At 54.1% G+C, this 66724-nt stretch overlaps 18 non-coding genes and 1 pseudogene across 18 annotated transcripts; all 19 read left to right on the forward strand.

Moving 5' to 3' along the window:
• The first annotated feature begins 179 nt into the window (after positions 1-179).
• On the forward strand, positions 180-370 carry LOC148647361 (U2 spliceosomal RNA). The gene has a single exon (XR_015927505.1). It is a non-coding gene; the product is annotated as a U2 spliceosomal RNA (small nuclear RNA).
• Positions 371-6556: 6186 nt separating this feature from the next.
• On the forward strand, positions 6557-6756 carry LOC148647362 (U2 spliceosomal RNA). The gene has a single exon (XR_015927045.1). It is a non-coding gene; the product is annotated as a U2 spliceosomal RNA (small nuclear RNA).
• A 6566-nt stretch (positions 6757-13322) lies between these two features.
• Positions 13323-13514, forward strand: LOC148647363 (U2 spliceosomal RNA). The gene has a single exon (XR_015926827.1). It is a non-coding gene; the product is annotated as a U2 spliceosomal RNA (small nuclear RNA).
• Positions 13515-14379: 865 nt separating this feature from the next.
• LOC148647364 (U2 spliceosomal RNA) lies at positions 14380-14570 on the forward strand. The gene has a single exon (XR_015927379.1). It is a non-coding gene; the product is annotated as a U2 spliceosomal RNA (small nuclear RNA).
• A 5916-nt stretch (positions 14571-20486) lies between these two features.
• LOC148647365 (U2 spliceosomal RNA) lies at positions 20487-20678 on the forward strand. Its single transcript, XR_015927111.1, has one exon. It is a non-coding gene; the product is annotated as a U2 spliceosomal RNA (small nuclear RNA).
• An 869-nt stretch (positions 20679-21547) lies between these two features.
• Positions 21548-21738, forward strand: LOC148647366 (U2 spliceosomal RNA). The gene has a single exon (XR_015927380.1). It is a non-coding gene; the product is annotated as a U2 spliceosomal RNA (small nuclear RNA).
• An 865-nt stretch (positions 21739-22603) lies between these two features.
• LOC148647367 (U2 spliceosomal RNA) lies at positions 22604-22794 on the forward strand. Its single transcript, XR_015927381.1, has one exon. It is a non-coding gene; the product is annotated as a U2 spliceosomal RNA (small nuclear RNA).
• Positions 22795-23663: 869 nt separating this feature from the next.
• LOC148647368 (U2 spliceosomal RNA) lies at positions 23664-23854 on the forward strand. Its single transcript, XR_015927382.1, has one exon. It is a non-coding gene; the product is annotated as a U2 spliceosomal RNA (small nuclear RNA).
• A 2864-nt stretch (positions 23855-26718) lies between these two features.
• Positions 26719-26912, forward strand: LOC148647369 (U2 spliceosomal RNA). The gene has a single exon (XR_015926884.1). It is a non-coding gene; the product is annotated as a U2 spliceosomal RNA (small nuclear RNA).
• Positions 26913-32835: 5923 nt separating this feature from the next.
• LOC148647370 (U2 spliceosomal RNA) lies at positions 32836-33027 on the forward strand. Its single transcript, XR_015927112.1, has one exon. It is a non-coding gene; the product is annotated as a U2 spliceosomal RNA (small nuclear RNA).
• Positions 33028-39213: 6186 nt separating this feature from the next.
• LOC148647371 (U2 spliceosomal RNA) lies at positions 39214-39415 on the forward strand (annotated as a pseudogene).
• An 869-nt stretch (positions 39416-40284) lies between these two features.
• On the forward strand, positions 40285-40475 carry LOC148647372 (U2 spliceosomal RNA). Its single transcript, XR_015927383.1, has one exon. It is a non-coding gene; the product is annotated as a U2 spliceosomal RNA (small nuclear RNA).
• A 6084-nt stretch (positions 40476-46559) lies between these two features.
• LOC148647373 (U2 spliceosomal RNA) lies at positions 46560-46747 on the forward strand. The gene has a single exon (XR_015926877.1). It is a non-coding gene; the product is annotated as a U2 spliceosomal RNA (small nuclear RNA).
• Positions 46748-53242: 6495 nt separating this feature from the next.
• Positions 53243-53431, forward strand: LOC148647374 (U2 spliceosomal RNA). Its single transcript, XR_015926962.1, has one exon. It is a non-coding gene; the product is annotated as a U2 spliceosomal RNA (small nuclear RNA).
• An 869-nt stretch (positions 53432-54300) lies between these two features.
• Positions 54301-54491, forward strand: LOC148647375 (U2 spliceosomal RNA). The gene has a single exon (XR_015927384.1). It is a non-coding gene; the product is annotated as a U2 spliceosomal RNA (small nuclear RNA).
• An 869-nt stretch (positions 54492-55360) lies between these two features.
• On the forward strand, positions 55361-55551 carry LOC148647376 (U2 spliceosomal RNA). Its single transcript, XR_015927385.1, has one exon. It is a non-coding gene; the product is annotated as a U2 spliceosomal RNA (small nuclear RNA).
• An 869-nt stretch (positions 55552-56420) lies between these two features.
• Positions 56421-56611, forward strand: LOC148647377 (U2 spliceosomal RNA). Its single transcript, XR_015927386.1, has one exon. It is a non-coding gene; the product is annotated as a U2 spliceosomal RNA (small nuclear RNA).
• A 3350-nt stretch (positions 56612-59961) lies between these two features.
• LOC148647378 (U2 spliceosomal RNA) lies at positions 59962-60153 on the forward strand. The gene has a single exon (XR_015927094.1). It is a non-coding gene; the product is annotated as a U2 spliceosomal RNA (small nuclear RNA).
• Positions 60154-61022: 869 nt separating this feature from the next.
• On the forward strand, positions 61023-61213 carry LOC148647379 (U2 spliceosomal RNA). The gene has a single exon (XR_015927387.1). It is a non-coding gene; the product is annotated as a U2 spliceosomal RNA (small nuclear RNA).
• The last annotated feature ends 5511 nt before the right edge of the window (positions 61214-66724 follow it).

Consider the following 66724-nt stretch of genomic DNA (forward strand, 5'->3'; position numbering starts at 1 on the left):
CATTAAAGGGCGCATACAGAGGGACGTGCAAAGATGGGGCTATCATGCGGCCCGGGAAAGGTGGAAGGGTTTGGTTTTGCTTTAACGTTTTTCATGAGTATTTGTGTTGGGTTTGATCTTGTGAATAATGTAAATGGACGTTTTTGTTTCTTGTTTTTTCTGTTATGATTGATTTGTTTTCTGTTTTTCTATTTTTGCATTAAAAACAAAAAAAAAATCTGTTCTTATCAGTTTAATATCTGATACGTCCCCCATCGGGGGACCACATATTAAACGGATTTTTGGAACAGGGAGCTGGATCAGGAGCTTGCTCCGTCCTCTCCACGCATCGGCCCGGTATTGCAGCGCCTCCGGGAGCGGTGCACCACCTTCTCTCAGCGGTGAAAAGACAGACGTAGGTAGGTAGCTAGCTAGCTAGCTAGCTAGCGAGCGAGCGAGCGAGCGAGCGAGCAAGCAAGCGGAGTGGACTGGAGCTCCTTCTTCTCGGGTCTCGTCCCTCGTCCCTCGTCCATCTGTGTGTCTCTGTGTTCTGTCTCTCTCTCGCCCTCTCGGTTCCCGTGCTCCCTCTGTGCGCTTTCCCGCGTCTCGACTCTCTGGGCAAGCAGGCCGGCCCCCTTTTCGGCTCCCGTGCGTTTTCCCTCCAAAAAACTTAGGTTTTTCAGCCTTTTCCCAGGGAGGCAGGCGTGGCTTGCTTGCTTGCTTGCTTGCTTGCTTGCTTGTGTGTGTGTCCGTCCCCGTCCCTGCAGGCGGGCCCCTTTCGACAGCTGGGCGTTTTCCCTCCCAAAAACTTAGTATATCCACCTTTTCTTTCTTTTTTTTCGGCAGGCAGGCAGGCAGGCGTGTGTGCGCGCGCGCGCGCGTCCCCGTCCCTCCCTCCCGAGAGAGAGCTGCCCCTTGCCTCTGCCCGCAGGTGCTGGCGCTCGGCTTTCGCTTGCAGCCGGTTGGGCGCAGCTGCTGCCGGTGGGAGGGGCCTAAGCTAAGGAGGCCGGGCGGCTGGCGCCCCCTGCGGCTGCGGTCGTTGTCGGGCCGTTGACAGAAGATCAAAGAGCAGGGCCCCCGCCCGGGACTGGCAGGAAGGCAGGCGGGCAGGCAAGAGAGAGGGGGAGCAGAGTCCCGCGGCAGGCCTCTGGCTGCAGGGAGGCCGGCGGCTGCGCGGGTCCCGGGCTCCAGAGGAGTCGGCCTGCGCCACTGTGCGCCAGCGGAACGCCCGCGCGTCGGTCCGCGCCTTTGTGGGCATCGCTTCTCGGCCTTTTGGCCAAGATCAGAAGGCGCGTGGCCTGACCGCGGCTGGACGATTCAAAAGAGACGAGAAGGGCGGCAGAGGAGAGACGGAGGAATACAGACGGAAGGATCCTACGAAGGCGCAGACGACCGGGAAGAAGGCATTGGACCAACACCTGGGGGAACCGGATTCACGAGCCACCACTGGAATCGCTCTGGGTTGAGCCCAGGGGGTGAAGGTGGGGCTCCCAGATGACGGCGGCCGGTGAGTGGGATCCCTTTTTAGCGACCGTGAACCCTCTGTCCCGTGAGGGACAGATGAGGTGCACGGTGCGCTTTATCTTAAAGAAGAAAGAGGATGCGGGAGTATGGATGGTCAGGACACAGTTCGAGAGAAAGATTTTGTTCGATGTGTTGAACATTAAGAAGATCAATATTTTGGGAGTTCAGGATTTTCAGGTGAAGAATATCTATGATGTCACGTTGACTACGAACTACGAATGCCGAAGGGTGTGGGATAGGGCTAACGACTTGAAGGAAACTGACCCTCTTGCGAAATTTATTATTGAACCTCTGTTCGCCCGGGAGTTGAGACCAGTAACTGTGCATATGTATAACCCTCATGTGCCCGAGGTTGATATAGCCATCTTCCTAAGAAGATACCTTGATATCCAAGGGGAGGGGAAGAAAATCTTGGATGAGGAAGATATATGGACTTTTAAGAGACGGTTTATGGCAAGGTTTCGGCCGTGTAAGACCTCCCCTGGGGGGGTGCTACACCCTCCGGCATCCTTTTATATCGGGCCAAATAAGGGGTATCTGAGTTACGCTGGGCAGCCTAAAACCTGTAGGAAGTGTGGCCAGGAAGGACATGTGGTAGCAGACTGCACGGAACAGCTTTGTAGGCGCTGCGGTCAGGTCGGGCACTCGGCAGTGTCTTGCCGTGAGGCCAGGGTGTGCAACCTGTGCGGTGAACAAGGCCACATGTATAGGGCTTGCCCGCAGAAAATTAAGACCTTTGCGTCCGTAGTTGCAGACAGGGGAGAGGAACAAGCCGGACCATCAGTGAGAACAAGGAGGAACGATGAAGAGGGCACTCACCTGAATGAAGATCTCGCCCTCCAGGAGGTTGACACTGATGCTCTGGCTCAGGTTTCGGACCCAGAGCCCCAGGCGTCCAGATCGGGTATGCAGGACCTCCTCGCTGGATTACCGGAGATGGGAGCGAATGAGGAACCCGGGGAGAAGGAACCCTCAGAATCTGGCTGGATGAAACCAAAAAGGAGGGGAAAAAAGTCAAAGAAGAGGGAGAGAACCGCCTCGGACGAGGACAACACAGGGGTGGTAGAGAAGAAGTACAAAGAGATCGACATTCCGTCGGAGGAAGAGGCTGGCATGGAAGAGGAAGACTACTCTGATTCAGAGGTACAGCCTCAAAAGGAGGGAGACTATAATCCAGACGAGAGCCGGGAAATGGAGGAAGACCCCAGCATTGAGGGAGAGGTAGTGGGGAGTCCTGCGGAAGAGGAGGACAACGACTCTCCAAAAGACCCAGGCCCGGTAGATGAAGGGGAAGAGGAGGAGAGAGAACCCCCCCAACCTACATCTGAAGCAGGGGGGTCAGTAACCGCCCACGTTTCTGTCGCACGCCCCCAGGTCGTAATGCCCGGGGACGTGGCGATTGGCTCCGAACTTTGTCTACAGCCTGAGAGATCCTCCGATTCGGACTCGGACGCCTCACTGCCCCTCAGCGGTGTAACGGCTCAGGAAGAATCTCCCCCGTCCTTTTCCCCCGTTACATCTCTCAGCGACGCTATGTCGCCAAATGTAGACGGTATGGAAGATGCCCTGCATGGCCTTCTGGGTTCACTGTATTGAAGGCTACTTTCATGAGCGAGAGAGATGGGAACCTCCCCCCCTCCCGAGGCAGAGTGCATTCTCTGCTCCATTAACACCAGGGGTCTTAAAGATAAGATCAAACGTAACGGCGTCTTTGAATTCCTGGCTGAAAGGCGGTTTTCTTTTTGTTTCCTACAAGAAGTCCACCTCGGATCAGAGAGAGACGTGTCCGAATTCAGGAAGGACTGGCGTACTGGGGACTCTTGGTGGAGTGTGGGGGGTGTGCATTCCTCGGGGGTGGGGATCCTTTGCGGGACTCCTAATTTCTCTCCAAGCGAGGTTGTCTCTGTAATTCCAGGGAGGCTGTTGGTAGTGGATGGTGTGTGGGAGTGTATGCGTGTGCGTGTGATTGGAGTGTATGCACCAGCGGATAGGCGCCTTCAGGGGGCCTTCCTGAGAGAGTTAGAGCCCCTCCTCTATACAAATAGAGTGGTACTGATGGGTGGAGATTTTAACATCGATCTCGGTGATGTGAGTGGTTCGGGAGTGAGTGGTCTGCGTGAGATTGCACAACGTTTCAAACTGCATGACTGTTTTGGTGATTTTGGCCCGGCCTCCAAGGCTTATACCTGGAGTAATGGGCGAGGGATATTCCGAAGGCTAGATTATGTATTCACCACCCTAAAAGGGGTGACTCGGGCCAGGCAGGTGGTTCCAGTATGGTTCTCTGACCACCTCTTACTGTCGGCAACTGTGACCTCTGATGGTTTCCGGACAAGACCACAGCACTGGAAGCTGAACACGCAGGTCCTGTCCGAGGAGAAATATCTTACTCGGATAGTTGACCTGCTGTGCGGCTTCCAGAGGAAACGGTGGAGGTTTCCTACGGCGGTCCTCTGGTGGGAGGCCTGTAAAAAGGCCATCGCCAAGGCCTCCGTGAGTTACTGTAGGCACAGGAGATCTGTGGGTAAGGCGGCGCTAGCTAATTTACAAAAAGAGCTAGAAGGCCTATATGTGGCGTTTAATGAGGGTGGTTCCTTCGACGCAGCAAAAGCCACAGAAATCCGGCACGCTTTGAGCGAGACCTGGTCCTCGCGAGCTAGAGAGTTCCTGTTCAGGCTCAAGGGTGAGCTTTTGGAAAGCCATGAGAAGTGCTCGTCCCACTTCTTCGGCGCGGTCCGCGCGCGGCAGGCAAGGACCAGCTTCGAGGCGCTACGGAAGGTGGATGGCTCAGTAACACAGGATGGGCTTGAAATGGAGGAGTGCGCCTCGGAGTTTTACAGGTCCTTGTTTGCGGAAAAACCCGTGGACGCGGGCCGTTGGGAGAAGTGGTTGACGGGCATAGACGGGCGAACTGAGGTTCCTCTGGGCTTGGACGGGGATCTAACGGCCGCGGAGGTGAAGGAAGCCATGGCCGGCCTGCGTCGGGGAACCGCCCCCGGCGTCGACGGCCTGCCCATAGATTTCTATGTTGCCTTTTGGGACACGCTTCAGCCCATGCTCATGGAGGTCTTCCGGGAAATACTGCAAGTCGGGGAGATGGGAACAACAATGAAGGTAGGAGTCTTGTCTCTTATCTTCAAAAAGGGTGATAAGGCAGATCTGGAAAACTGGAGGCCGATCCAGTTACTCTGCACCGATTATAAGATCTTGGCAAGAGTACTGGGTAGGAGGCTGAGGAAGGTGATGCCAGATCTGGTTAGTAAGCACCAGACTTGCAGTGTAGAGGGCCGGAAAATAGCTTGGAATCTCCATCTCATCAGAGACACGGTTGCCTGGGTAGAAGATCGGAACCTAGAGCTCATGCTGGTCAGTCTCGACCAGAGTAAGGCCTTTGATAGGGTTCACCATGCCTTCCTCTGGGAGGTTCTGGCGCGGCTGGGCTTGAGCCATGCCTTCATCAGGTGGATCAAGACACTTTACAATGGTGTGGTATCACGGGTGTGCATCAACGGGAGGTTGGGAGCGGGAGTGCCGGTCGGTTGTGGGGTGAGGCAGGGTTGTCCCCTGTCTCCCCTCCTTTACGTCCTGTACACCGAGCCCCTCCTCCTAGCAATTCACAAGGATCCCCTGATTGAGGGCGTGGTGGTTCCAGGCAGTGGGGGTGAGCAGGTAAAAGTCGCGGCCTATGCTGACGACATCTCACTGTTCCTTACATCCGAAAGGAGTATGTACCGGGTACTTGAGTTGATGGAGGACCTCTCAGCAGGCACCGGGTCCTGTCTAAACAGGGACAAGTGTGCCATCAAGTACTTTGGCAAGTGGAAGGACAGGAGAGACGAGGTCGCGGGCCTCCCCCTGGAGCCGGGTCCATTAAAGATCTTGGGCATCCGATTTCACTCGGGCGATTCCGCGAGATTGAATTGGGAGGACAAGCTTCGGCGGGTAAACCAGAGGTTGGGTATGTGGCAGGATAGGACACTTTCCTATACAGGGAAGGTCCTAGTAATCAAGGTGGACATCCTGCCATTGCTAGTGCATCTGGCCAGGGTGTTTCCCTTACCTGCCAGCATGAGGAGGGATCTCGTTAGAGCAGTCTTCCGGTTCATCTGGGGTGCGGGTTATGAGTACATCGCCCGAGTGCACATGTGTAGACCGGTAGAGGAAGGGGGGAGGGCCGTTCCAGATTTGCCGGCCAAACTGGATACCCTGTTTGTGTCCGGCCTGTGTATGATCCTCCATGAGGACCCTGACCACCTGTGCGTGTGCTACGTAAAGCTGTGGTTATCTGTCATGATGAGGCACCTTGTGGCTTGGTCCAATAGGACGCCTAAGGCCGAAAGGCTGCCCCCGCACTACAGGCACGCCGTAAAGTGGCTGAAAAAGTACCCTGCAGCCAGGGAGGGGCGGGCGTCCTTAGACCACAAGGCCTTATACAGGACAGTGGTCGCAAAGGCCGGCCCGGCAGTGGTCGGGGTTTCGGAAGAAGGCTGGCGGCAAATTCAGCCTGTTGGTCTTGACAACAGGTTAAAAGACCTTAATTGGCTGGCCAGATGGAATCGTATGCCGGTCCGGGAGACATTGCATAGTCACGGTCTTTCGAGACAAAATCGGTGTCCCCGCCCGGATTGCGCGGAGATCGAAACAGTCATGCATGTTTTCTGGGGGTGCACCTTTTCACAACAGGTATGGAAGAAGAGCGAATGGTTGTTGGAGAGAGTGAGTACGGATTTTAACTTGACTGCACAGATAGTATTGAAAGGGGTTCTGGGACCACGTAAATGGAACTGTGGTTTCCTTTTGTGGCTCATTATCAGTCTAGTTAAATGGTTTTTGTGGATGTCACGTAAAGAATTAGTAGAGCACGGGAAGGGGGATTCACCGGACACAATAGTTTGGAAAATTCAGCACGATATTGGGAGAAGGGTTAAGTGGGATATCTCACGGTGGGGTTTTTCTGCAGCAAAGGAACGATGGAAGGGTCTTTTTTCTTTAGGTTAATTTCTGTGTGTTGTCGGGGGTTGTAGGTAACTATGTCTTGTATGTATTGTTTTGTATATTTTGTATTTTTGTAATAAAAAAAAAAAAAAAAAAAAAAAAAAATCTGTTCTTATCAGTTTAATATCTGATACGTCCCCCATCGGGGGACCACATATTAAACGGATTTTTGGAACAGGGAGCTGGATCAGGAGCTTGCTCCGTCCTCTCCACGCATCGGCCCGGTATTGCAGCGCCTCCGGGAGCGGTGCACCACCTTCTCTCAGCGGTGAAAAGACAGACGTAGGTAGGTAGCTAGCTAGCTAGCTAGCTAGCGAGCGAGCGAGCGAGCGAGCGAGCAAGCAAGCGGAGTGGACTGGAGCTCCTTCTTCTCGGGTCTCGTCCCTCGTCCCTCGTCCATCTGTGTGTCTCTGTGTTCTGTCTCTCTCTCGCCCTCTCGGTTCCCGTGCTCCCTCTGTGCGCTTTCCCGCGTCTCGACTCTCTGGGCAAGCAGGCCGGCCCCCTTTTCGGCTCCCGTGCGTTTTCCCTCCAAAAAACTTAGGTTTTTCAGCCTTTTCCCAGGGAGGCAGGCGTGGCTTGCTTGCTTGCTTGCTTGCTTGCTTGCTTGTGTGTGTGTCCGTCCCCGTCCCTGCAGGCGGGCCCCTTTCGACAGCTGGGCGTTTTCCCTCCCAAAAACTTAGTATATCCACCTTTTCTTTCTTTTTTTTCGGCAGGCAGGCAGGCAGGCGTGTGTGCGCGCGCGCGCGCGTCCCCGTCCCTCCCTCCCGAGAGAGAGCTGCCCCTTGCCTCTGCCCGCAGGTGCTGGCGCTCGGCTTTCGCTTGCAGCCGGTTGGGCGCAGCTGCTGCCGGTGGGAGGGGCCTAAGCTAAGGAGGCCGGGCGGCTGGCGCCCCCTGCGGCTGCGGTCGTTGTCGGGCCGTTGACAGAAGATCAAAGAGCAGGGCCCCCGCCCGGGACTGGCAGGAAGGCAGGCGGGCAGGCAAGAGAGAGGGGGAGCAGAGTCCCGCGGCAGGCCTCTGGCTGCAGGGAGGCCGGCGGCTGCGCGGGTCCCGGGCTCCAGAGGAGTCGGCCTGCGCCACTGTGCGCCAGCGGAACGCCCGCGCGTCGGTCCGCGCCTTTGTGGGCATCGCTTCTCGGCCTTTTGGCTCAGATCTGAAAGTACGTGGCCTGACCGCGGCTTGACGACTGGGCTGGGGGACGAGATAGCAGCGACGGAGAGGAGAGAGGGGAGCATCGGCGGCGACGGCGGCGGAAGCCTTTTTTTCTGCGACTTACCAGAGGGAGCGGCGGAGCGGAGAGGACGGAGGGATGGAGCCGGCTCCTGATGGTGCTTTTGCTACGGCAGGGAGGACCCTGGCCGGAGAAGAATTTAGAAGACCTGGAAGAGGATCTGAGGAAGAAGGAAGGAGAGTTGATGTGGCAGTTGCAGCTTCGGGGAGCAGTGTGGTGGCAAGGTCAGTAGAGGCCGCTGATAGCAGAGAAGGAAGACCTGGAAAAGGACCGGAGAAGGACGGTGGGAGAAGCTATGCGGCTGCTGCTGCTTCAGCGAGAAGTTCAGCGGGGAGACCATCAGAGGGCGCTGGCAGCAGGGAAGGTCAGTTTCGGCACACAATTCGGTTTGTGCAAAAAGCAGAATTGGGGGAACGGGCCTTGAGAGACAGGGGAATCTTCGGGGACGACATAGTTCGTGGAGTCTTCGGTCTAAGCCCCACGGATGTTTATTGTTTACAGGACTTTTTGGGTAAGAAAACATATGACCTGTTTCTGGTGAATAGAGTGGTCTGCCACAGAGTGTGGGAGATGGTGAAGGCTAAGAGGAATGAGAAGCCTCTGAGTGATTACATTATCGAGCCTTTATTTGTAAGAGAAAACAGGCCCTTAGTTGTTCAGATGTTCAACCCATACGTGCCGGAAGAGGACATAGAGGTGTTCCTGAAACGTTTTGTGGATATAACAGCAAAGGGCGTAAGAATAAATGACAGGAACGGCTATTGGTCGGGGAAGTTCCGATATTTTGTGCGTTTGAGGACCCTCAGTGCCCAAGAGGATGGCTACCTGCATCCTCCTGCAATGTTTTTTATCGGGGCTAATCGGGGTTATGTCAACTACCCGGGACAGCCGCTAACCTGCAGGAGATGTGGAGGAGAAGGACATTTTGCAGCCAACTGCAGGGAAACAGTCTGCAAGCGATGTGGCAGGCCGGGACACCAGGGTGCTGAGTGCAAGGCGGTGAGGACCTGCAACCTGTGCGGGGCGGAAGATCATTTGTATAAGGACTGCCCCTTGAGCCATGATCCGGTAAGTAGGGGAGCGGCAGGGGGCGTGCCTGAGGCTGCTGGGCCTTCCTCGGCCATTTCTGTTTCAGGTGCAGAAGACAGGGAGGAGGAGACCAGGGAGACGGGGGAAATGGAAGAAGGAACGTCTGGGGGATCGACAGATGACGACAGGCAGAAACCGGTGGCAGACCAAGAAGCTGAGGACAGAGGGCCTGCTTTGAGCCCGGAGGTAGACTTGGAGGAGGGTTCCACAGGGGTGGAGGAAATTGCTGCTCGGACTGCTAGAAATTTGGAGACCATGCAGGACATTATGAACACTCTCCAACAGACTATGGGGGAAAAGGAAGGGGGAATGGATTGGTCGGGCGGGACCGCTAAGAGGAAATTGGAAGGGGGGGAGAGCAGCGAGGAGGACTCTACCCCGGAGGTGGTAGCAGAGACAGCCCTTCAGCCTAGTTCTGAGCCTGATAAGCAGGCGGAAGGGGAGTCGGGGCATAGCAAGCGGCCCTGTGGGGCTGTAGTGGTAATGGCCGCGGTGACGGAAGATTTTCTAGAAGAGCAAAAGATAGATGAAGAGGGGCAGATTGATCTGTCCTCTTGCCCCGGTTTGTCTGCATTAGTACAGGAGGGGGTTATTTTTGAGTTGGAGGGTAGAAACCTCATTAAGATCACGTGTAGGGACCTTAACATAGCAACGGATGCACAACGAGCATTGCTAGATATACTTAAGGACAGGGAACATCAAAAGGCAGGGGACATGGCCAAAAGAGACCGCCAAAGACGGTACGATGACTTACGCCGTAGGGTGCGACAGTCGGGGAGCCTCTACAGACTTGACCTCGAGACCTCCAGTGCTTTCCTGAAGCATTCCACTTGGTATCGAGAAGGGGTGAGATACCCCAAGGGTTTTGAGAAAATTAAAGAAATCCTGAGGCAATTTGGCAGTGTCAAGCCTAGTTTTGATCACAGCGGAAGGGAAGTGCTGGGAATGGGTCTCGAGGGAAAGAAGAAGGAGGACGTGGTGCGGTGCGCATACGAGCTCCAGACCTACATCAAAGAGGGAGAAGGTAAAGTCCAGAAATCCTGGGCCTAAATGACCAGCAGCTACTTGACCTTGAATGTGCGAGGGCTACGGGATAAGTCCAAGAGGGTAGCTGTTTTTGCGGCTTTAAAAGACCTAAGGTCTAGTGTGTGTTTTTTGCAGGAGGTCCACCTTAAAGATGGAAAGGATGTGGAGGAACTGACTGCTTTGTGGGACCGTGGTCCCTCAAGGTGGAGTACTGGAGGTGTGCACTCCTCTGGAGTAGGGATCCTTTTCGGGGACCCTCAAACAGAGTGTGGGGAGGTGAGAGTGAGCGTGCCGGGAAGATTGTTGAGTGTCGATGCAAGAATGGATGGGATTGATTTTAGATTTGTGTGTGTGTATGCGCCAGCAGCAATGAGGGAGAGGAGGGATTTTTTAACTCATTTGGGCACATTGTGTGTCACAAATAGAGTAGTGGTGATTGGAGGCGATTTTAATATAGACATTGATAAGGAGAAGGAGGGGGATGCCAGAGTGGTCAGAGACATGTTAAAAATGTATAACCTAAAAGACTGTTACAAAGAGGCTCATCCGCAGCGGGGGGGATACACCTGGAGCAACACCAGAGGTGTAGTTAAAAGGCTGGATTACATTTTTACCTCTAGTTCAGTGGTAGTGGAGACAGTTAAGATCACTCCAGTGTGGTTTTCTGACCACTGTATGGCAGAGGTTCGAGTAGCAAGATCTGGGACTGAATTTGGCAGGGGGGTGTGGAGATTGAACTGCGTCGTTCTGGAGGAGAAGGCGTACTTGAAGATGATGGAGAAACTTTTAGTGCGGTGCTTAAATAACGGAGTGGGAGATAGGTCTCTGCTGGAGATCTGGGAGGAAACCAAAGAAATAATAGGGAAGGCTTCTAGAAAGTACTGTAGGGAAAGGAGGAGGAGGGAAAGGAAAGAGCTTGAAAGCCTAGAGAAGGAGTTGGAAGTGGCTTTTAGGGGTGGAGAGGATGGGACTCCTTCAAGCGAAAACCAGGTAGCTACCTTACTGAAACAAATTAGGAAGCACCACGAGCGAAGGGCGAGGGAGTTCCTGTTTCGGGCGCGTGTGGAGTTTTTAGATCACTATGAGACGTGCTCCAAATATTTTTTTAACAGGATCCGAGGAAGACAAGAGAAAAGGGTTTTTCATTCCATCCTAGCTACCAGCGGGAAGCAGGTAACGGACCGGGAGGGGATGCTCAGAGAAGCGGCTAGGTTTTACGAAGAGCTTTTCGCTGAGAAGGTATGTGAGAGGGAAGCTGCAGAAGAGGTCCTTCAGACCCTGCAAGCAACCCTGACGGAGGAAGAGAGAGAAAACTTGGAAAGGCCCTTTGAGCTGTCAGAGTTAGAGGCAGCAATGAGATCCTTGAAAAAGGGGAAAGTGCCGGGGGTGGATGGGATCCCTGTAGAGTTTTACAGGACCTTCTGGCCGATCTTAGGACCCTTCCTCTTGGAGGTGATGGGGGAGATTTTCAGTAAGAAGAGCATGGGAAAATCAATGAGGGAGGGTATTTTAACGCTGGTCTTTAAAAAAGGAGACCGAACCGAGCTTAAAAATTGGAGACCCTTAACCTTGTTGTGTGTGGACTATAAGATCATGGCTAAATTGCTTGTTCACAGACTTTCGAGTGTGATGGCTACTATAATCGGCAGGGACCAGACATGCGGAGTCAGAGGAAGATCAGGGAGGTGGACGCTGCAATTATTGAGAGACATCATCGCATGGGCGGAGCAAAGGAAGGTACCATTAATGCTTGTCAATTTAGATTTGGAAAAAGCATTTGATAGGGTGTCCCATGATTTTTTGTGGCTGATTTTGGAGAAGATGGGGTTTGGGCCAATCATGATTGACTGGCTAAAGACCTTGTACAGCAAGGTGGGCAGTAGGGCTGTTATAAATGGTTGGCTGGGCAACCTAGTGAGTCAGAAGGCGGGGGTGAGACAGGGCTGCCCTCTCTCCCCTTTGTTGTTTGCAATTTATATGGAGCCTTTTGCGGCGGCCATTCGAGCTGAAAAGGGAATAGATGGTTTGATACTGCCAGGCAGTGGGGGAGAGAGGGTTAAATTGACAATGTATGCAGACGACGTGACCCTTGTAGTGGACTCAACTTTCAGCCTAAAAGCTGCCTTGGAAGTTTTTAAAACCTTTGCGAGGGCATCTGGGGCAGCTCTTAATGCGAGCAAAAGTCTAGTCAAGACTTTCGGCCCCTGGGATGCGACGCAACAATGGTTTGGGGGTTTTAAACTGTGCACAGGACCTTTTAAAGTCCTGGGAGTGGACTTTTTGCGAAGAGGCTCAGGAGGCCACAACTGGGGCTCCAGGATAGAGAAGGCAAGGAGGAAGATGGGGCTGTGGACCAAGCTAAAATTGACCATGGTGGGTAAAATTTTAGTATTAAAAGTAGACATACTGCCTCTTTTCGTCTACTTGGTGTACGTGTACCCCTTGCCGCCGAGGTACAGACGACTTTTGGTCGGCGAAGTCTTCCGGTTTGTATGGGGTGGCAGATACGAGTATGTCAAGCGTGTGGATATGGTCCGGAGGCTGGAGCAGGGGGGTAGGGAAGTTCCAGACTTTCCATTGAAGCTTGATTGTATATATGTTTCCAACTTATGTCTAGCTTTGGGTTCCCCTATAGAACACGCATACCAGTACTTTGTACGCTTCTGGTTTGCACAGTTTATGACAGTTTTGACAACATGGTCTAACTCAGTGCCGCATGGAAACGATCTGCCCTGGTATTATAGACATGCTAAACTGTGGGTGGCAAAGTACTGGGACCGGCAGGACACAACAACAGTGCTGAGCCATAGAAAATTATACCAACAACTGATAGAGACCACTAAATCCCCTCCTGAACAGAGAAAGAAAGCAGACGTGTGGACCAGGATCCAGCCGCGAGGCTTGGATCACAGACTGATTGACCTCAACTGGAAGGTGGCATGGGGTAGGCTACCGGTGAGAGAGGTACTTTATAAGCACAAGCTGACAAAAACCTATACATGTCCGCGAGAAGGATGTAAGGCTACAGAGTCAATAAGACATGTTTTTATCGATTGTGTCTTTGTGCAAAAGGTATGGATGAAATGTCAGCGTTTTTTTGATCTTTTAGACGGATCTTTCAGAGTCACAACATCGGTTGTTTTGTACGGGATTAAAGGGGGGGCTAAGAAGGGCAGCCTTCAGTTTTTGTTATGGCTGTTAATAAGCCTCGTCAAATCGGAGGCGTGGGAGGCGCGGGATGTTTTAATTAAAAAGGGGAAAGAAAGATCAGTGCAAGGGGTTTACCAGAAGGTGCTGAATGACATTAAAGGGCGCATACAGAGGGACGTGCAAAGATGGGGCTATCATGCGGCCCGGGAAAGGTGGAAGGGTTTGGTTTTGCTTTAACGTTTTTCATGAGTATTTGTGTTGGGTTTGATCTTGTGAATAATGTAAATGGACGTTTTTGTTTCTTGTTTTTTCTGTTATGATTGATTTGTTTTCTGTTTTTCTATTTTTGCATTAAAAACAAAAAAAAAAATCTGTTCTTATCAGTTTAATATCTGATACGTCCCCCATCGGGGGACCACATATTAAACGGATTTTTGGAACAGGGAGCTGGATCAGGAGCTTGCTCCGTCCTCTCCACGCATCGGCCCGGTATTGCAGCGCCTCCGGGAGCGGTGCACCACCTTCTCTCAGCGGTGAAAAGACAGACGTAGGTAGGTAGCTAGCTAGCTAGCTAGCTAGCGAGCGAGCGAGCGAGCGAGCGAGCAAGCAAGCGGAGTGGACTGGAGCTCCTTCTTCTCGGGTCTCGTCCCTCGTCCCTCGTCCATCTGTGTGTCTCTGTGTTCTGTCTCTCTCTCGCCCTCTCGGTTCCCGTGCTCCCTCTGTGCGCTTTCCCGCGTCTCGACTCTCTGGGCAAGCAGGCCGGCCCCCTTTTCGGCTCCCGTGCGTTTTCCCTCCAAAAAACTTAGGTTTTTCAGCCTTTTCCCAGGGAGGCAGGCGTGGCTTGCTTGCTTGCTTGCTTGCTTGCTTGCTTGTGTGTGTGTCCGTCCCCGTCCCTGCAGGCGGGCCCCTTTCGACAGCTGGGCGTTTTCCCTCCCAAAAACTTAGTATATCCACCTTTTCTTTCTTTTTTTTCGGCAGGCAGGCAGGCAGGCGTGTGTGCGCGCGCGCGCGCGTCCCCGTCCCTCCCTCCCGAGAGAGAGCTGCCCCTTGCCTCTGCCCGCAGGTGCTGGCGCTCGGCTTTCGCTTGCAGCCGGTTGGGCGCAGCTGCTGCCGGTGGGAGGGGCCTAAGCTAAGGAGGCCGGGCGGCTGGCGCCCCCTGCGGCTGCGGTCGTTGTCGGGCCGTTGACAGAAGATCAAAGAGCAGGGCCCCCGCCCGGGACTGGCAGGAAGGCAGGCGGGCAGGCAAGAGAGAGGGGGAGCAGAGTCCCGCGGCAGGCCTCTGGCTGCAGGGAGGCCGGCGGCTGCGCGGGTCCCGGGCTCCAGAGGAGTCGGCCTGCGCCACTGTGCGCCAGCGGAACGCCCGCGCGTCGGTCCGCGCCTTTGTGGGCATCGCTTCTCGGCCTTTTGGCTAAGATCAAGTGTAGTATCTGTTCTTATCAGTTTAATATCTGATACGTCCCCCATCGGGGGACCACATATTAAACGGATTTTTGGAACAGGGAGCTGGATCAGGAGCTTGCTCCGTCCTCTCCACGCATCGGCCCGGTATTGCAGCGCCTCCGGGAGCGGTGCACCACCTTCTCTCAGCGGTGAAAAGACAGACGTAGGTAGGTAGCTAGCTAGCTAGCTAGCTAGCGAGCGAGCGAGCGAGCGAGCGAGCGAGCAAGCAAGCGGAGTGGACTGGAGCTCCTTCTTCTCGGGTCTCGTCCCTCGTCCCTCGTCCATCTGTGTGTCTCTGTGTTCTGTCTCTCTCTCGCCCTCTCGGTTCCCGTGCTCCCTCTGTGCGCTTTCCCGCGTCTCGACTCTCTGGGCAAGCAGGCCGGCCCCCTTTTCGGCTCCCGTGCGTTTTCCCTCCAAAAAACTTAGGTTTTTCAGCCTTTTCCCAGGGAGGCAGGCGTGGCTTGCTTGCTTGCTTGCTTGCTTGCTTGCTTGTGTGTGTGTCCGTCCCCGTCCCTGCAGGCGGGCCCCTTTCGACAGCTGGGCGTTTTCCCTCCCAAAAACTTAGTATATCCACCTTTTCTTTCTTTTTTTTCGGCAGGCAGGCAGGCAGGCGTGTGTGCGCGCGCGCGCGCGTCCCCGTCCCTCCCTCCCGAGAGAGAGCTGCCCCTTGCCTCTGCCCGCAGGTGCTGGCGCTCGGCTTTCGCTTGCAGCCGGTTGGGCGCAGCTGCTGCCGGTGGGAGGGGCCTAAGCTAAGGAGGCCGGGCGGCTGGCGCCCCCTGCGGCTGCGGTCGTTGTCGGGCCGTTGACAGAAGATCAAAGAGCAGGGCCCCCGCCCGGGACTGGCAGGAAGGCAGGCGGGCAGGCAAGAGAGAGGGGGAGCAGAGTCCCGCGGCAGGCCTCTGGCTGCAGGGAGGCCGGCGGCTGCGCGGGTCCCGGGCTCCAGAGGAGTCGGCCTGCGCCACTGTGCGCCAGCGGAACGCCCGCGCGTCGGTCCGCGCCTTTGTGGGCATCGCTTCTCGGCCTTTTGGCCAAGATCAGGGGAGAGATTGGTGGACTGCTATCCGGGCCTGCAGACGTTTGGATCGAAGGAGAAGGTTCGTTTTGCTGTTTCCTGTTTTTTGTTGGATGTGTTTTTTTTTTTGTAAGAAGGCTACGTTGAAGACCGGTGAGAAGAGCGTCGGAAGGTTGTTTTTTCCGCAATGGCCGAGGGCCAGGCCCACCCCGAGTGGGCCAACCAGGCTCCTCGGCTGAAATGGACTTTACGCTTTAAATGGGTGAGAGAGAAAGAAATGATGGGCAGATATGAGTTTGAATGCAAGATTTTATTTGGAATTTTGAATGCGATACCGGCTGAAGTGAAATGCCTACAAGGAAACAGGCCTTTTTGTTTTTTTGATGCTACGTTTAATAATGACCAGATTTATAAGAGAGTCTCTGGGAGATGTGAGGAGATGAAGAATAATGAATTGCTACAGGACTTTGCGATCTTGGGTCTGGCTCAGGACGATGTGAGATTTCTAATAGTGAACATGCATGACCCTTTCATTGGGGATGACATCATTACTGCTTACCTGTGGAGACACGTGGATGTCCTGGCAGGTCCCCAAATAATTGGTGATAGATTTCGGGTCTGGAATGGGAGACGCAGATATCAGGTGCGACTCAGGCGGAATGCTAGTAACCCGGATGGGTTTTCGCACCCCCCGTCGGCCTTTTCTATGGGTCAAAGCAAGGGTTATATATACTATCAGAATCAGCCTTCTTACTGTAGGAAATGTTGTTCCTTTGGACATATGGATAAGGACTGTACTGCCACCTCTTGTTCGAGGTGTGGAGCACGGGACCACACTAAGGGGAGATGTTATCAGAAAACTTGCTCTCTGTGTGGGAATGCAAATCATTTATATAGAGACTGTGTATGGAGAGACCCGGAGATGGCCAGGGAGCAAGAGAGAGGCTACCCAGATGCCGTTGAGGAGGCAACCGACTCGGAACAAGAAGGAGAGGAGGAAGAAGTAGGAGGAAAGGAAGGTAAACAAAATGAGAAGACAGAGGGAAACAAGAATGAAACGGTCGGGATAGGTGGAGGCAAAGAGATCGAGAGTGAGGGGATAGCAGAGGTGGATGTGAGTGAAGCATCAGATAATGGTTTGGACAGTAGCGGTAGCTTACCTGCTGGTCAGGTGGCTAGAGCCCTGGACTTGTTTGAGCCCCTGCCGCAAGAAGGCCTGGCGATGGATTTGGGTGATTTCGACATGGAAGGGAATGTGGCAGTCCAGAAAAGGCCAAGGGAGGATTCCGAAGAAGAGTCACCTGCGGGGGAGGAGAAGAAGGCCAAGGAGGATGCTCCTACAGAGGAGGATGTAGAAGAAGGCATGGTGATGGAATCCCCCCCAGAGCGGGAGGAAGTCGCAGCCTCGGTTTGGGGTCAGAAGGGGCTCCTGCCAAAAGGAAGGTTAAAGGAGTCGACTTACCTGCGCTGCGTTTCGGTGGATCCGAACGTGGTGCAGTCCCAGTCAGAGGAGGAAAGCTCAACACCTTATAGGACGACCGATACAAGTTCCTCGGAGACAGACAGCTCCGCAGAACCGGATGTAGATCCTGGAGGGAGAGATGGAGGGAGGTCAACATGACCTTCAAAATTTTAACTGTAAATGTTAGGGGACTGAAAAACAGGTCTAAAAGAATTGCTGTTTATAAAGTTTTGCGTGAATATAAGTTTGATATTTGTTTTTTACAGGAAGTGCATTTGGGTGGAAATACAGATGTGAAACGGTTTTCTAAAGACTGGGATTTGGGGAAGTCCTTTTGGTGTGTGGGGGGAGTACACTCTTCTGGGGTGGGTATATTATTTGGGAATAATCATATTGACATTACAGAAACTTATATGGTGCGGCCAGGGAGAATCCTTGTGGTGGATGGGGTATATTCAAATATAAAAATGAGATTTATAGTCGTCTACGCACCGGCGGATAGGACGTCAAGGGGGAGTTTTTTTTCCGAGCTAGTCCCCTGGTGTGTGACTAATAGAAAATTAGTGATTGCTGGCGACTTCAACGAAGATTTAAATAAAAGAACAGCAGGATCCTTAGAAATTAATAAACTGCTGAGGGATTTTGATTTATTTGATAGTTTCTGTCTTAAAGGGCCAGCAACAGGTGGGTTGGTTCCCCCAGTTACTTGGAGGAATGCAGCAGGGGCCGCTAAAAGACTGGATTATGTATTTCTGTCTCGAGGTTTGGTGATTGTTAAAGCCTCGGTCGTACCCTTTTATTTTTCCGATCATGAATTGTTGGTGGTGGAGGTGGAAGGGGTGGGGGTTAAGTTTGGTCCAGGTTACTGGAAATTAAATACAGCTGTACTGAATGAGGATGGCTACAAAGAGTTAATTAGGGATAAATGGTTTTTTTGGTTAGGACAGAAACAAGAGTGGCCATCGTTAATTGAATGGTGGGAGTATGTCAAGTGGCAGGTTAAGGAAATTTCAATTCGGTACTGTAAGTGTCGAAATCAAAGAAGGAATTTCGAAGTGAGGAGGCTTCAAAAAGTGTTGGAAAATATGTATGAGGAGACAAACAAAGGTGCAGATTTTAATTTCTCGAAAGCTCAGGAGTTAAAGGCGCGATTGAGAGAACTTTATCTTAGACAGTCCAGAGAGTTTCTAACCAGAGCTGGTATCGGCTTCCTGGATGGACAAGAAGAGGTCTCAGGCCTGCTTTTTAAATCGGTTAAAGCCAAGCGGGTTAAAAGAGCATTCGGGAGCTTGTTTACAGCAGAAGGGGACGTGGTAAGTACTCCGCATGAAATGTTGGAGGAAGCCGTAAAGTATTTTACTACGTACTTCAATAAGAGGGAAGGGGAGTCAGTAAAGGGGGTCGGTGGTTTGGAGTATATTGAGAAGAAGGTTAGTGCTGAGGAAAATAGGGCTTTAGTGATGCGCATGGATCTAGCCGAAGTTGAGGGGGCTACTCGGAGAATGAAGACAGGGAAAGTTCCGGGGGTTGATGGTATCCCGGTAGAATTTTATCTCACTTTCTGGGACTTGATAGGTCCATCGATGCTCGAAGTCTTTCAAGCAATTCTAGATGGGGGAACTTTGGGAGATACAATGGCACAGGGAGTTTTGTCTCTGTTATTTAAGAAAGGTGATCCTAAGAGGCTAGAAAATTGGAGGCCTATTCAATTGTTGTGTGTTGAATATAAAATCCTGGCAAAAATATTATGTGACAGGATAAGGAAAGTATTGCCATCAGTAATACAGCCGGATCAGACCTGTGGCGTGGCGGGTAGGTCCCTACACTGGAACCTCGGCCTGCTTAGAGATACCATTGCTTGGGCAGAAGACAGACATCAGTGTCTGATGATAGCTAGTCTAGATCAGGAGAAAGCATTTGATAGGGTGGATCATCAATGCTTATGGGATGTGTTGGATCGTTATGGGGTCAGCAGTTGCTTTATCTCTTGGCTGAAAGCCCTGTATGGAGGAGCTTCCACCAGAGTCAACATAAATGGTTTTATGAGTGAACCCTTCGACGTAAGAAAGGGTGTTAGACAAGGATGTCCGTTGTCTCCAATTCTATATGTAATCTATATAGAGCCACTATTAGAGTTGATAAGACGAGATAGAAAGGTTGAGGGTATAGTGATCCCGGGAAGCGGAGGCCTCCAAACCAAAGTGTTGGCCTACGCGGATGATATTGTTCTAACTTTGAGCTCTGACAGAAGCCTGTTAGTCGCCTTGGAGCTGATAGAAGTCTTCAACCAATGCACAGGTGCAAGACTAAATAGAAATAAGAGTAGTGTGCAGTATTTTGGTCCATGGAGTAACAGGGAGGAGGTGGTAGGAGGTCTGTCTCTGGAAATGAATTCCTTGAAAATATTAGGAGTGCAGTTTGATAGGGAAGGGACTGGAAGAAGGAATTGGGAGACTCGATTATCCCAGGTGAATAGTAAACTTGGTCTATGGAAGAAAAGATCATTGTCCTATTCAGGGAAGGTTTTGGTACTTAAAGGTGACATTCTACCAAGTCTTGTGCACATTGCAAAGGTTTTTCCTATGCCAGTTTGTTTTAGACGCTCTTTAACGAAAATGGTTTTTGACTTTGTATGGGGGGGTGGTTATGAATATGTGAAACGTCTAGATATGTACAGGAACATCAGTGAGGGGGGTAGAGAAGTTCCAGATCTGCCAATCAAACTAGACGCCATTTTTGTGGCTGACCTGTGTAAAGCAGTAGATGACAAGATCTTATACAAACATCAGTTTTTTGTGCGGTTGTGGTTCGCTTGGGTCGTCAGGCCCTCAGAAGTGTGGAGGAACGACGTTCCCAAGGCTGAAGTTTTACCGTGGTTCTATGAGCATGCGGCCGCATGGTTAAGGAAGTATGTAAAAGATGCAGACAGGTCAGTGATTGTCTCCCACAGGCTCTTATACAAGACGGCTAAGAGCAGTGAAAAAGGAACCAATGTTGTGGTTCCGACTGATGTGTGGAAAAGGGTGCAACCTAAGAGCCTGGATAACAGGCTCAAAGATTTAAACTGGATGTGTGTTTGGGGACGTCTGCCAGTGAGAGAGGTAATGCACAGACACAAGCTGGCTCGCTCAGCGATTTGCCCAAGACCTCTATGTGCAGAGGTAGAGTCCATTAGTCATGTGTTCTGGGGTTGCAGGATTGCGAAAGCAGTGTGGGGGCAGATGTCGGATCTATTTAACAAACTGGAACCGGGTTTTGTTCTATCTGGAGACAAAGTTCTTAGACGGTGGAGTAGGTCTTCGAGATCTGTGAGATGTGATCTTGTAATCTGGTTTGTAATCAGCATGGTTAAATTTGTGTTATGGGGATCGAGAAACAATTTGGTTAAACATGGTCATGTGGAAGGGGCTGGGGCAATATGTGCGAGGGTTCGTTTTGAGCTGCATAAGATGATGACAGCAGAGGTGCGTAGGTGGGGTTTTCATGCAGCCAAAGAGAAATGGAAACCATTGCTGGATTAAGGGGATGAGTTTGCCGATCGTGGATTGTGATGAATGATTTGTGATGTGGTTTTGTATTATATTGTATTGTTATAATAAATGTAAAAAAAAAAAAAAAAATCTGTTCTTATCAGTTTAATATCTGATACGTCCCCCATCGGGGGACCACATATTAAACGGATTTTTGGAACAGGGAGCTGGATCAGGAGCTTGCTCCGTCCTCTCCACGCATCGGCCCGGTATTGCAGCGCCTCCGGGAGCGGTGCACCACCTTCTCTCAGCGGTGAAAAGACAGACGTAGGTAGGTAGCTAGCTAGCTAGCTAGCTAGCGAGCGAGCGAGCGAGCGAGCGAGCGAGCAAGCAAGCGGAGTGGACTGGAGCTCCTTCTTCTCGGGTCTCGTCCCTCGTCCCTCGTCCATCTGTGTGTCTCTGTGTTCTGTCTCTCTCTCGCCCTCTCGGTTCCCGTGCTCCCTCTGTGCGCTTTCCCGCGTCTCGACTCTCTGGGCAAGCAGGCCGGCCCCCTTTTCGGCTCCCGTGCGTTTTCCCTCCAAAAAACTTAGGTTTTTCAGCCTTTTCCCAGGGAGGCAGGCGTGGCTTGCTTGCTTGCTTGCTTGCTTGCTTGCTTGTGTGTGTGTCCGTCCCCGTCCCTGCAGGCGGGCCCCTTTCGACAGCTGGGCGTTTTCCCTCCCAAAAACTTAGTATATCCACCTTTTCTTTCTTTTTTTTCGGCAGGCAGGCAGGCAGGCGTGTGTGCGCGCGCGCGCGCGTCCCCGTCCCTCCCTCCCGAGAGAGAGCTGCCCCTTGCCTCTGCCCGCAGGTGCTGGCGCTCGGCTTTCGCTTGCAGCCGGTTGGGCGCAGCTGCTGCCGGTGGGAGGGGCCTAAGCTAAGGAGGCCGGGCGGCTGGCGCCCCCTGCGGCTGCGGTCGTTGTCGGGCCGTTGACAGAAGATCAAAGAGCAGGGCCCCCGCCCGGGACTGGCAGGAAGGCAGGCGGGCAGGCAAGAGAGAGGGGGAGCAGAGTCCCGCGGCAGGCCTCTGGCTGCAGGGAGGCCGGCGGCTGCGCGGGTCCCGGGCTCCAGAGGAGTCGGCCTGCGCCACTGTGCGCCAGCGGAACGCCCGCGCGTCGGTCCGCGCCTTTGTGGGCATCGCTTCTCGGCCTTTTGGCTAAGATCAAGTGTAGTATCTGTTCTTATCAGTTTAATATCTGATACGTCCCCCATCGGGGGACCACATATTAAACGGATTTTTGGAACAGGGAGCTGGATCAGGAGCTTGCTCCGTCCTCTCCACGCATCGGCCCGGTATTGCAGCGCCTCCGGGAGCGGTGCACCACCTTCTCTCAGCGGTGAAAAGACAGACGTAGGTAGGTAGCTAGCTAGCTAGCTAGCTAGCGAGCGAGCGAGCGAGCGAGCGAGCAAGCAAGCGGAGTGGACTGGAGCTCCTTCTTCTCGGGTCTCGTCCCTCGTCCCTCGTCCATCTGTGTGTCTCTGTGTTCTGTCTCTCTCTCGCCCTCTCGGTTCCCGTGCTCCCTCTGTGCGCTTTCCCGCGTCTCGACTCTCTGGGCAAGCAGGCCGGCCCCCTTTTCGGCTCCCGTGCGTTTTCCCTCCAAAAAACTTAGGTTTTTCAGCCTTTTCCCAGGGAGGCAGGCGTGGCTTGCTTGCTTGCTTGCTTGCTTGCTTGCTTGTGTGTGTGTCCGTCCCCGTCCCTGCAGGCGGGCCCCTTTCGACAGCTGGGCGTTTTCCCTCCCAAAAACTTAGTATATCCACCTTTTCTTTCTTTTTTTTCGGCAGGCAGGCAGGCAGGCGTGTGTGCGCGCGCGCGCGCGTCCCCGTCCCTCCCTCCCGAGAGAGAGCTGCCCCTTGCCTCTGCCCGCAGGTGCTGGCGCTCGGCTTTCGCTTGCAGCCGGTTGGGCGCAGCTGCTGCCGGTGGGAGGGGCCTAAGCTAAGGAGGCCGGGCGGCTGGCGCCCCCTGCGGCTGCGGTCGTTGTCGGGCCGTTGACAGAAGATCAAAGAGCAGGGCCCCCGCCCGGGACTGGCAGGAAGGCAGGCGGGCAGGCAAGAGAGAGGGGGAGCAGAGTCCCGCGGCAGGCCTCTGGCTGCAGGGAGGCCGGCGGCTGCGCGGGTCCCGGGCTCCAGAGGAGTCGGCCTGCGCCACTGTGCGCCAGCGGAACGCCCGCGCGTCGGTCCGCGCCTTTGTGGGCATCGCTTCTCGGCCTTTTGGCTAAGATCAAGTGTAGTATCTGTTCTTATCAGTTTAATATCTGATACGTCCCCCATCGGGGGACCACATATTAAACGGATTTTTGGAACAGGGAGCTGGATCAGGAGCTTGCTCCGTCCTCTCCACGCATCGGCCCGGTATTGCAGCGCCTCCGGGAGCGGTGCACCACCTTCTCTCAGCGGTGAAAAGACAGACGTAGGTAGGTAGCTAGCTAGCTAGCTAGCTAGCGAGCGAGCGAGCGAGCGAGCGAGCGAGCAAGCAAGCGGAGTGGACTGGAGCTCCTTCTTCTCGGGTCTCGTCCCTCGTCCCTCGTCCATCTGTGTGTCTCTGTGTTCTGTCTCTCTCTCGCCCTCTCGGTTCCCGTGCTCCCTCTGTGCGCTTTCCCGCGTCTCGACTCTCTGGGCAAGCAGGCCGGCCCCCTTTTCGGCTCCCGTGCGTTTTCCCTCCAAAAAACTTAGGTTTTTCAGCCTTTTCCCAGGGAGGCAGGCGTGGCTTGCTTGCTTGCTTGCTTGCTTGCTTGCTTGTGTGTGTGTCCGTCCCCGTCCCTGCAGGCGGGCCCCTTTCGACAGCTGGGCGTTTTCCCTCCCAAAAACTTAGTATATCCACCTTTTCTTTCTTTTTTTTCGGCAGGCAGGCAGGCAGGCGTGTGTGCGCGCGCGCGCGCGTCCCCGTCCCTCCCTCCCGAGAGAGAGCTGCCCCTTGCCTCTGCCCGCAGGTGCTGGCGCTCGGCTTTCGCTTGCAGCCGGTTGGGCGCAGCTGCTGCCGGTGGGAGGGGCCTAAGCTAAGGAGGCCGGGCGGCTGGCGCCCCCTGCGGCTGCGGTCGTTGTCGGGCCGTTGACAGAAGATCAAAGAGCAGGGCCCCCGCCCGGGACTGGCAGGAAGGCAGGCGGGCAGGCAAGAGAGAGGGGGAGCAGAGTCCCGCGGCAGGCCTCTGGCTGCAGGGAGGCCGGCGGCTGCGCGGGTCCCGGGCTCCAGAGGAGTCGGCCTGCGCCACTGTGCGCCAGCGGAACGCCCGCGCGTCGGTCCGCGCCTTTGTGGGCATCGCTTCTCGGCCTTTTGGCTAAGATCAAGTGTAGTATCTGTTCTTATCAGTTTAATATCTGATACGTCCCCCATCGGGGGACCACATATTAAACGGATTTTTGGAACAGGGAGCTGGATCAGGAGCTTGCTCCGTCCTCTCCACGCATCGGCCCGGTATTGCAGCGCCTCCGGGAGCGGTGCACCACCTTCTCTCAGCGGTGAAAAGACAGACGTAGGTAGGTAGCTAGCTAGCTAGCTAGCTAGCGAGCGAGCGAGCGAGCGAGCGAGCGAGCAAGCAAGCGGAGTGGACTGGAGCTCCTTCTTCTCGGGTCTCGTCCCTCGTCCCTCGTCCATCTGTGTGTCTCTGTGTTCTGTCTCTCTCTCGCCCTCTCGGTTCCCGTGCTCCCTCTGTGCGCTTTCCCGCGTCTCGACTCTCTGGGCAAGCAGGCCGGCCCCCTTTTCGGCTCCCGTGCGTTTTCCCTCCAAAAAACTTAGGTTTTTCAGCCTTTTCCCAGGGAGGCAGGCGTGGCTTGCTTGCTTGCTTGCTTGCTTGCTTGCTTGTGTGTGTGTCCGTCCCCGTCCCTGCAGGCGGGCCCCTTTCGACAGCTGGGCGTTTTCCCTCCCAAAAACTTAGTATATCCACCTTTTCTTTCTTTTTTTTCGGCAGGCAGGCAGGCAGGCGTGTGTGCGCGCGCGCGCGCGTCCCCGTCCCTCCCTCCCGAGAGAGAGCTGCCCCTTGCCTCTGCCCGCAGGTGCTGGCGCTCGGCTTTCGCTTGCAGCCGGTTGGGCGCAGCTGCTGCCGGTGGGAGGGGCCTAAGCTAAGGAGGCCGGGCGGCTGGCGCCCCCTGCGGCTGCGGTCGTTGTCGGGCCGTTGACAGAAGATCAAAGAGCAGGGCCCCCGCCCGGGACTGGCAGGAAGGCAGGCGGGCAGGCAAGAGAGAGGGGGAGCAGAGTCCCGCGGCAGGCCTCTGGCTGCAGGGAGGCCGGCGGCTGCGCGGGTCCCGGGCTCCAGAGGAGTCGGCCTGCGCCACTGTGCGCCAGCGGAACGCCCGCGCGTCGGTCCGCGCCTTTGTGGGCATCGCTTCTCGGCCTTTTGGCTAAGATCAAGGTTTAAGCCGGCAAGCCCGCAATTCCGAGGTCTTAGTCAGAGGGTCGGGAAGGCGACGGGAGGAACGATGGAACGGGGACGACGGAGCTGAGGATCGTGGAGGCTGGAGAATTGATGCGGTGGTGCCGAGAAGGATTGCTGTGCGGTGAAGGAGAAGAGTTGCGGTGATTTGGCGAGCGGTGGAGGAGTTTGACGGCGGCGACGGTGGTTACCTGGAAGGAGCTTTGAGAGCGGTAGTTGGAGCCGGTTGGAGTCATGGCTGGGCGCTTTGGGGCGAGGAAGGAGCGGAGGAAGAACTCCATTCGTTTCTTGCTCCGAAGACGAGAAGAGCCGGGAATCTGGAAGAGAGATGAGTTTAAGGATTTGATTTTGAAGCAGTGTTTGGGTGTACGGATGTTGGATGTGTTTTGTTTACAGGACTTTTGCGAGAAGGGTATTTTTGACGTGACTTTTGTTTCCGAGACTTTGGTGTTTGATGTATGGGAGAAGATACAAGAGCGGAAAGGGGAGGCTCCTTTGAGCCTCTTTAAATTTGAACCTTGGTTTGCGGGCAATGTACAACGTATGACAGTTTTTGTGCCGGATCCTTTTGTTTCAGAGGAAGACATTGATGGCTACTTGAAGAAGTATGGGATTTTACATGGAACGGGGAAGAAAGAACTGGATTGGGAAGGAGTTTGGACTGGCAGGAGGACTTATTGGATAAGTTTGTTTCGGAATGAGCGGTCCCCGGATGGGGTATCGCATCCGCCTGGGTATTTTCGAATAGGGTCAGAAATGGGGTTCCTGGTTTATCCAGGTCAGCCCCTGACATGTAGAAGATGTTGGCAATTGGGTCATTGTGTGAGGGATTGTGAATGTAAGAATTGCATTCGATGTGGGTCACGGGGTCATATGGGGAGGGATTGTGTGCAATGTTTTTCCTGTGGGGAATATGGGCATGGGTATAGGTTTTGTGGGGAGAAAAAGGGAAGATTTGAGGTTATTGATCAGGAAATAGAAGGTAATGAGAGGTCGAGTGAGGACGGGAGTAATGATGATGGAAGTGAAGTAGGAAAGGATAGTGAGAGTAGTGTGGAAAATATGGTTGAAACGGGTGAGAGTGGTGTAGGGGAAGGTTTGAGTGAGAGTGGGGTTAAAGTTGTTCAGAGTGCGAAGGTACGGGAGAAAGAAGGGGAGGAATCTGGCATTGAAAAAAGGGTAAAAGCAAGTGTTTTATGGGTTCCCAGAAGGAGAAGGGTGGATGTACGATCGAAGGGCATGGAAGAGAATAGTGAGATTGGTATGGATGAATCTTTGAATGTGGAGAGTGTGCGGTCGAATGATAAAGGTCAGAGAGTAAGGTTAGTGGTAGGGGAGGGGACGGGGGATCATGAAGAACATGGTGTTGGTGTAGTACGGCGACGGAGGAGGAAAATTGGAGAGAATGGAAAGAGTGCGGTGGAAAGGTTAGAGGAAGGAGAAGCAAGGGGAGAAGGTTAAGTAAGAGTGGAGGGAGGTATTTTGCATAACGGGTGGGATTATGCAGATGAGAGGTGATGATGGGACTTGCATATGAAGGTGTATTTGATAGTTTTGGGAAGTTGTAATGGGGAGGGTCATAATTTTGCATGAGGGTTGAGTTTATGGTAATGAGGAATGTTGTTGGTTTGTGGGTTTTAATTATGTTATTGGAAAACTGTTGTATTGTGTTTTGATGGTTTGGGTTTGTTAATGTGATGGTTTAGGTTGAGTGGGAAAGTATTTGTTTTGTATAAAAGGATGGTTTGTTTAGTTATAAAGGGTTGGCGGCCTGAGTTGGTTAGCTTTGTTGTCTGGTGGGGTGGTTGTTGACAGGTTGATTTTGTTTATATGACTGTGAGTTCTATGGTTGTTACTGAATTGTATGGTTGTTATATGTTTGATATGAAGTATGGTTTAAGTCAAGGATTTTTGTTTATGTTTCTGGCTTAGTTGTGAGAATTATGGTTTTTGCATTTTTGTAATTAAAAAAAAAAAAAAAAAATCTGTTCTTATCAGTTTAATATCTGATACGTCCCCCATCGGGGGACCACATATTAAACGGATTTTTGGAACAGGGAGCTGGATCAGGAGCTTGCTCCGTCCTCTCCACGCATCGGCCCGGTATTGCAGCGCCTCCGGGAGCGGTGCACCACCTTCTCTCAGCGGTGAAAAGACAGACGTAGGTAGGTAGCTAGCTAGCTAGCTAGCTAGCGAGCGAGCGAGCGAGCGAGCGAGCGAGCAAGCAAGCGGAGTGGACTGGAGCTCCTTCTTCTCGGGTCTCGTCCCTCGTCCCTCGTCCATCTGTGTGTCTCTGTGTTCTGTCTCTCTCTCGCCCTCTCGGTTCCCGTGCTCCCTCTGTGCGCTTTCCCGCGTCTCGACTCTCTGGGCAAGCAGGCCGGCCCCCTTTTCGGCTCCCGTGCGTTTTCCCTCCAAAAAACTTAGGTTTTTCAGCCTTTTCCCAGGGAGGCAGGCGTGGCTTGCTTGCTTGCTTGCTTGCTTGCTTGCTTGTGTGTGTGTCCGTCCCCGTCCCTGCAGGCGGGCCCCTTTCGACAGCTGGGCGTTTTCCCTCCCAAAAACTTAGTATATCCACCTTTTCTTTCTTTTTTTTCGGCAGGCAGGCAGGCAGGCGTGTGTGCGCGCGCGCGCGCGTCCCCGTCCCTCCCTCCCGAGAGAGAGCTGCCCCTTGCCTCTGCCCGCAGGTGCTGGCGCTCGGCTTTCGCTTGCAGCCGGTTGGGCGCAGCTGCTGCCGGTGGGAGGGGCCTAAGCTAAGGAGGCCGGGCGGCTGGCGCCCCCTGCGGCTGCGGTCGTTGTCGGGCCGTTGACAGAAGATCAAAGAGCAGGGCCCCCGCCCGGGACTGGCAGGAAGGCAGGCGGGCAGGCAAGAGAGAGGGGGAGCAGAGTCCCGCGGCAGGCCTCTGGCTGCAGGGAGGCCGGCGGCTGCGCGGGTCCCGGGCTCCAGAGGAGTCGGCCTGCGCCACTGTGCGCCAGCGGAACGCCCGCGCGTCGGTCCGCGCCTTTGTGGGCATCGCTTCTCGGCCTTTTGGCCAAGATCAGGGGAGAGATTGGTGGACTGCTATCCGGGCCTGCAGACGTTTGGATCGAAGGAGAAGGTTCGTTTTGCTGTTTCCTGTTTTTTGTTGGATGTGGTTTTTTTTTTTTTTTTTGTAAGAAGGCTACGTTGAAGACCGGTGAGAAGAGCGTCGGAAGGTTGTTTTTTCCGCAATGGCCGAGGGCCAGGCCCACCCCGAGTGGGCCAACCAGGCTCCTCGGCTGAAATGGACTTTACGCTTTAAATGGGTGAGAGAGAAAGAAATGATGGGCAGATATGAGTTTGAATGCAAGATTTTATTTGGAATTTTGAATGCGATACCGGCTGAAGTGAAATGCCTACAAGGAAACAGGCCTTTTTGTTTTTTTGATGCTACGTTTAATAATGACCAGATTTATAAGAGAGTCTCTGGGAGATGTGAGGAGATGAAGAACAATGAATTGCTACAGGACTTTGCGATCTTGGGTCTGGCTCAGGACGATGTGAGATTTCTAATAGTGAACATGCATGACCCTTTCATTGGGGATGACATCATTACTGCTTACCTGTGGAGACACGTGGATGTCCTGGCAGGTCCCCAAATAATTGGTGATAGATTTCGGGTCTGGAATGGGAGACGCAGATATCAGGTGCGACTCAGGCGGAATGCTAGTAACCCGGATGGGTTTTCGCACCCCCCGTCGGCCTTTTCTATGGGTCAAAGCAAGGGTTATATATACTATCAGAATCAGCCTTCTTACTGTAGGAAATGTTGTTCCTTTGGACATATGGATAAGGACTGTACTGCCACCTCTTGTTTGAGGTGTGGAGCACGGGACCACACTAAGGGGAGATGTTATCAGAAAACTTGCTCTCTGTGTGGGAATGCAAATCATTTATATAGAGACTGTGTATGGAGAGACCCGGAGATGGCCAGGGAGCAAGAGAGAGGCTACCCAGATGCCGTTGAGGAGGCAACCGACTCGGAACAAGAAGGAGAGGAGGAAGAAGTAGGAGGAAAGGAAGGTAAACAAAATGAGAAGACAGAGGGAAACAAGAACGAAACGGTCGGGATAGGTGGAGGCAAAGAGATCGAGAGTGAGGGGATAGCAGAGGTGGATGTGAGTGAAGCATCAGATAATGGTTTGGACAGTAGCGGTAGCTTACCTGCTGGTCAGGTGGCTAGAGCCCTGGACTTGTTTGAGCCCCTGCCGCAAGAAGGCCTGGCGATGGATTTGGGTGATTTCGACATGGAAGGGAATGTGGCAGTCCAGAAAAGGCCAAGGGAGGATTCCGAAGAAGAGTCACCTGCGGGGGAGGAGAAGAAGGCCAAGGAGGATGCTCCTACAGAGGAGGATGTAGAAGAAGGCATGGTGATGGAATCCCCCCCAGAGCGGGAGGAAGTCGCAGCCTCGGTTTGGGGTCAGAAGGGGCTCCTGCCAAAAGGAAGGTTAAAGGAGTCGACTTACCTGCGCTGCGTTTCGGTGGATCCGAACGTGGTGCAGTCCCAGTCAGAGGAGGAAAGCTCAACACCTTATAGGACGACCGATACAAGTTCCTCGGAGACAGACAGCTCCGCAGAACCGGATGTAGATCCTGGAGGGAGAGATGGAGGGAGGTCAACATGACCTTCAAAATTTTAACTGTAAATGTTAGGGGACTGAAAAACAGGTCTAAAAGAATTGCTGTTTATAAAGTTTTGCGTGAATATAAGGTTGATATTTGTTTTTTACAGGAAGTGCATTTGGGTGGAAATACAGATGTGAAACGGTTTTCTAAAGACTGGGATTTGGGGAAGTCCTTTTGGTGTGTGGGGGGAGTACACTCTTCTGGGGTGGGTATATTATTTGGGAATAATCATATTGACATTACAGAAACTTATATGGTGCGGCCAGGGAGAATCCTTGTGGTGGATGGGGTATATTCAAATATAAAAATGAGATTTATAGTCGTCTACGCACCGGCGGATAGGACGTCAAGGGGGAGTTTTTTTTCCGAGCTAGTCCCCTGGTGTGTGACTAATAGAAAATTAGTGATTGCTGGCGACTTCAACGAAGATTTAAATAAAAGAACAGCAGGATCCTTAGAAATTAATAAACTGCTGAGGGATTTTGATTTATTTGATAGTTTCTGTCTTAAAGGGCCAGCAACAGGTGGGTTGGTTCCCCCAGTTACTTGGAGGAATGCAGCAGGGGCCGCTAAAAGACTGGATTATGTATTTCTGTCTCGAGGTTTGGTGATTGTTAAAGCCTCGGTCGTACCCTTTTATTTTTCCGATCATGAATTGTTGGTGGTTGAGGTGGAAGGGGTGGGGGTTAAGTTTGGTCCAGGTTACTGGAAATTAAATACAGCTGTACTGAATGAGGATGGCTACAAAGAGTTAATTAGGGATAAATGGTTTTTTTGGTTAGGACAGAAACAAGAGTGGCCATCGTTAATTGAATGGTGGGAGTATGTCAAGTGGCAGGTTAAGGAAATTTCAATTCGGTACTGTAAGTGTCGAAATCAAAGAAGGAATTTCGAAGTGAGGAGGCTTCAAAAAGTGTTGGAAAATATGTATGAGGAGACAAACAAAGGTGCAGATTTTAATTTCTCGAAAGCTCAGGAGTTAAAGGCGCGATTGAGAGAACTTTATCTTAGACAGTCCAGAGAGTTTCTAACCAGAGCTGGTATCGGCTTCCTGGATGGACAAGAAGAGGTCTCAGGCCTGCTTTTTAAATCGGTTAAAGCCAAGCGGGTTAAAAGAGCATTCGGGAGCTTGTTTACAGCAGAAGGGGACGTGGTAAGTACTCCGCATGAAATGTTGGAGGAAGCCGTAAAGTATTTTACTACGTACTTCAATAAGAGGGAAGGGGAGTCAGTAAAGGGGGTCGGTGGTTTGGAGTATATTGAGAAGAAGGTTAGTGCTGAGGAAAATAGGGCTTTAGTGATGCGCATGGATCTAGCCGAAGTTGAGGGGGCTACTCGGAGAATGAAGACAGGGAAAGTTCCGGGGGTTGATGGTATCCCGGTAGAATTTTATCTCACTTTCTGGGACTTGATAGGTCCATCGATGCTCGAAGTCTTTCAAGCAATTCTAGATGGGGGAACTTTGGGAGATACAATGGCACAGGGAGTTTTGTCTCTGTTATTTAAGAAAGGTGATCCTAAGAGGCTAGAAAATTGGAGGCCTATTCAATTGTTGTGTGTTGAATATAAAATCCTGGCAAAAATATTATGTGACAGGATAAGGAAAGTATTGCCATCAGTAATACAGCCGGATCAGACCTGTGGCGTGGCGGGTAGGTCCCTACACTGGAACCTCGGCCTGCTTAGAGATACCATTGCTTGGGCAGAAGACAGACATCAGTGTCTGATGATAGCTAGTCTAGATCAGGAGAAAGCATTTGATAGGGTGGATCATCAATGCTTATGGGATGTGTTGGATCGTTATGGGGTCAGCAGTTGCTTTATCTCTTGGCTGAAAGCCCTGTATGGAGGAGCTTCCACCAGAGTCAACATAAATGGTTTTATGAGTGAACCCTTCGACGTAAGAAAGGGTGTTAGACAAGGATGTCCGTTGTCTCCAATTCTATATGTAATCTATATAGAGCCACTATTAGAGTTGATAAGACGAGATAGAAAGGTTGAGGGTATAGTGATCCCGGGAAGCGGAGGCCTCCAAACCAAAGTGTTGGCCTACGCGGATGATATTGTTCTAACTTTGAGCTCTGACAGAAGCCTGTTAGTCGCCTTGGAGCTGATAGAAGTCTTCAACCAATGCACAGGTGCAAGACTAAATAGAAATAAGAGTAGTGTGCAGTATTTTGGTCCATGGAGTAACAGGGATGAGGTGGTAGGAGGTCTGTCTCTGGAAATGAATTCCTTGAAAATATTAGGAGTGCAGTTTGATAGGGAAGGGACTGGAAGAAGGAATTGGGAGACTCGATTATCCCAGGTGAATAGTAAACTTGGTCTATGGAAGAAAAGATCATTGTCCTATTCAGGGAAGGTTTTGGTACTTAAAGGTGACATTCTACCAAGTCTTGTGCACATTGCAAAGGTTTTTCCTATGCCAGTTTGTTTTAGACGCTCTTTAACGAAGATGGTTTTTGACTTTGTATGGGGGGGTGGTTATGAATATGTGAAACGTCTAGATATGTACAGGAACATCAGTGAGGGGGGTAGAGAAGTTCCAGATCTGCCAATCAAACTAGACGCCATTTTTGTGGCTGACCTGTGTAAAGCAGTAGATGACAAGATCTTATACAAACATCAGTTTTTTGTGCGGTTGTGGTTCGCTTGGGTCGTCAGGCCCTCAGAAGTGTGGAGGAACGACGTTCCCAAGGCTGAAGTTTTACCGTGGTTCTATGAGCATGCGGCCGCATGGTTAAGGAAGTATGTAAAAGATGCAGACAGGTCAGTGATTGTCTCCCACAGGCTCTTATACAAGACGGCTAAGAGCAGTGAAAAAGGAACCAATGTTGTGGTTCCGATTGACGTGTGGAAAAGGGTGCAACCTAAGAGCCTGGATAACAGGCTCAAAGATTTAAACTGGATGTGTGTTTGGGGACGTCTGCCAGTGAGAGAGGTAATGCACAGACACAAGCTGGCTCGCTCAGCGATTTGCCCAAGACCTCTATGTGCAGAGGTAGAGTCCATCAGTCATGTGTTCTGGGGTTGCAGGATTGCGAAAGCAGTGTGGGGGCAGATGTCGGATCTATTTAACAAACTGGAACCGGGTTTTGTTCTATCTGGAGACAAAGTTCTTAGACGGTGGAGTAGGTCTTCGAGATCTGTGAGATGTGATCTTGTAATCTGGTTTGTAATCAGCATGGTTAAATTTGTGTTATGGGGATCGAGAAACAATTTGGTTAAACATGGTCATGTGGAAGGGGCTGGGGCAATATGTGCGAGGGTTCGTTTTGAGCTGCATAAGATGATGACAGCAGAGGTGCGTAGGTGGGGTTTTCATGCAGCCAAAGAGAAATGGAAACCATTGCTGGATTAAGGGGATGAGTTTGCCGATCGTGGATTGTGATGAATGATTTGTGATGTGGTTTTGTATTGTATTGTATTGTTATAATAAATGTAAAAAAAAAAAAAAAAATCTGTTCTTATCAGTTTAATATCTGATACGTCCCCCATCGGGGGACCACATATTAAACGGATTTTTGGAACAGGGAGCTGGATCAGGAGCTTGCTCCGTCCTCTCCACGCATCGGCCCGGTATTGCAGCGCCTCCGGGAGCGGTGCACCACCTTCTCTCAGCGGTGAAAAGACAGACGTAGGTAGGTAGCTAGCTAGCTAGCTAGCTAGCGAGCGAGCGAGCGAGCGAGCGAGCAAGCAAGCGGAGTGGACTGGAGCTCCTTCTTCTCGGGTCTCGTCCCTCGTCCCTCGTCCATCTGTGTGTCTCTGTGTTCTGTCTCTCTCTCGCCCTCTCGGTTCCCGTGCTCCCTCTGTGCGCTTTCCCGCGTCTCGACTCTCTGGGCAAGCAGGCCGGCCCCCTTTTCGGCTCCCGTGCGTTTTCCCTCCAAAAAACTTAGGTTTTTCAGCCTTTTCCCAGGGAGGCAGGCGTGGCTTGCTTGCTTGCTTGCTTGCTTGCTTGCTTGTGTGTGTGTCCGTCCCCGTCCCTGCAGGCGGGCCCCTTTCGACAGCTGGGCGTTTTCCCTCCCAAAAACTTAGTATATCCACCTTTTCTTTCTTTTTTTTCGGCAGGCAGGCAGGCAGGCGTGTGTGCGCGCGCGCGCGCGTCCCCGTCCCTCCCTCCCGAGAGAGAGCTGCCCCTTGCCTCTGCCCGCAGGTGCTGGCGCTCGGCTTTCGCTTGCAGCCGGTTGGGCGCAGCTGCTGCCGGTGGGAGGGGCCTAAGCTAAGGAGGCCGGGCGGCTGGCGCCCCCTGCGGCTGCGGTCGTTGTCGGGCCGTTGACAGAAGATCAAAGAGCAGGGCCCCCGCCCGGGACTGGCAGGAAGGCAGGCGGGCAGGCAAGAGAGAGGGGGAGCAGAGTCCCGCGGCAGGCCTCTGGCTGCAGGGAGGCCGGCGGCTGCGCGGGTCCCGGGCTCCAGAGGAGTCGGCCTGCGCCACTGTGCGCCAGCGGAACGCCCGCGCGTCGGTCCGCGCCTTTGTGGGCATCGCTTCTCGGCCTTTTGGCCAAGATCAGAAGGCGCGTGGCCTGACCGCGGCTGGACGATTCAAAAGAGACGAGAAGGGCGGCAGAGGAGAGACGGAGGAATACAGACGGAAGGATCCTACGAAGGCGCAGACGACCGGGAAGAAGGCATTGGACCAACACCTGGGGGAACCGGATTCACGAGCCACCACTGGAATCGCTCTGGGTTGAGCCCAGGGGGTGAAGGTGGGGCTCCCAGATGACGGCGGCCGGTGAGTGGGATCCTTTTTTAGCGACCGTGAACCCTCTGTCCCGTGAGGGACAGATGAGGTGCACGGTGCGCTTTATCTTAAAGAAGAAAGAGGATGCGGGAGTATGGATGGTCAGGACACAGTTCGAGAGAAAGATTTTGTTCGATGTGTTGAACATTAAGAAGATCAATATTTTGGGAGTACAGGATTTTCAGGTGAAGAATATCTATGATGTCACGTTGACTACGAACTACGAATGCCGAAGGGTGTGGGATATGGCTAACGACTTGAAGGAAATTGACCCTCTTGCAAAATTTATTATTGAACCTCTGTTCGCCCGGGAGTTGAGACCAGTAACTGTGCATATGTATAACCCTCATGTGCCCGAGATTGATATAGCCATCTTCCTAAGAAGATACCTTGATATCCAAGGGGAGGGGAAGAAAATCTTGGATGAGGAAGATATATGGACTTTTAAGAGACGGTATATGGCAAGGTTTCGGCCGTGTAAGACCTCCCCTGGGGGGGTGCTACACCCTCCGGCATCCTTTTATATCGGGCCAAATAAGGGGTATTTGAGTTACGCTGGGCAGCCTAAAACCTGTAGGAAGTGTGGCCAGGAAGGACATGTGGTAGCAGACTGCACGGAACAGCTTTGCAGGCGCTGCGGTCAGGTCGGGCACTCGGCAGTGTCCTGCCGTGAGGCCAGGGTGTGCAACCTGTGCGGGGAACAAGGCCACATGTATAGGGCGTGCCCGCAGAAAATTAAGACCTTTGCGTCCGTAGTTGCAGACAAGGGAGAGGAACAAGCCGGACCATCGGTGAGAACAAGGAGGAACGATGAAGAGGGCACTCACCTGAATGAAGATCTTGCCCTCCAGGAGGTTGGCACTGATGCTCTGGCTCAGGTTTTGGACCCGGAGCCCCAGGCGTCCAGATCGGGTAGGCAGGACCTCCTCGCTGGATTACCGGAGATGGGAGCGAATGAGGAACCCGGGGAGAAGGAACCCTCAGAATCCGGCTGGATGAAACCAAAAAGGAGGGGAAAAAAGTCAAAGAAGAGGGAGAGAACCGCCTCGGACGAAGACAACACAGGGGTGGTAGAGAAGAAGTACAAAGAGATTGACATTCCGTCGGAGGAAGAGGCTGGCATGGAAGAGGAAGACTACTCTGATTCAGAGGTACAGCCTCAAAAGGAGGGAGACTATAATCCAGACGAGAGCCGGGAAATGGAGGAAGACCCCAGCATTGAGGGAGAGGTAGTGGGGAGTCCTGCGGAAGAGGAGGACAACGACTCTCCAAAAGACCCAGGCCCGGTAGAGGAAGGGGAAGAGGAGGAGAGAGAACCCCCCCAACCCACATCTGAAGCAGGGGGGTCAGTAACCACCCACGTTTCTGTCGCACGCCCCCAGGTCGTAATGCCCGGGGACGTGGCGATTGGCTCCGAACTTTGTCTACAGCCTGAGAGATCCTCCGATTCGGACTCGGACGCCTCACTGCCCCTCAGCGGTGTAACGGCTCAGGAAGAATCTCCCCCGTCCTTTTCCCCCGTTACATCTCTCAGCGACGCTATGTCGCCAAATGTAGACGGTATGGAAGATGCCCTGCATGGCCTTCTGGGTTCACTGTATTGAAGGCTACTTTCATGAGCGAGAGAGATGGGAACCTCCCCCCCTCTCGAGGCAGAGTGCATTCTCTGCTCCATTAACACCAGGGGTCTTAAAGATAAGATCAAACGTAACGGCGTCTTTGAATTCCTGGCTGAAAGGCGGTTTTCTTTTTGTTTCCTACAAGAAGTCCACCTCGGATCAGAGAGAGACGTGTCCGAATTCAGGAAGGACTGGCGTACTGGGGACTCTTGGTGGAGTGTGGGGGGTGTGCATTCCTCGGGGGTGGGGATCCTTTGCGGGACTCCTAATTTCTCTCCAAGCGAGGTTGTCTCTGTAATTCCAGGGAGGCTGTTGGTAGTGGATGGTGTGTGGGAGTGTATGCGTGTGCGTGTGATTGGAGTGTATGCACCAGCGGATAGGCGCCTTCAGGGGGCCTTCCTGAGAGAGTTAGAGCCCCTCCTCTATACAAATAGAGTGGTACTGATGGGTGGAGATTTTAACATCGATCTCGGTGATGTGAGTGGTTCGGGAGTGAGTGGTCTGCGTGAGATTGCACAACGTTTCAAACTGCATGACTGTTTTGGTGATTTTGGCCCGGCCTCCAAGGCTTATACCTGGAGTAATGGGCGAGGGATATTCCGAAGGCTAGATTATGTATTCACCACCCTAAAAGGGGTGACTCGGGCCAGGCAGGTGGTTCCAGTATGGTTCTCTGACCACCTCTTACTGTCGGCAACTGTGACCTCTGATGGTTTCCGGACAAGACCACAGCACTGGAAGCTGAACACGCAGGTCCTGTCCGAGGAGAAATATCTTACTCGGATAGTTGACCTGCTGTGCGGCTTCCAGAGGAAACGGTGGAGGTTTCCTACGGCGGTCCTCTGGTGGGAGGCCTGTAAAAAGGCCATCGCCAAGGCCTCCGTGAGTTACTGTAGGCACAGGAGATCTGTGGGTAAGGCGGCGCTAGCTAATTTACAAAAAGAGCTAGAAGGCCTATATGTGGCGTTTAATGAGGGTGGTTCCTTCGACGCAGCAAAAGCCACAGAAATCCGGCACGCTTTGAGCGAGACCTGGTCCTCGCGAGCTAGAGAGTTCCTGTTCAGGCTCAAGGGTGAGCTTTTGGAAAGCCATGAGAAGTGCTCGTCCCACTTCTTCGGCGCGGTCCGCGCGCGGCAGGCAAGGACCAGCTTCGAGGCGCTACGGAAGGTGGATGGCTCAGTAACACAGGATGGGCTTGAAATGGAGGAGTGCGCCTCGGAGTTTTACAGGTCCTTGTTTGCGGAAAAACCCGTGGACGCGGGCCGTTGGGAGAAGTGGTTGACGGGCATAGACGGGCGAACTGAGGTTCCTCTGGGCTTGGACGGGGATCTAACGGCCGCGGAGGTGAAGGAAGCCATGGCCGGCCTGCGTCGGGGAACCGCCCCCGGCGTCGACGGCCTGCCCATAGATTTCTATGTTGCCTTTTGGGACACGCTTCAGCCCATGCTCATGGAGGTCTTCCGGGAAATACTGCAAGTCGGGGAGATGGGAACAACAATGAAGGTAGGAGTCTTGTCTCTTATCTTCAAAAAGGGTGATAAGGCAGATCTGGAAAACTGGAGGCCGATCCAGTTACTCTGCACCGATTATAAGATCTTGGCAAGAGTACTGGGTAGGAGGCTGAGGAAGGTGATGCCAGATCTGGTTAGTAAGCACCAGACTTGCAGTGTAGAGGGCCGGAAAATAGCTTGGAATCTCCATCTCATCAGAGACACGGTTGCCTGGGTAGAAGATCGGAACCTAGAGCTCATGCTGGTCAGTCTCGACCAGAGTAAGGCCTTTGATAGGGTTCACCATGCCTTCCTCTGGGAGGTTCTGGCGCGGCTGGGCTTGAGCCATGCCTTCATCAGGTGGATCAAGACACTTTACAATGGTGTGGTATCACGGGTGTGCATCAACGGGAGGTTGGGAGCGGGAGTGCCGGTCGGTTGTGGGGTGAGGCAGGGTTGTCCCCTGTCTCCCCTCCTTTACGTCCTGTACACCGAGCCCCTCCTCCTAGCAATTCACAAGGATCCCCTGATTGAGGGCGTGGTGGTTCCAGGCAGTGGGGGTGAGCAGGTAAAAGTCGCGGCCTATGCTGACGACATCTCACTGTTCCTTACATCCGAAAGGAGTATGTACCGGGTACTTGAGTTGATGGAGGACCTCTCAGCAGGCACCGGGTCCTGTCTAAACAGGGACAAGTGTGCCATCAAGTACTTTGGCAAGTGGAAGGACAGGAGAGACGAGGTCGCGGGCCTCCCCCTGGAGCCGGGTCCATTAAAGATCTTGGGCATCCGATTTCACTCGGGCGATTCCGCGAGATTGAATTGGGAGGACAAGCTTCGGCGGGTAAACCAGAGGTTGGGTATGTGGCAGGATAGGACACTTTCCTATACAGGGAAGGTCCTAGTAATCAAGGTGGACATCCTGCCATTGCTAGTGCATCTGGCCAGGGTGTTTCCCTTACCTGCCAGCATGAGGAGGGATCTCGTTAGAGCAGTCTTCCGGTTCATCTGGGGTGCGGGTTATGAGTACATCGCCCGAGTGCACATGTGTAGACCGGTAGAGGAAGGGGGGAGGGCCGTTCCAGATTTGCCGGCCAAACTGGATACCCTGTTTGTGTCCGGCCTGTGTATGATCCTCCATGAGGACCCTGACCACCTGTGCGTGTGCTACGTAAAGCTGTGGTTATCTGTCATGATGAGGCACCTTGTGGCTTGGTCCAATAGGACGCCTAAGGCCGAAAGGCTGCCCCCGCACTACAGGCACGCCGTAAAGTGGCTGAAAAAGTACCCTGCAGCCAGGGAGGGGCGGGCGTCCTTAGACCACAAGGCCTTATACAGGACAGTGGTCGCAAAGGCCGGCCCGGCAGTGGTCGGGGTTTCGGAAGAAGGCTGGCGGCAAATTCAGCCTGTTGGTCTTGACAACAGGTTAAAAGACCTCAATTGGCTGGCCAGATGGAATCGTATGCCGGTCCGGGAGACATTGCATAGTCACGGTCTTTCGAGACAAAATCGGTGTCCCCGCCCGGATTGCGCGGAGATCGAAACAGTCATGCATGTTTTCTGGGGGTGCACCTTTTCACAACAGGTATGGAAGAAGAGCGAATGGTTGTTGGAGAGAGTGAGTACGGATTTTAACTTGACTGCACAGATAGTATTGAAAGGGGTTCTGGGACCACGTAAATGGAACTGTGGTTTCCTTTTGTGGCTCATTATCAGTCTAGTTAAATGGTTTTTGTGGATGTCACGTAAAGAATTAGTAGAGCACGGGAAGGGGGATTCACCGGACACAATAGTTTGGAAAATTCAGCACGATATTGGGAGAAGGGTTAAGTGGGATATCTCACGGTGGGGTTTTTCTGCAGCAAAGGAACGATGGAAGGGTCTTTTTTCTTTAGGTTAATTTCTGTGTGTTGTCGGGGGTTGTAGGTAACTGTGTCTTGTATGTATTGTTTTGTATATTTTGTATTTTTGTAATAAAAAAAAAAAAAAAAAAAAAAAAAAAAATCTGTTCTTATCAGTTTAATATCTGATACGTCCCCCATCGGGGGACCACATATTAAACGGATTTTTGGAACAGGGAGCTGGATCAGGAGCTTGCTCCGTCCTCTCCACGCATCGGCCCGGTATTGCAGCGCCTCCGGGAGCGGTGCACCACCTTCTCTCAGCGGTGAAAAGACAGACGTAGGTAGGTAGCTAGCTAGCTAGCTAGCTAGCGAGCGAGCGAGCGAGCGAGCGAGCGAGCAAGCAAGCGGAGTGGACTGGAGCTCCTTCTTCTCGGGTCTCGTCCCTCGTCCCTCGTCCATCTGTGTGTCTCTGTGTTCTGTCTCTCTCTCGCCCTCTCGGTTCCCGTGCTCCCTCTGTGCGCTTTCCCGCGTCTCGACTCTCTGGGCAAGCAGGCCGGCCCCCTTTTCGGCTCCCGTGCGTTTTCCCTCCAAAAAACTTAGGTTTTTCAGCCTTTTCCCAGGGAGGCAGGCGTGGCTTGCTTGCTTGCTTGCTTGCTTGCTTGCTTGTGTGTGTGTCCGTCCCCGTCCCTGCAGGCGGGCCCCTTTCGACAGCTGGGCGTTTTCCCTCCCAAAAACTTAGTATATCCACCTTTTCTTTCTTTTTTTTCGGCAGGCAGGCAGGCAGGCGTGTGTGCGCGCGCGCGCGCGTCCCCGTCCCTCCCTCCCGAGAGAGAGCTGCCCCTTGCCTCTGCCCGCAGGTGCTGGCGCTCGGCTTTCGCTTGCAGCCGGTTGGGCGCAGCTGCTGCCGGTGGGAGGGGCCTAAGCTAAGGAGGCCGGGCGGCTGGCGCCCCCTGCGGCTGCGGTCGTTGTCGGGCCGTTGACAGAAGATCAAAGAGCAGGGCCCCCGCCCGGGACTGGCAGGAAGGCAGGCGGGCAGGCAAGAGAGAGGGGGAGCAGAGTCCCGCGGCAGGCCTCTGGCTGCAGGGAGGCCGGCGGCTGCGCGGGTCCCGGGCTCCAGAGGAGTCGGCCTGCGCCACTGTGCGCCAGCGGAACGCCCGCGCGTCGGTCCGCGCCTTTGTGGGCATCGCTTCTCGGCCTTTTGGCTAAGATCAAGTGTAGTATCTGTTCTTATCAGTTTAATATCTGATACGTCCCCCATCGGGGGACCACATATTAAACGGATTTTTGGAACAGGGAGCTGGATCAGGAGCTTGCTCCGTCCTCTCCACGCATCGGCCCGGTATTGCAGCGCCTCCGGGAGCGGTGCACCACCTTCTCTCAGCGGTGAAAAGACAGACGTAGGTAGGTAGCTAGCTAGCTAGCTAGCTAGCGAGCGAGCGAGCGAGCGAGCGAGCAAGCAAGCGGAGTGGACTGGAGCTCCTTCTTCTCGGGTCTCGTCCCTCGTCCCTCGTCCATCTGTGTGTCTCTGTGTTCTGTCTCTCTCTCGCCCTCTCGGTTCCCGTGCTCCCTCTGTGCGCTTTCCCGCGTCTCGACTCTCTGGGCAAGCAGGCCGGCCCCCTTTTCGGCTCCCGTGCGTTTTCCCTCCAAAAAACTTAGGTTTTTCAGCCTTTTCCCAGGGAGGCAGGCGTGGCTTGCTTGCTTGCTTGCTTGCTTGCTTGCTTGTGTGTGTGTCCGTCCCCGTCCCTGCAGGCGGGCCCCTTTCGACAGCTGGGCGTTTTCCCTCCCAAAAACTTAGTATATCCACCTTTTCTTTCTTTTTTTTCGGCAGGCAGGCAGGCAGGCGTGTGTGCGCGCGCGCGCGCGTCCCCGTCCCTCCCTCCCGAGAGAGAGCTGCCCCTTGCCTCTGCCCGCAGGTGCTGGCGCTCGGCTTTCGCTTGCAGCCGGTTGGGCGCAGCTGCTGCCGGTGGGAGGGGCCTAAGCTAAGGAGGCCGGGCGGCTGGCGCCCCCTGCGGCTGCGGTCGTTGTCGGGCCGTTGACAGAAGATCAAAGAGCAGGGCCCCCGCCCGGGACTGGCAGGAAGGCAGGCGGGCAGGCAAGAGAGAGGGGGAGCAGAGTCCCGCGGCAGGCCTCTGGCTGCAGGGAGGCCGGCGGCTGCGCGGGTCCCGGGCTCCAGAGGAGTCGGCCTGCGCCACTGTGCGCCAGCGGAACGCCCGCGCGTCGGTCCGCGCCTTTGTGGGCATCGCTTCTCGGCCTTTTGGCTAAGGTCAGAGGTCGAGGGAGAGAGGATCGAGAGGACAGCTTTGCGTCGACGCGTTTGGATTACCTGGATTTGGACCCGGATTGCCTTGGACAACGATTTTGCTTTTTGGACGTCGGAACTTTTGATTTTCCACCCGGCTGTGCATTTCGTGGCTGTTTTTGCGGCCGAAAGGCTGCTCCAACCATGGCTGCAGGGCCTGGAGAGGCGAGGAGGGCTGGGAAGGACCCCAGCATTAAGTGGACTCTCCGTTTCCGCTGGAAACCGGAGACAGCACCACCTGGAAGGGAAAAGTTTGAGGATGACGTTCTGTTTGGAGCTTTGGGGCTGAAGGCAGCAGAGATCTTGTGTGTGCAGGGGAACCAGCCACAGAAATTCATCGACACTACCTTCATCAGCGCCGATATCCACAAGAGAATGGTAGGGAAATGTATTGAGATCATTAAGAGCGGCGGATTTCCGGAGTATGAGTGTGGGGGACTGCAGAGCGACAGCAAGAGGTGGGTGGTTTTGCATATGTTTGATCCATTTGTGAAAGACGCCGACGTGAGTACCTTCCTAAGCAGGTACGTGGATGTGAAGGCGGGTCCCTTGGGGCTCAAGGACACACGTACTGTGTGGACGGGAAAACGTCGGTATCTGGTGGAGTTGCGGCAGGACAAAACATCAAAGGACGGATACAGCCACCCACCAGGCACATTCGCCATCGGAGGAGGTAGGGGGTACATGTTTTATTGGGACCAGCCTGACTTTTGCAGGAGGTGCCGGACCTTCGGGCACCGGGAGGGGGCATGTACGGCGGAGAAATGTGGCAAGTGCGGCAGCCAGGGACACCAGACCCGAGAGTGCAAGGTGAAGGAGTGCTCCTTGTGCGGGGATAGAGGCCACCTGTTCCGGCAGTGCAATAAGAGGGGCACTGCCACGGAGGAGGCGGCCGCGGAGAAGGCAGCCGCGGAGAAGGCGGCCGCGGAGAAGGCGGCCACAGAGAAGGCGGCCACCGAGAAGGTGAGCATGGAGGAGGTGGTTAGAGAATGGGTCAGGCAGGCGGACGAAGACAGTGAGGGGGAAGGCCGACCGACGGGTAGCAAGGCCCCCGGTAAGGGGAAGAAGAAGGGAGGAAGACAGGAGAGAGAGGAGCGACAGGGAGAAGAGGACGGAGAGCGGCCAGGAACGTCGTGGGGCTCCGACGTGGAGCAACTGGAGACAGCGCAGGGAGAGGACGGTGAACGTCCTGGAACATCAAGAGGAGCAGACGGAGGGACCGGAACCTGGGCGGAGGTGGTGAGGAAGGGGCGCCCCCTGAAGGGCGGGGGAAGAACTGCGGCACCGGCACCGACGCCAATGGAGGAGGATGGGATGGTAATCTTGCAGGGCGCAGGGAAGAAGGGGAGGTCGAAGAGGCGGAGGGCGGAAAGGCGCCAACAGGAGACGCAGGAAAAGAAGAAGAGGACGGCCGAGGGGGAAGGCCAGGAGGAAGACCCGGGAGACCTCGCAGACTCTGAGGGGATGGAAGAGGAGGAGGGAGTTTCGTTGACCTCGAGTGACTCCGAGGCCGAGAGCACCTCGGAATCTCTCCCCCCAGGGCAGGGGTCAGGGGCGGCAACGCTGGCCGTCTACTCTGTGTCGGCCAACGTAACGGACGATGGCAGCCCCATAGTCGCCTGCCTGGCCGAAACACCAACGCCGGAACGAGAGTCCCCGGACAGCCCCGTGACCCACTACATGGACACAGAGGATGGCAGCTCGGAGAGTACAGCAGGGACGGCGAGCTCACCTGATTCCAGCCGATCGGAGGGAATGGAGAGTGACAGCCTCCCTCAAGACCCACCATGACCCTCACAGTTGCAACGGCTAACGTGAGGGGTCTGAGGAAGCAGGAAAAAAGAGTGGCGGTGTTTTCCTACCTGTCTCGAAGGTATCTGGATGTGATTTTTTTGCAGGAAGTCCATCTCAAGGACCTCGACGACGTGAGGACCCTTCAGAAGGAGTGGAGGAGGGGTCCTTCGTGGTGGAGCGTCGGAGGGGTGAACTCCTCTGGTGTGGGTATCCTGTGCGGTTTGCCAGGGTTCGCCGCCCAAACAGTCAGCTCAGTAATTCCCGGACGTCTGCTGGTGGTGGACGGAACCTGGAGGGGAGCGAAGATAAGGCTGGTCAACGTGTACGCCCCAGCAGACAGAAGGCAGCAGGGCTCCTTTTTGAAAGACCTGGAGCCCGTGCTGTACACTAACAGAGAGCTGATTGTAGGCGGCGACTTCAACATCGACCTGGGAGACCCGCACGGCCAGGGAGTTCATCTGTTGAGGTCCTTGATCGCGGATTTCGGCCTTCGAGATGGGTTTAAGAACGTTGCACACCACACCTGGGACAATGGAAGAGGGAGTTTTCGACGCCTCGACTACATCCTCTCTACTGTGAAGTGGACAACGCTAAGCAGGCAAGTGACCCCTACCTGGTTCTCGGACCATCGGCTGCTCACGGTCTCCTTCGGTGTTGAGGACCCGCGCTTCCAGGCTGGGTACTGGAAGCTGAACAAACAAGTTCTTCATGAGGAGAGATACCGAAGGAAGATCGAGGCAGTGCTGAAAGACCTGGAAAAGAAAAGAGAGCTCTTTAGCTCTGCGGTGCACTGGTGGGAATCGTGCAAACAGACTCTCGCAACGGTCACCAGGCGATACTGCTGGATCCGGCGGAGTCTGGAGGAACGCCAGTGCGCCCAGCTCCAAGAAGAGCTGGAAGCACTGTATGAGCAGCTGAATCAGGGGGGCGCTTTCAACGGCGAGAAGATCGCCAACGTCAGGAGCCTGCTTAGGGAAAAGTGGCTGCAGAGAGCAAAGGATTTTCTTTTCAGGCTGCGAGGAGTTTGGAAAGAGGGAGAAGAACAGTGCTCACCCCAATTCTTCAGCGCCGTGAGAAAGCAGCAGGAGCGCTGCTGCTTCGAAAGTATACGGCGCGAGGATGGGACTGCAGCCACAGACTTGCCCGGGATGCTGGAGTGTGCCACAGGGTTCTATACAGCCTTGTTCCAGGAGAAGGAGATCGACGCCAGCATCAAGGAGAGGCTCCTGGAGGGTGTAGAAAAGGCGGTAGACGATCCCGCCTCGCTGGTTGGGCCTGTGACGGGGGCGGAAATAAAAGCAGCATTGTTTGGATTGAAGAAGGGGACCGTCCCCGGAGTCGACGGCCTACCAGCGGAATTCTATCGGACCTTCTGGGATCAACTAGAGCCTTTCCTGGTGCAGGTCTTCAATGAGGCCCTGGACAGCAATGAACTGGGCCTCTCTATGAAGACCGGCGTCGTGACTCTGATCTACAAGGGAGGAGACAAGGCGGACCTGGGAAATTGGAGGCCGATCCAGATCCTGTGCACCGATTATAAGATCTTGGCCAGGGTGCTGGGCGGCCGTCTGAGAACGGTGATGCCGGCACTGGTCGGGGCGGACCAGACATGTGGCGTGGCAGGCCGGAAGATCAGCTGGACCCTGCAGCTGATCCGGGACATCATCGCCTGGGTGGAGGATAGAGGCCTGCCGCTCATGCTGGTGAGCCTAGATCAGGCAAAGGCGTTCGACCGGGTCCATCACGGGATCCTGTGGGCACTCCTGAGGAAGAAGGGTCTGCCTGACGTCTTTGTCAGGTGGATTGAAGCGCTCTACAACGGCGCTGCGTCCCGGGTAAGAGTCAACGGAGCAGTAGGGAGGAGGATTCCGGTAAGGTGTGGTGTGCGACAGGGATGTCCACTCTCGCCCCTGCTGTACGTCATCTTCCTCGAGCTGCTATTAGACCCCTTACGGAAGGACCCTGGAGTGGAGGGAATTAAAGTGCCAGGTGGAGGTGGGCAGGAAGCCAAAACTGCGGCCTACGCGGACGACGTAACGCTCTTCCTCAGCTCTGACAGGAGTCTGGGGAGAGTGTTGGAAATCGTGGAGGCCTACTCCAGAGGCACCGGCGCCCAACTGAATCGCGCCAAGAGCCTGGTGAAGCTGTTTGGAACCTGGCCGTACGTACCAGAGATCGCCGGAGGACTGAGACATACAACGGACCCGGTGAAAATCCTGGGGGTCCTATTTCACACCTTGGACCCCTCAGGACTGAACTGGGAGGCCAGGTTCCGGAAGATCAAGCAGAAGCTGGGCCTTTGGCAGCACCGATCCCTGACGTGGATAGGGAAGGCGCTGGTGCTGAAGGTGGAGATCCTGCCCTTGCTTCTCCACCTGGCAGTAGTGTACCCCCTACCCGCAAGGAGGAGGAAGGAACTGGTAAGAACAGTGTTTACCTTCGTGTGGGGCCACTCATACGAACGGATCCGCCGGACAGACATGTGCAGACCTACCGTGGAAGGAGGCAGAGGGATCCCGAACTTCCCAGTGAAGTTGGACTGCGTGTTCGTCGCCAACCTGTGCGTCATCCTGCACGGTAACCCGCCCCACCTGTGCGGCCGGTTCGTGAGCCTCTGGCTGGCAGCGAGTATGAGACACCTGGCCGCCTGGAAGAACACGACCCCGAAGGCTGAGCGGCTCCCACTGCACTACCGCCACGCAGTGCAGTGGCTGCGGGCACATCCAGAGGTACGGGACAAGGACGTAGCGCTGAGCCATAGGAGGATGTACTTGGCGGTCACAGCACTGGACAGGCCAGCGCTCCTGGGTGTGCCCAGTGACATCTGGCAGCAGGTCCAACCAAAGGGCCTGGACAACAGGCTCAAAGACCTGAATTGGCTTGGTGTGTGGGGTCGAATGGCGGTCAGGGCCGTCATGTACTCGCATGGACTGTCAAAGAAGAGCCAGTGCCCGAGGCACGGCTGCACAGGGGAAGAAACCGTTAACCACGTCTTTTGGGAGTGCGGGTTCGTGCAGAGGGTGTGGAGGTCCAGCCAGCACCTTTACGCACAGGTAGGCCTGGGGTCCCTCCTGACGCTGAATACGGTAATGAAGGGTGTGGCTGGTTCCCGAAGATGGAATGCGGCATTTCTGCTGTGGCTCCTGATCAGCCTAACCAAGCTCCATGTCTGGGACGCAAGATCAGAACTGGTCAAACATGGGGTGGAGAGGTCAGTGCCGGCCATCCTGAAGCGTGTCAAGAGGGACGTCTCACGGAGGATCCGGTGGGACGTCCTCCGATGGGGATTCGCCGCGGCACGTGAACGATGGAAGGACTTAATCACATGGGTGTAAAGGTGGAGGGTAGAGTAAACTTTTAAAGCACTGTTTTTACTGATTTCTAATAAAACATAAAAAATCTGTTCTTATCAGTTTAATATCTGATACGTCCCCCATCGGGGGACCACATATTAAACGGATTTTTGGAACAGGGAGCTGGATCAGGAGCTTGCTCCGTCCTCTCCACGCATCGGCCCGGTATTGCAGCGCCTCCGGGAGCGGTGCACCACCTTCTCTCAGCGGTGAAAAGACAGACGTAGGTAGGTAGCTAGCTAGCTAGCTAGCTAGCGAGCGAGCGAGCGAGCGAGCGAGCAAGCAAGCGGAGTGGACTGGAGCTCCTTCTTCTCGGGTCTCGTCCCTCGTCCCTCGTCCATCTGTGTGTCTCTGTGTTCTGTCTCTCTCTCGCCCTCTCGGTTCCCGTGCTCCCTCTGTGCGCTTTCCCGCGTCTCGACTCTCTGGGCAAGCAGGCCGGCCCCCTTTTCGGCTCCCGTGCGTTTTCCCTCCAAAAAACTTAGGTTTTTCAGCCTTTTCCCAGGGAGGCAGGCGTGGCTTGCTTGCTTGCTTGCTTGCTTGCTTGCTTGTGTGTGTGTCCGTCCCCGTCCCTGCAGGCGGGCCCCTTTCGACAGCTGGGCGTTTTCCCTCCCAAAAACTTAGTATATCCACCTTTTCTTTCTTTTTTTTCGGCAGGCAGGCAGGCAGGCGTGTGTGCGCGCGCGCGCGCGTCCCCGTCCCTCCCTCCCGAGAGAGAGCTGCCCCTTGCCTCTGCCCGCAGGTGCTGGCGCTCGGCTTTCGCTTGCAGCCGGTTGGGCGCAGCTGCTGCCGGTGGGAGGGGCCTAAGCTAAGGAGGCCGGGCGGCTGGCGCCCCCTGCGGCTGCGGTCGTTGTCGGGCCGTTGACAGAAGATCAAAGAGCAGGGCCCCCGCCCGGGACTGGCAGGAAGGCAGGCGGGCAGGCAAGAGAGAGGGGGAGCAGAGTCCCGCGGCAGGCCTCTGGCTGCAGGGAGGCCGGCGGCTGCGCGGGTCCCGGGCTCCAGAGGAGTCGGCCTGCGCCACTGTGCGCCAGCGGAACGCCCGCGCGTCGGTCCGCGCCTTTGTGGGCATCGCTTCTCGGCCTTTTGGCTAAGATCAAGTGTGTGGCCTGACCGCAGCTTGCATCTTAGCCAGGAGAAAGGGAGAGACGGATCGCTTGTTTCGGGGAGACTCGAAGCCTTTTTTTGCGTGGCGGTTTTTTTCCGGCCATTTTTTGACGATGGAGGGAGGAGCCTTTTCAAGAGAAGGAAGAGTGCGACATGCTGTGCGTTTTGTGTTACGAGACAACGGGGAGAAGACGGAGTTCACTTCAAGGGACAGTTTCGAGGACGAGGTGATCAGAGATGCCCTGCACCTGGAGCCTGAGGACGTGTTCTGCCTACAAGACTTCCCGGGTAAGAGGTGTTTTGACCTTTCGCTCAACTCAGAGAATCTTGTCAGGGGCGTTTGGGCAGAGGTGAACAGAAGGAAAGGAGAGAAACCTTTCGTGGACTACTATGTGGAGCCCTTGTTTGCCAGGGAGTTAAGAACCTTGACAGTGGCAATGTTTAACCCCTATATGCCTGAAGAAAACATAGTCTGTTTTTTGAAGCGCTTCGTGGATATTCAGGGCATAGGGGTGAAGATAATAGACAGGAAAAACTATTGGACAGGGAAGTGGCGTTACAGGGTGCGTTTCAGAGCGAATGGGTCAGCACCGGACGGTCTTTTGCACCCGCCTGCATCATTTGAGATAGGCTCCAACAGGGGGTACTTGTTCTATTACGGACAGCCCTCGGTTTGCAGGAGATGTAGGAAGGAGGGACATCATGTGGTGGATTGCAGGGAGCGAATCTGCAGAAGATGTGAGGGGGTTGGTCACCTATCTTCAGAATGCAAGGAAGAGAGGAGGTGTAATCTGTGCGGAGGTGCAGGGCATATATTTAAAGACTGTGCTTTACGGAAAAGGACTTTTTCAGAAGTCGTGAGTGGAGTTGCAGGTGAAAGACCAGGTGCTGCAAATGAAGAGGAGAGACGAAGAGAGGTGGATGAAGGTGGGGAGGCTGACAATAGGGAACCTGGAAAAAAGGGAAACCGAAGGTTTTCAAAAGATGGAAGCTTCTTAACGGTAGAAGAAGAGGAAACCGGAGAAGTGGTGAGAGGGGCAGAAGAAGGGGCGGAGCTCAATTTGCATATGCAAAGTGAGCTCACAGATGGAAGTTTTTCTGATAAGGACAGCTTTTCAGAGGTTTCAGAGACGCCAGGACTAGACTTTTTGAAAGCAGCTGCGATGGAAGTGGGACAGGAGGTGCAAAGTGTCCAGGAAGGGAGTTGGGGAGAGAGGATGGAGGAAGAGGAGGGAGAAGGGCCGTCGGTGTCTAAAAGATCCATAAAGAGGAAGGCACAAGGCTCAGATGCTCTAGTGGCCAAAAAGGCAGATAGAGGTACTGAGGATTTGTCACTGAGTGATACACCTGTCTCAGAGGTCCTGGTGGCAGTTTACACACCTGGAGAGGGTGAAGTCCATGATGAGGGACTTGTTCTGTCCCAGTCCAGAGATTGCTCAGTATTATCAGGAGCTTCTTGCATACCTGAAACGGATGAGGGCAACCAGGTACTTACCGGTGGTGGGGGTGTCCAGGCTGAGCAGAAGCTGAGGAGTGAGGAGGGCCTTTGGCTCGATTCGGACCTCCCCAGAGATTTCATCGACCTGTGCAAATGGAACGAAAAGAATAGAGATGTTCATTGGCCAGCCGGGTTTGAAGAACAGGATCTGCAGAAGAAAGGGATTAAGTACAAGTGTGAGTACCTTGGTAAAGAAGTGAGACGCATTCAAATATATGGAAGAACCCACTCAGAGATAGGTTCAAAAAAGTGCCTTTTCTCGGATTTAGTAAAGCAGTGGAGGAACAGTGCTGGGAAGGCAAAGGAAGCCTTTGCTTCAGGGGTGTACAGAAAGGAAGGAAGGTATGTGAAAAAGTTGGATGCCTCATCAGGTTTTTTAAAGAAGTGTGAATGGCAGAACGGAAATGTGAGGTTCCCGAACAAGGCGGGTGGAATCAAAAACGTACTCAGAAGATTTCCGGGAGTGAAACTCGAGAACGAAGGAGCGGCTAGGAGAATCACAAGATTGACTGTGAGTGGTCATCAAGAATCGGAAGTGCGGGACGCTTACATAGCGGTGATGGCCATTATAGATAAATGGGAAGAGAAAATGTAAAATAATTTTTCATGACCATAAAAGTCCTCACGTTAAACACCAGGGGGCTGAGGGACAAAGTGAAAAGGACAGCAGTCTTTCAGTCTTTGAGGATTTTTAATTTCGATGTCTGTCTTTTGCAGGAGGTTCATTTGAAAAATGATAATGATGTGGTCGGTTTTGCGCGTGAGTGGGATAGAGGTGATTCTAGGTGGAGTGTGGGTGGGGTTCACTCATCGGGTGTGGGTGTGTTGATTGGAAATCGGGATGTTTTAGTCGAAGGGAGTGTTGCAGTGGTACCGGGAAGAGTCTTAAGTGTTGATTTGTGCATTGGTGAGTGTAACTTTAGAATAGTGTGTGTCTATGCTCCTGCTGTAGGGTCAATGAGGGCAGATTTTTTTAAAGAACTGTTCCCTTTGTGTGCCACGAATAGGTTCCTGGTTATTGGTGGAGATTTTAATGTTGACCTCTTTAATAAGGAAGAGGCAGGGGCAAAGCAGCTGCGCACACTATTGACGCGCTTTAATTTAGTTGATAGTGCAGTGCGTTTCCGAGCAAAAGGGGTGGTACCTACCTGGAGAAACACAGCGGGTGTAGCGAAGCGCCTTGATTATGTTTTTGTATCCAGGGAGGTGGCAGTTGGTGGAGTAAACACTCATCCGGCCTGGCTTTCAGATCACGATATTGTAGAAGTGGATTTGAGCCTGGCAAGAGGAATGTATGGGAAGGGTGTATGGAGAATGAATGTTGAGGTGTTGGAAGAGAGAGAGTATGTAGATTGTATGAGTTTGTATTTGAACAGGTGGCGGGAAGAAAGGCGACAGCATGTTCCCACGTTGGAATGGTGGGAGCAGATCAAAAAGAAAATCAAAAAAGAAACGAGGTCATATTGTCGTGAGCGTCAGAAAAAGGTGAGGAGAGAGGGGAGACTGCTCCAGGAAGAGCTGAATAAGCTCTACGCTCTCCTTAACGAAGGAGTGCAAGTGGACATGGCTGAGGTGGCAGCCTCAAAAAGGAAATTAAGGGCATATCACGAGGAGAGGGCAAAGAATTTTATTTTTAAGGCCCGAGTTGACTCATCCCTGCAGCAAGGGACCTGTGTTTCTTATCTTTTTAGACAGGTGAGAAAGCAACAGGTTAAAAGAAGGCTGGACGGGATACAAGTGGATGAGAGCACAGTAGTAGCAGATAAAGAAGGCATGTTGGAGGCAGTGTTTGGTTATTATCAGAATCTCTTTTCTGAAAAGGAGATGGGAAGGGAGACAGATTTTGCCTCCCTGGATTGTATTGTCTCAAAGCTGCCAGAGGAGAGTAGGGCCCTCTTAGAAAGGCCGTTTACATTAGAAGAGCTCAGGGTGGCCTTAGCTGGCTCAAAAAATGGAAAGGTGCCTGGAATTGATGGTTTGCCATCAGAATTCTACAGGACCTTCTGGGGTATATTGGGGCCGATCTTGCTGGAGGTAATGAAGGAGGTTTTTTGCAAGGACGTTTTGGGAAGATCGATGCGTGAGGGGGTTTTGACTCTGCTGTATAAAAAAGGCCAACCGACAGAGTTAGCGAATTGGAGGCCTTTAACTATGCTTTGCTCAGACTATAAACTGTTCGCAAAGGTGTTAGTTAATAGGATGAAAGGGGTGTTGGACAAAGTGATTGGGAAAGATCAGACGTGTGGGGTCCAGGGAAGGAAAATTACCTGGTCATTGCAGTTGGTTAGGGACATAATAGCGTGGTCCGAGCAGAGGAATATCCCCCTTGCACTGGTGAGCCTTGATTTGGAGAAGGCCTTTGATAGAGTGTCACATAAGTTTTTGTGGGCCGTGATGGAGAGGATGGGTTTTGGCACACTTTTTATTAGGTGGCTAAAGACTCTGTATAAGCACGTAGGGAGTAGAGTGGTGGTGAATGGGTATCTTGGGAAATTGGTAGAACAGAAGGTGGGCGTGAGACAAGGTTGTCCTTTATCGCCTCTATTGTTTGTAATCTATTTGGAGCCTTTTGTTAGGATGGTTAACGCGAGCCCACGTGTAGAAGGAATAATGCTGCCTGGGAGTGGTGGGGGGAGGGTGAAGATGACTTTGTATGCTGACGATATCACTTTGATGGTAGGGTCGAAGGAAAGTCTGCAGGAGGCTCTGGGGATTTTCGATAGCTTCGCCCGGATATCTGGGGCAAAGTTAAATAGACAAAAAAGCAAAGTTAAATATTTTGGGTGTTGGAGGGACGAAAAGGGGAGTCTCTGCGACCTGAATTACTGCAGGGGTCCTTTGAAAGTTTTGGGGGTTTCTTTTAATGACCTGAGTACGATTCATAACAGCTGGCAAGAGGCATTGGAGGTGGTCAGGAAAAGGCTACTCCGATGGGGCGACAGAAGGTTTTCTTTCATCGAAAAGGTAATCATATTAAAAACAGACGTGTTACCCGCCCTCACGTTTTTAGCAAATGTGTATCCTATGCCGGCTAGGTATAACAGGTATCTGGTCAGAGAAGTTTTTAGTTTTTTGTGGAATAAAAAATATGAATATGTAAAACGTGTAGATATGTATAGATCCATAGAAAAGGGGGGTAGGTCAGTACCGAACATGCCGATCAAGTTAAATTGTTTATTTGTGTCTGGTTTGTGTAAAGCTTTGAAACAGCCGGTGTCTCATGATCATCAGTATTTTGTAAGATTTTGGTTATCAAACAGCATGCGCAGACTCACCAACTGGAAGAACGACGTCCCTCACGGTGAAGATCTGCCCTGGCATTACAGGCATGCAGTGTCCTGGACAAGGAAACATCTGGAGTCGGTGGACGAGTTGGAGATGCTGGATCACAGGGCACTGTATTGCGCTATAACAGAAAGAGAAGAAGCCAGGGTTGTGGGGGGCGTTGCAAATGAGATCTGGGGAAGAGTGCAGCCCAAGGGTTTGCGTTTGGACTGTCTAGACCTCAATTGGTTAACGGTATGGAAGAGACTTCCAGTAAGATCCGTATTATATAAACATAAGTTGACTAAACAAGTCGGGTGCCCTCGAACGGGATGTTGTGGCGAGGAAAGCATCGAACATGTATTTTGGTTCTGTAATTTTGCGCAAAAAGTGTGGGAAAAGAGTAAAATTGTTTTGGAAGCTATAGATAGCACCTTTACGATAAACCTTGCAACAATAATGTTTGGTATAAGGAGGGGGGGGAGAACGAAAGAAATGTGTTTTTTGTTATGGTTTTTAATTAGCTTTGTGAAAATAGAACTGTGGGCTGCAAGAAATTTGTTGGTGAAGAAGGGAGTGACATGTGATGTGGGAGGGGTGTGGAAAAAGGTATTGTGGGATGTCAGATGTATGGTGGCCAATGATAAAAGGAAGTTGAGTTTTCACGCTGTTAAAGAAAAGTGGAAAGTATTGGCCAATGTCTAACTATTGATGGTCTTGTTTATTGTAATCCCATGTTTTGATTGGTTTATGCAGTGTTTTGTTTGAGTTATTTGTGTGTCTATATGTTTGATTTTGGTGATTAATGAGGTTTCTGTGAACTTGTTTGTTGTTACTTTTTGATAATAAAAAAAAAAAAAAAAAAAATCTGTTCTTATCAGTTTAATATCTGATACGTCCCCCATCGGGGGACCACATATTAAACGGATTTTTGGAACAGGGAGCTGGATCAGGAGCTTGCTCCGTCCTCTCCACGCATCGGCCCGGTATTGCAGCGCCTCCGGGAGCGGTGCACCACCTTCTCTCAGCGGTGAAAAGACAGACGTAGGTAGGTAGCTAGCTAGCTAGCTAGCTAGCTAGCGAGCGAGCGAGCGAGCGAGCGAGCAAGCAAGCGGAGTGGACTGGAGCTCCTTCTTCTCGGGTCTCGTCCCTCGTCCCTCGTCCATCTGTGTGTCTCTGTGTTCTGTCTCTCTCTCGCCCTCTCGGTTCCCGTGCTCCCTCTGTGCGCTTTCCCGCGTCTCGACTCTCTGGGCAAGCAGGCCGGCCCCCTTTTCGGCTCCCGTGCGTTTTCCCTCCAAAAAACTTAGGTTTTTCAGCCTTTTCCCAGGGAGGCAGGCGTGGCTTGCTTGCTTGCTTGCTTGCTTGCTTGCTTGTGTGTGTGTCCGTCCCCGTCCCTGCAGGCGGGCCCCTTTCGACAGCTGGGCGTTTTCCCTCCCAAAAACTTAGTATATCCACCTTTTCTTTCTTTTTTTTCGGCAGGCAGGCAGGCAGGCGTGTGTGCGCGCGCGCGCGCGTCCCCGTCCCTCCCTCCCGAGAGAGAGCTGCCCCTTGCCTCTGCCCGCAGGTGCTGGCGCTCGGCTTTCGCTTGCAGCCGGTTGGGCGCAGCTGCTGCCGGTGGGAGGGGCCTAAGCTAAGGAGGCCGGGCGGCTGGCGCCCCCTGCGGCTGCGGTCGTTGTCGGGCCGTTGACAGAAGATCAAAGAGCAGGGCCCCCGCCCGGGACTGGCAGGAAGGCAGGCGGGCAGGCAAGAGAGAGGGGGAGCAGAGTCCCGCGGCAGGCCTCTGGCTGCAGGGAGGCCGGCGGCTGCGCGGGTCCCGGGCTCCAGAGGAGTCGGCCTGCGCCACTGTGCGCCAGCGGAACGCCCGCGCGTCGGTCCGCGCCTTTGTGGGCATCGCTTCTCGGCCTTTTGGCTAAGATCAAGTGTAGTATCTGTTCTTATCAGTTTAATATCTGATACGTCCCCCATCGGGGGACCACATATTAAACGGATTTTTGGAACAGGGAGCTGGATCAGGAGCTTGCTCCGTCCTCTCCACGCATCGGCCCGGTATTGCAGCGCCTCCGGGAGCGGTGCACCACCTTCTCTCAGCGGTGAAAAGACAGACGTAGGTAGGTAGCTAGCTAGCTAGCTAGCTAGCGAGCGAGCGAGCGAGCGAGCGAGCGAGCAAGCAAGCGGAGTGGACTGGAGCTCCTTCTTCTCGGGTCTCGTCCCTCGTCCCTCGTCCATCTGTGTGTCTCTGTGTTCTGTCTCTCTCTCGCCCTCTCGGTTCCCGTGCTCCCTCTGTGCGCTTTCCCGCGTCTCGACTCTCTGGGCAAGCAGGCCGGCCCCCTTTTCGGCTCCCGTGCGTTTTCCCTCCAAAAAACTTAGGTTTTTCAGCCTTTTCCCAGGGAGGCAGGCGTGGCTTGCTTGCTTGCTTGCTTGCTTGCTTGCTTGTGTGTGTGTCCGTCCCCGTCCCTGCAGGCGGGCCCCTTTCGACAGCTGGGCGTTTTCCCTCCCAAAAACTTAGTATATCCACCTTTTCTTTCTTTTTTTTCGGCAGGCAGGCAGGCAGGCGTGTGTGCGCGCGCGCGCGCGTCCCCGTCCCTCCCTCCCGAGAGAGAGCTGCCCCTTGCCTCTGCCCGCAGGTGCTGGCGCTCGGCTTTCGCTTGCAGCCGGTTGGGCGCAGCTGCTGCCGGTGGGAGGGGCCTAAGCTAAGGAGGCCGGGCGGCTGGCGCCCCCTGCGGCTGCGGTCGTTGTCGGGCCGTTGACAGAAGATCAAAGAGCAGGGCCCCCGCCCGGGACTGGCAGGAAGGCAGGCGGGCAGGCAAGAGAGAGGGGGAGCAGAGTCCCGCGGCAGGCCTCTGGCTGCAGGGAGGCCGGCGGCTGCGCGGGTCCCGGGCTCCAGAGGAGTCGGCCTGCGCCACTGTGCGCCAGCGGAACGCCCGCGCGTCGGTCCGCGCCTTTGTGGGCATCGCTTCTCGGCCTTTTGGCTAAGATCAAGTGTAGTATCTGTTCTTATCAGTTTAATATCTGATACGTCCCCCATCGGGGGACCACATATTAAACGGATTTTTGGAACAGGGAGCTGGATCAGGAGCTTGCTCCGTCCTCTCCACGCATCGGCCCGGTATTGCAGCGCCTCCGGGAGCGGTGCACCACCTTCTCTCAGCGGTGAAAAGACAGACGTAGGTAGGTAGCTAGCTAGCTAGCTAGCTAGCGAGCGAGCGAGCGAGCGAGCGAGCGAGCAAGCAAGCGGAGTGGACTGGAGCTCCTTCTTCTCGGGTCTCGTCCCTCGTCCCTCGTCCATCTGTGTGTCTCTGTGTTCTGTCTCTCTCTCGCCCTCTCGGTTCCCGTGCTCCCTCTGTGCGCTTTCCCGCGTCTCGACTCTCTGGGCAAGCAGGCCGGCCCCCTTTTCGGCTCCCGTGCGTTTTCCCTCCAAAAAACTTAGGTTTTTCAGCCTTTTCCCAGGGAGGCAGGCGTGGCTTGCTTGCTTGCTTGCTTGCTTGCTTGCTTGTGTGTGTGTCCGTCCCCGTCCCTGCAGGCGGGCCCCTTTCGACAGCTGGGCGTTTTCCCTCCCAAAAACTTAGTATATCCACCTTTTCTTTCTTTTTTTTCGGCAGGCAGGCAGGCAGGCGTGTGTGCGCGCGCGCGCGCGTCCCCGTCCCTCCCTCCCGAGAGAGAGCTGCCCCTTGCCTCTGCCCGCAGGTGCTGGCGCTCGGCTTTCGCTTGCAGCCGGTTGGGCGCAGCTGCTGCCGGTGGGAGGGGCCTAAGCTAAGGAGGCCGGGCGGCTGGCGCCCCCTGCGGCTGCGGTCGTTGTCGGGCCGTTGACAGAAGATCAAAGAGCAGGGCCCCCGCCCGGGACTGGCAGGAAGGCAGGCGGGCAGGCAAGAGAGAGGGGGAGCAGAGTCCCGCGGCAGGCCTCTGGCTGCAGGGAGGCCGGCGGCTGCGCGGGTCCCGGGCTCCAGAGGAGTCGGCCTGCGCCACTGTGCGCCAGCGGAACGCCCGCGCGTCGGTCCGCGCCTTTGTGGGCATCGCTTCTCGGCCTTTTGGCTAAGATCAAGTGTAGTATCTGTTCTTATCAGTTTAATATCTGATACGTCCCCCATCGGGGGACCACATATTAAACGGATTTTTGGAACAGGGAGCTGGATCAGGAGCTTGCTCCGTCCTCTCCACGCATCGGCCCGGTATTGCAGCGCCTCCGGGAGCGGTGCACCACCTTCTCTCAGCGGTGAAAAGACAGACGTAGGTAGGTAGCTAGCTAGCTAGCTAGCTAGCGAGCGAGCGAGCGAGCGAGCGAGCAAGCAAGCGGAGTGGACTGGAGCTCCTTCTTCTCGGGTCTCGTCCCTCGTCCCTCGTCCATCTGTGTGTCTCTGTGTTCTGTCTCTCTCTCGCCCTCTCGGTTCCCGTGCTCCCTCTGTGCGCTTTCCCGCGTCTCGACTCTCTGGGCAAGCAGGCCGGCCCCCTTTTCGGCTCCCGTGCGTTTTCCCTCCAAAAAACTTAGGTTTTTCAGCCTTTTCCCAGGGAGGCAGGCGTGGCTTGCTTGCTTGCTTGCTTGCTTGCTTGCTTGTGTGTGTGTCCGTCCCCGTCCCTGCAGGCGGGCCCCTTTCGACAGCTGGGCGTTTTCCCTCCCAAAAACTTAGTATATCCACCTTTTCTTTCTTTTTTTTCGGCAGGCAGGCAGGCAGGCGTGTGTGCGCGCGCGCGCGCGTCCCCGTCCCTCCCTCCCGAGAGAGAGCTGCCCCTTGCCTCTGCCCGCAGGTGCTGGCGCTCGGCTTTCGCTTGCAGCCGGTTGGGCGCAGCTGCTGCCGGTGGGAGGGGCCTAAGCTAAGGAGGCCGGGCGGCTGGCGCCCCCTGCGGCTGCGGTCGTTGTCGGGCCGTTGACAGAAGATCAAAGAGCAGGGCCCCCGCCCGGGACTGGCAGGAAGGCAGGCGGGCAGGCAAGAGAGAGGGGGAGCAGAGTCCCGCGGCAGGCCTCTGGCTGCAGGGAGGCCGGCGGCTGCGCGGGTCCCGGGCTCCAGAGGAGTCGGCCTGCGCCACTGTGCGCCAGCGGAACGCCCGCGCGTCGGTCCGCGCCTTTGTGGGCATCGCTTCTCGGCCTTTTGGCTAAGATCAGGGTTCAAGTGGCTTGTCCGCAGTTCTCTCAGATCTTAGTCCAGAGGGCCGGGAAGGCGTGGAGAAGGACGCTGTGACGGGAAGGAGCGGAGTGCGGTTTTGCTGGAGCCAGGAGATTGGAAGAAGCCGAGACGAGGATTCTGCAGTTGCTGTTGGTCGGAGCGAGAGGGCGACGGAGGTTTCCTGAGGGCTTGGAAGCGGTGCCGAGGTTTGGAGCCATGGAGCTGTTGGCGGGATACATCTGGGCGAGGAAGGAGCGACGGAAGGATTCATTTCGCTTCGTGCTGCGGAGACGAGATGGACAAGGAAGATGGACTCGAGATAAGTTTGTGACTTTAATTTTGGAGGAGGTTTTGGGCTTATGTTTACGGGACATTTTTTGCTTACAAGACTTTTGTGAACGTGGTATATTTGAGTTAACTTTAGTTTCTAGTGATTTGTGTTTTGAGTTGTTGGGGAAGATTCAGGAGAAGAGAGAGGAGGCTCCGTTGAGCTTCTTCTCAGTGGACCCAATGTTTGCAGGGGATCTGAAGAGGATGACTGTGCATATTTCTGATCCGTTTGTTTCAGAAGAGGAAATTGTTGATTTTTTGAAAGGGTTTGTGTTTTTGCATGGGAGAGGACAGAGAGAACTGGATCCAAAAGGGGTTTGGACTGGGAAACGGGTTTTTTGGGTGAGATTGCGTTTTGGGGAATCTATTGAAGCGGGGGTGATACACCCTCCACCGTTTTTTGAGATCGGGACAGGGATGGGTTGTCTGTCCTATCTAGGACAGCCGTTGGTGTGCAGAAGATGTGGAAGATTGGGGCATTTTGCTGCACATTGTTCGATAGTGTTTTGTGGACGATGTTTTGTTCAAGGTCATACAGTGAAAGAATGTAAGATTGGGGTTAAATGTTTTTCGTGTGGGGGATTGGGGCATTTATATAAAAATTGTGTGGTGAAGGGAGGGGGTGGTGAAGGTCACGAGGTGGAAGGGGAGGAGGGGCAGGTATTGCAGGTACGGGAAGAGATGGGTGGGTTTGGAAGTAAAGTGAGGGAGGAGGAAGAAGGAAAGGGTGTTAAGGCGTCAGAGGGGGATTTGGTTGCGGGTGGTAAACGTGCGGCGAAAGATGATTTGGAAGGTAGTATAGGTGTCAATTGTGAGGTTGGGAGGAGTGAAAATACGGTGAATGTGGCTGAGAGTTTAGTGGAATGCGAGTCTGAGAGTAAGTGTGATAAGGAGGTGACAAATGACTTGCAAACAGAGAGTTTGAATGTAGAGGAGGTGGGAAGGATGTGTAAAGGAGATTGTGCAGGAAGTAACGAGGAGATTGGAAAAACAGGAATGGAGAAGGTAGGAGTGGAATCTGGAAAGGAAGGGGTGGAAGAGAAGGATAGGGGTCAGGAGGAGGTTAAGGAGGTTGCAAAAGGCGTGACACAGGAAGTGGAGGAGGTAGAGAGGAAGAGTACAGGAGAATGTGTGGGACGCAGGGGGGAGAATGGAAAGGATGGGATAAAGACAGATAAGGTAGGCGTAGTAAATGAGGAGTTTAGGAGTAAGGAGATTAGTGAGGTTAGGGAATTAGTTAAGGAGGGTAAGGGTGGGTGCATTGAGGGAGTTAAGGGTGAAAATGTGGAGGTGGTGAAGGATGGCATACAAGTTGAGAAGGCAAAAGTGGAAGTTGTGGAAAATAGGAAGGTTGGTGGATGTGTGAGAAGTGTGAGAGAACATGTCGGGAAAGAAATTAGGGTAAGCAAGGAAGTGGCAGTATTCAGAAATGGAGAGGTGAAAGAGGCTGGCATGAGGGTGTTAGAGTCCAGAGCAGAAGAGGGAAGAAGTAGTGATATTGAAGATGAGGGATGGTATACTGGTGAACTTACAGATAGCGATGTGGAGAGGGAACATGCAGAATATGTGAAACGGTGTACGGAAGAATGGAAGAAGGGAGGGTACACTGAGGGGAGGCTAAAAGCGCCATTGCAGGGGATTTCGTGGAACTTTGATTTTACAGGAAAGGTGAAAGAAATCGAATTGAATGATGAGAACTTTCCACCCTTAGGGTCCGTAGGGGCCATGAAGGGGGAAAACAGTAAAGCGGAATCTGTTTCAGCGAAAGGAGAGAGTATTGGTGGGGTTGCAAGTGGAGGAGGGAGCAATGGGGGCAACGGCGGGGGACGGAAAATAATGCTCGCAAAGTATGGAAGAAAGTTAAATTTGTCCAGGGGTGGCAAAACTGGAGTAAAGTAAAGAGTAGTATGGGAAATTATGTAAAAGTTTGGGGATTGAATGAGGGTTGGTTTTGGGTTTGAGGTGTTTGGAGTATGGGAATAAGTTGGATTTAAAAGAGGGATTGGTTGTTTTGCATAAGGGGTGGGATTATGTTAATAGATGGTTTGTATATGTTTGGTGTATTGGAGTATTGGATTTGAGGTTTTGAGTTTTTTTGGTTTTTAATGGTTTTGGTTGAAGTATTTTGTATTTTGTGATAATAAAAAAAAAAAAAAAAAAAAATCTGTTCTTATCAGTTTAATATCTGATACGTCCCCCATCGGGGGACCACATATTAAACGGATTTTTGGAACAGGGAGCTGGATCAGGAGCTTGCTCCGTCCTCTCCACGCATCGGCCCGGTATTGCAGCGCCTCCGGGAGCGGTGCACCACCTTCTCTCAGCGGTGAAAAGACAGACGTAGGTAGGTAGCTAGCTAGCTAGCTAGCTAGCGAGCGAGCGAGCGAGCGAGCGAGCGAGCAAGCAAGCGGAGTGGACTGGAGCTCCTTCTTCTCGGGTCTCGTCCCTCGTCCCTCGTCCATCTGTGTGTCTCTGTGTTCTGTCTCTCTCTCGCCCTCTCGGTTCCCGTGCTCCCTCTGTGCGCTTTCCCGCGTCTCGACTCTCTGGGCAAGCAGGCCGGCCCCCTTTTCGGCTCCCGTGCGTTTTCCCTCCAAAAAACTTAGGTTTTTCAGCCTTTTCCCAGGGAGGCAGGCGTGGCTTGCTTGCTTGCTTGCTTGCTTGCTTGCTTGTGTGTGTGTCCGTCCCCGTCCCTGCAGGCGGGCCCCTTTCGACAGCTGGGCGTTTTCCCTCCCAAAAACTTAGTATATCCACCTTTTCTTTCTTTTTTTTCGGCAGGCAGGCAGGCAGGCGTGTGTGCGCGCGCGCGCGCGTCCCCGTCCCTCCCTCCCGAGAGAGAGCTGCCCCTTGCCTCTGCCCGCAGGTGCTGGCGCTCGGCTTTCGCTTGCAGCCGGTTGGGCGCAGCTGCTGCCGGTGGGAGGGGCCTAAGCTAAGGAGGCCGGGCGGCTGGCGCCCCCTGCGGCTGCGGTCGTTGTCGGGCCGTTGACAGAAGATCAAAGAGCAGGGCCCCCGCCCGGGACTGGCAGGAAGGCAGGCGGGCAGGCAAGAGAGAGGGGGAGCAGAGTCCCGCGGCAGGCCTCTGGCTGCAGGGAGGCCGGCGGCTGCGCGGGTCCCGGGCTCCAGAGGAGTCGGCCTGCGCCACTGTGCGCCAGCGGAACGCCCGCGCGTCGGTCCGCGCCTTTGTGGGCATCGCTTCTCGGCCTTTTGGCTAAGATCAAGTGTAGTATCTGTTCTTATCAGTTTAATATCTGATACGTCCCCCATCGGGGGACCACATATTAAACGGATTTTTGGAACAGGGAGCTGGATCAGGAGCTTGCTCCGTCCTCTCCACGCATCGGCCCGGTATTGCAGCGCCTCCGGGAGCGGTGCACCACCTTCTCTCAGCGGTGAAAAGACAGACGTAGGTAGGTAGCTAGCTAGCTAGCTAGCTAGCGAGCGAGCGAGCGAGCGAGCGAGCAAGCAAGCGGAGTGGACTGGAGCTCCTTCTTCTCGGGTCTCGTCCCTCGTCCCTCGTCCATCTGTGTGTCTCTGTGTTCTGTCTCTCTCTCGCCCTCTCGGTTCCCGTGCTCCCTCTGTGCGCTTTCCCGCGTCTCGACTCTCTGGGCAAGCAGGCCGGCCCCCTTTTCGGCTCCCGTGCGTTTTCCCTCCAAAAAACTTAGGTTTTTCAGCCTTTTCCCAGGGAGGCAGGCGTGGCTTGCTTGCTTGCTTGCTTGCTTGCTTGCTTGTGTGTGTGTCCGTCCCCGTCCCTGCAGGCGGGCCCCTTTCGACAGCTGGGCGTTTTCCCTCCCAAAAACTTAGTATATCCACCTTTTCTTTCTTTTTTTTCGGCAGGCAGGCAGGCAGGCGTGTGTGCGCGCGCGCGCGCGTCCCCGTCCCTCCCTCCCGAGAGAGAGCTGCCCCTTGCCTCTGCCCGCAGGTGCTGGCGCTCGGCTTTCGCTTGCAGCCGGTTGGGCGCAGCTGCTGCCGGTGGGAGGGGCCTAAGCTAAGGAGGCCGGGCGGCTGGCGCCCCCTGCGGCTGCGGTCGTTGTCGGGCCGTTGACAGAAGATCAAAGAGCAGGGCCCCCGCCCGGGACTGGCAGGAAGGCAGGCGGGCAGGCAAGAGAGAGGGGGAGCAGAGTCCCGCGGCAGGCCTCTGGCTGCAGGGAGGCCGGCGGCTGCGCGGGTCCCGGGCTCCAGAGGAGTCGGCCTGCGCCACTGTGCGCCAGCGGAACGCCCGCGCGTCGGTCCGCGCCTTTGTGGGCATCGCTTCTCGGCCTTTTGGCCAAGATCAGAAGGCGCGTGGCCTGACCGCGGCTGGACGATTCAAAAGAGACGAGAAGGGCGGCAGAGGAGAGACGGAGGAATACAGACGGAAGGATCCTACGAAGGCGCAGACGACCGGGAAGAAGGCATTGGACCAACACCTGGGGGAACCGGATTCACGAGCCACCACTGGAATCGCTCTGGGTTGAGCCCAGGGGGTGAAGGTGGGGCTCCCAGATGACGGCGGCCGGTGAGTGGGATCCTTTTTTAGCGACCGTGAACCCTCTGTCCCGTGAGGGACAGATGAGGTGCACGGTGCGCTTTATCTTAAAGAAGAAAGAGGATGCGGGAGTATGGATGGTCAGGACACAGTTCGAGAGAAAGATTTTGTTCGATGTGTTGAACATTAAGAAGATCAATATTTTGGGAGTACAGGATTTTCAGGTGAAGAATATCTATGATGTCACGTTGACTACGAACTACGAATGCCGAAGGGTGTGGGATATGGCTAACGACTTGAAGGAAATTGACCCTCTTGCAAAATTTATTATTGAACCTCTGTTCGCCCGGGAGTTGAGACCAGTAACTGTGCATATGTATAACCCTCATGTGCCCGAGATTGATATAGCCATCTTCCTAAGAAGATACCTTGATATCCAAGGGGAGGGGAAGAAAATCTTGGATGAGGAAGATATATGGACTTTTAAGAGACGGTATATGGCAAGGTTTCGGCCGTGTAAGACCTCCCCTGGGGGGGTGCTACACCCTCCGGCATCCTTTTATATCGGGCCAAATAAGGGGTATTTGAGTTACGCTGGGCAGCCTAAAACCTGTAGGAAGTGTGGCCAGGAAGGACATGTGGTAGCAGACTGCACGGAACAGCTTTGCAGGCGCTGCGGTCAGGTCGGGCACTCGGCAGTGTCCTGCCGTGAGGCCAGGGTGTGCAACCTGTGCGGGGAACAAGGCCACATGTATAGGGCGTGCCCGCAGAAAATTAAGACCTTTGCGTCCGTAGTTGCAGACAAGGGAGAGGAACAAGCCGGACCATCGGTGAGAACAAGGAGGAACGATGAAGAGGGCACTCACCTGAATGAAGATCTTGCCCTCCAGGAGGTTGGCACTGATGCTCTGGCTCAGGTTTTGGACCCGGAGCCCCAGGCGTCCAGATCGGGTAGGCAGGACCTCCTCGCTGGATTACCGGAGATGGGAGCGAATGAGGAACCCGGGGAGAAGGAACCCTCAGAATCCGGCTGGATGAAACCAAAAAGGAGGGGAAAAAAGTCAAAGAAGAGGGAGAGAACCGCCTCGGACGAAGACAACACAGGGGTGGTAGAGAAGAAGTACAAAGAGATTGACATTCCGTCGGAGGAAGAGGCTGGCATGGAAGAGGAAGACTACTCTGATTCAGAGGTACAGCCTCAAAAGGAGGGAGACTATAATCCAGACGAGAGCCGGGAAATGGAGGAAGACCCCAGCATTGAGGGAGAGGTAGTGGGGAGTCCTGCGGAAGAGGAGGACAACGACTCTCCAAAAGACCCAGGCCCGGTAGAGGAAGGGGAAGAGGAGGAGAGAGAACCCCCCCAACCCACATCTGAAGCAGGGGGGTCAGTAACCACCCACGTTTCTGTCGCACGCCCCCAGGTCGTAATGCCCGGGGACGTGGCGATTGGCTCCGAACTTTGTCTACAGCCTGAGAGATCCTCCGATTCGGACTCGGACGCCTCACTGCCCCTCAGCGGTGTAACGGCTCAGGAAGAATCTCCCCCGTCCTTTTCCCCCGTTACATCTCTCAGCGACGCTATGTCGCCAAATGTAGACGGTATGGAAGATGCCCTGCATGGCCTTCTGGGTTCACTGTATTGAAGGCTACTTTCATGAGCGAGAGAGATGGGAACCTCCCCCCCTCTCGAGGCAGAGTGCATTCTCTGCTCCATTAACACCAGGGGTCTTAAAGATAAGATCAAACGTAACGGCGTCTTTGAATTCCTGGCTGAAAGGCGGTTTTCTTTTTGTTTCCTACAAGAAGTCCACCTCGGATCAGAGAGAGACGTGTCCGAATTCAGGAAGGACTGGCGTACTGGGGACTCTTGGTGGAGTGTGGGGGGTGTGCATTCCTCGGGGGTGGGGATCCTTTGCGGGACTCCTAATTTCTCTCCAAGCGAGGTTGTCTCTGTAATTCCAGGGAGGCTGTTGGTAGTGGATGGTGTGTGGGAGTGTATGCGTGTGCGTGTGATTGGAGTGTATGCACCAGCGGATAGGCGCCTTCAGGGGGCCTTCCTGAGAGAGTTAGAGCCCCTCCTCTATACAAATAGAGTGGTACTGATGGGTGGTGATTTTAACATCGATCTCGGTGATGTGAGTGGTTCGGGAGTGAGTGGTCTGCGTGAGATTGCACAACGTTTCAAACTGCATGACTGTTTTGGTGATTTTGGCCCGGCCTCCAAGGCTTATACCTGGAGTAATGGGCGAGGGATATTCCGAAGGCTAGATTATGTATTCACCACCCTAAAAGGGGTGACTCGGGCCAGGCAGGTGGTTCCAGTATGGTTCTCTGACCACCTCTTACTGTCGGCAACTGTGACCTCTGATGGTTTCCGGACAAGACCACAGCACTGGAAGCTGAACACGCAGGTCCTGTCCGAGGAGAAATATCTTACTCGGATAGTTGACCTGCTGTGCGGCTTCCAGAGGAAACGGTGGAGGTTTCCTACGGCGGTCCTCTGGTGGGAGGCCTGTAAAAAGGCCATCGCCAAGGCCTCCGTGAGTTACTGTAGGCACAGGAGATCTGTGGGTAAGGCGGCGCTAGCTAATTTACAAAAAGAGCTAGAAGGCCTATATGTGGCGTTTAATGAGGGTGGTTCCTTCGACGCAGCAAAAGCCACAGAAATCCGGCACGCTTTGAGCGAGACCTGGTCCTCGCGAGCTAGAGAGTTCCTGTTCAGGCTCAAGGGTGAGCTTTTGGAAAGCCATGAGAAGTGCTCGTCCCACTTCTTCGGCGCGGTCCGCGCGCGGCAGGCAAGGACCAGCTTCGAGGCGCTACGGAAGGTGGATGGCTCAGTAACACAGGATGGGCTTGAAATGGAGGAGTGCGCCTCGGAGTTTTACAGGTCCTTGTTTGCGGAAAAACCCGTGGACGCGGGCCGTTGGGAGAAGTGGTTGACGGGCATAGACGGGCGAACTGAGGTTCCTCTGGGCTTGGACGGGGATCTAACGGCCGCGGAGGTGAAGGAAGCCATGGCCGGCCTGCGTCGGGGAACCGCCCCCGGCGTCGACGGCCTGCCCATAGATTTCTATGTTGCCTTTTGGGACACGCTTCAGCCCATGCTCATGGAGGTCTTCCGGGAAATACTGCAAGTCGGGGAGATGGGAACAACAATGAAGGTAGGAGTCTTGTCTCTTATCTTCAAAAAGGGTGATAAGGCAGATCTGGAAAACTGGAGGCCGATCCAGTTACTCTGCACCGATTATAAGATCTTGGCAAGAGTACTGGGTAGGAGGCTGAGGAAGGTGATGCCAGATCTGGTTAGTAAGCACCAGACTTGCAGTGTAGAGGGCCGGAAAATAGCTTGGAATCTCCATCTCATCAGAGACACGGTTGCCTGGGTAGAAGATCGGAACCTAGAGCTCATGCTGGTCAGTCTCGACCAGAGTAAGGCCTTTGATAGGGTTCACCATGCCTTCCTCTGGGAGGTTCTGGCGCGGCTGGGCTTGAGCCATGCCTTCATCAGGTGGATCAAGACACTTTACAATGGTGTGGTATCACGGGTGTGCATCAACGGGAGGTTGGGAGCGGGAGTGCCGGTCGGTTGTGGGGTGAGGCAGGGTTGTCCCCTGTCTCCCCTCCTTTACGTCCTGTACACCGAGCCCCTCCTCCTAGCAATTCACAAGGATCCCCTGATTGAGGGCGTGGTGGTTCCAGGCAGTGGGGGTGAGCAGGTAAAAGTCGCGGCCTATGCTGACGACATCTCACTGTTCCTTACATCCGAAAGGAGTATGTACCGGGTACTTGAGTTGATGGAGGACCTCTCAGCAGGCACCGGGTCCTGTCTAAACAGGGACAAGTGTGCCATCAAGTACTTTGGCAAGTGGAAGGACAGGAGAGACGAGGTCGCGGGCCTCCCCCTGGAGCCGGGTCCATTAAAGATCTTGGGCATCCGATTTCACTCGGGCGATTCCGCGAGATTGAATTGGGAGGACAAGCTTCGGCGGGTAAACCAGAGGTTGGGTATGTGGCAGGATAGGACACTTTCCTATACAGGGAAGGTCCTAGTAATCAAGGTGGACATCCTGCCATTGCTAGTGCATCTGGCCAGGGTGTTTCCCTTACCTGCCAGCATGAGGAGGGATCTCGTTAGAGCAGTCTTCCGGTTCATCTGGGGTGCGGGTTATGAGTACATCGCCCGAGTGCACATGTGTAGACCGGTAGAGGAAGGGGGGAGGGCCGTTCCAGATTTGCCGGCCAAACTGGATACCCTGTTTGTGTCCGGCCTGTGTATGATCCTCCATGAGGACCCTGACCACCTGTGCGTGTGCTACGTAAAGCTGTGGTTATCTGTCATGATGAGGCACCTTGTGGCTTGGTCCAATAGGACGCCTAAGGCCGAAAGGCTGCCCCCGCACTACAGGCACGCCGTAAAGTGGCTGA

Source organism: Lepisosteus platostomus, chromosome 15 (genome assembly GCF_059453375.1).
Source record: "Lepisosteus platostomus isolate fLepPlt1 chromosome 15, fLepPlt1.hap1, whole genome shotgun sequence".
Taxonomy (NCBI): Eukaryota; Metazoa; Chordata; class Actinopteri; order Semionotiformes; family Lepisosteidae; genus Lepisosteus; species Lepisosteus platostomus.